Here is a 61480-nt window from a genome sequence, read left to right on the forward strand (position 1 = left end):
TGTACATAGGGACAGTATTATAGTAGTTATATCCTTGTACATAGGGAGCAGTATTATAGTAGTTATATTCTTGTACATAGGGGGCAGTATTATAGTAGTTATATTCTTGTACATAGAGGGTAGTATTATAGTAGTTCTATTCTTGTACATAGGGGGCAGTATTATAGTAGTTATATTCTTGTACATAGGGGCAGTATTATAGTAGGTATATTCTTGTACATAGGGGGCAGTATTATAGTAGTTATATTCTTGTATATAGGGGGCAGTATTATAGTAGTTATATTCTTGTACATAGGGGGCAGTATTATAGTAGTTATATTCTTGTACATAGGAGGCAGTATTATAGTAGTTATATTCTTGTACATAGGGAGCATTATTATAGTAGTTATATTCTTGTACATAGAGGCAGTATTATAGTAGTTATATTCTTGTACATAGAGGCAGTATTATAGTAGTTATATTCTTGTACATAGGGGCAGTATTATAGTAGTTATATCCTTGTACATAGGGAGCAGTATTATAGTAGTTATATTCTTGTACATAGGAAGCAGTATTATAGTAGTTATATTCTTGTACATAGGGAGCAGTATTATAGTAGTTATATTCTTGTACATAGGGGCAGTATTATAGTAGTTATATCCTTGTACATAGGGGGCAGTATTATAGTAGTTATATTCTTGTACATAGGAGGTAGTATTATAGTAGTTTTATTCTTGTACATAGAAGCAGTATTATAGTAGCTATATTCTTGTACGTAAGGAGCAGTATTATAGTAGTTATATTCTTGTATATAGGGGCAGTATTATAGTAGTTATATTCTTGTACATAGAGGACAGTATTATAGTAGTTATATTTTTGTACATAGGAGCAGTATTATAGTAGTTATATTCTTGTACATAGGGGGCAGTATTATAGTAGTTTTATTTTTGTACATAGGTCGCAGTAGTATGGAGCAGTACTATAGCAGTTATTTTCTAGTACATGCTAGGCACTAGTATGCTAGTCTTTTTCTTGTCATCATGTGGTAGTAATATGGTAGTTACATTCTTCTATAACAGTATTATGGTAATAAATTCTGATGTAGTAAAGATATCGTACCTAGTTTGTTGGGATAGCAACCCAGACATTTTAGTCTTTTCCTTTCTGGGATGATCTAGGACTTTGACTCTGTCCCTGCACTATCACCCTTGAGAATAAATAAGAATATTAAAGTAAATTCTTTAAAATCTCAGTTGTCTAATCAACCCATCTGAATAAAGCATTACGGCTTCTAATAACGAGCTCCGAGCTTCTGGAATAACACGGCCGTTGGTTTTCTGCCAAAGTAAATTAGACAAGTGTGACAGGGCTGATTTGGTCAGGAGAAAGGTCCAACAGAGTTGACTGCAACTATCTGCTGGCGGAGCCCATCACTGCCCAGCAGATTATCATTGTATAATGGTCACACATACTATATTATGCAGAAGAACAGGCACTGCTAGAAAAAATGTAAGGAACACTTAAGCATCACAGTATAACCAAAAGTCACTTAAACTTCAGGGATATAAGGCTATATTACCAAACAGCAAAAAACGCTTGTGGCTTATACATTCGCGGCAGACAGTAGCTGCACACTCTTGCTGACATTATTGGCGAGGTTTCAGCAGCATGCGATTTTTGCTGTGTATGTGCACAGCCTCGATCTGCCCAGTTAAAAACTATAAGTGATTATGAATCAATTTCACCTGCTTTGGTGCAAATGAAAGTGACAACAGGGGCGCTGGAGGGGCAGCAGCAAGACATCCCTCAAAAAGAGAATGGTTTTGCAGGCAGTGGCCAGAAACAATTCCTCTCTTTTCCTTCCTTTCTGATTCTTCTATAGTTTTGCATTTTGCTCATGTCCTTGTCACTACTTGTAGCTTGAGAGCAGCAGATTGCAGATCACTGCTTAAGGCTAGTGCAGCGTCTGAGTAGCAGGCCCTCAGCCGAGAAGAAAGCGGGGTAGAGATGTTAACCTTGTCATGGGGCTCTACCATCTCCTCCCTAAGGATAGCTCTGGACCCAACCTGATTATTGCTGGGGGAGATCACAGGGATAGTAACCATGGTTACCTGTAGTCCAACTTGTCACTCGTGACGTCAACATTCCGTCCACTGCGGTGGACTCCTCTGATGTAAACTCCAGGGAAATAAAGTGGTCCACGCACAAAGTATACTTTTCTGAACAGGAAATGGGAACGTTTGGTTCTGCTCATTTGCTTAACAAGTATCAATAACAACAGTCCAACAAGTCTTACAGTTGTGATGCAGGGGGGATTCACGGGGTATTTGTAGCACTACAGTCCTAGTTATCTGTAGGCATTAACTCTCTAGGTAACTCTCTCTCCTGCCCGTCATTCACACGTCTCTCGCTTGCTAGCGGTTCCTTTCTCCCTCTCTGGACCCATGCGATTTCCACGCGTTTCTCATTGTCTGGGTACACTCACTCCTTTTAGAGATAGAGGCTAAGGGGAATTTCTCTCCAAGGCTAGGCCCAGGCAGGAACAACGGATCACCTCTCGGTCTCTTCTATTCTCTAACTCCTCCGATTCTCTCATTCAGGCCGAATGACTCCTACACAGATTCTCTCTCTCTCTCTGGCCTGGACAACAGCAGGCTGACTGACTCGGATGGATAGACAGAACAGGACCGCCCAACCAGACAACCAGAGCGGGAACCCTAGTCACACATCACATGACCATCCTTTTATACCACACCAGACGAAATGATCCAATATACATCCAATATACATACCTGATGCATTCCGTAGACAAGACAGTGACAAGAGACATACAGAAAACATTCATAAGTGCTGGAGGGGATCCCATTAACTCTGGACCACTACACTAGTGGCACAGGGCTATTTTGTTTTGGCCATGTGCTGACCATGTAGCTACATGCAACACCCCAAAGGGGTACCCTGAACGCTTGACTGATGTAAAAAGCTGGATGGATCAAATGTTGGCTTGTTACGGAGGCACTTACCAGGATAACACGTAGCCAAGGCCAGAGCAGGATTGCAGGCCACCTTCGACACCCCTAGGGTAGGGAATGCCAATAAAAGGAATGATGGGGGTAGTAGTTATCACTTGTGACGCCACCGTTCCCACACACAGGTATGCTGCACAGCAGAAAATAAACACAGACACTTGTGTATCGTACCTCGGGTCCCCAGGAACAGTTAGGGCCCGGTATAACTTTACTTGGTATAACTTTGGCAAAATAATTATTCACAGTAATGCAGGTACAATTCTTTAAAGTTCAAGTAGAACAGAGATCAGGGAGCATACATAAAATGAAACCGGTCCTACAGTCTATGTTATCTGTACAGTACCGCTCCTGGACTGGGAGCACTCCAGAGGAGGACGTGGGGTAGGGGTCACTCCACAGACACTCTGGCAGCAATTATTTACTCAAAAGATTAGCACCCTGCAGGCAGGTGTGTTGGTGTGACTCAGTAGCATACCTCTATACGATGATCCTCATTTTGGACGGCCGTATAGGAACAACTTGTGTCTGAATTGGTACCTGTACGATAGGTCTCTTTATACAGAATTACTCGGGGATGCTCTCTTATGGTTTTGGGACTCGCTCCACTCACATCTTCCAATCGCTATGGGATATCACTCCTTCTCCTCCATCTTTACCTACATGGAAGCTGAAGGTGCTTCCATGTAATCTGTGTTAGGTCAGGAACTACCACGGAAGATGGAACCCTATGAAGATGAACTTACCTCCTCTTCCCGCTCTCAAACACTCCTATTTATACCCTCACTTATACCACATGACTTGACAGACTGATAAATTTACATGCAGGCAATGATTTTATTACAGTTAACCTCTCATGCGCCCCAGCTGTGCAACACACACACTGGAAATGACAGGACAAGCTTTGCACAGTGCATCTACATAGGATAAAACATGTATGACATCCAGGGGACCAGAATGATGTACTGGGCCACTACATACACAAACAGCATACCGCCTCATTATAACCTATAAGCAGGAGTGCCCCAAGCCTGTATGCTGCCTGCGCAAAGTGTGAAGTGATGTCCTACCCTGCAAAAATAACAACACTAATTTTACAGGCACTAAGAACTCCAAACACAAGATACTCAACACATATTTAAACCATTAGGACTGTTCTGAAGTGACAAAGTAATAGTGCTCCAAGTAGTGGTCCCAATAGTGAGTGTCCCCCTTAGTGGGCCAAATAGTAATAGGGGCCTCCTTAACGGACCTAGTAGTAATAGTGACCCTGTTAGTGGTCTCAATAGTAATAATGTCCCTGTTAGTGGCACCAGTAGTAACAGTGACCTCCAGTCGCATAGTGGCTTAAGTAATAATATTCCCCTCACAATGGACCTAGTAGTAATAGTGATTCCCGTTAGTGATTCCAGTAGTAATAGTGCCTCCTATACTGGTCACATTAGTAATAGTGTCCCCCATAGTGACCCAAATAGTAACAGCGTCCCAATACTAGCTGCAGTAGTAACAGTGTCCTCTGTTAGTGGCCCCAGTAGTATTAGTGACTCCCATTAGTGGTTCCAGTAGCAATAGTGACCCCATAGTGACCCCAATAGTAACAGTGTCCCCATACTGGCTGCAGTAGTAACAATGTCCTCTGTTAGTGGCCCCAGTAGTAATAGTGACTCCCATTAGTGGTCCCAGTAGTAATAGTAACTCCCATAGTGGCCCCAGTAGTAATTTTGTCCCCCATAGTGACCCCAATAGTAACAGTGTCCCCATACTGGCAGCAGTAAAAGCAATGTCCTCTGTTAGTGGCCCAAGTAGTAATAGTGACTCCCATTAGTGGCCTCAGTAGTAATAGGGGCCCCATTGGCCCCCCCAATAGTAACAGTGTCCCCATACTGGCTGCAGTAGTAACAATGTCCTCCGTTAGTGGCCCCAGTAGTAATAGTATCCCCCATAGTGACCCCAATATTAACAGTATCCCCATACTGGCTGCAGCAGAAACAATGTCCCTCTTAGTGGTCCTGGTAGTAATAGTGACTTCTGTTAGTGGTCCCATTAGTAATAAAAACACAGATAGTGGCTCCAGTATTATTGCTGCTCAGCTGGAGGTCATTAACTCCACAAGCATTTAACTCACTTGCTCTCTAGAGCTGATGAGGCGTCCGGCCGCCAACACTGTCCTCAGGATTTACGCTTAACCTCTTCCTCGGCATCTGCAGTGCGTATAGGCTTGTCTCTGTGTACAGGAACTCAGAACCTGGGGCGGACGTCAGTGGTCGCAGTCTGGCCAGCTCACAGGTGATAACAATTTTTTTCCAGCCATTAATATGGCTCATCAAAAATAAATATCATCTGGGCAGCAAGCCCCCGCCCCTCTGAGGCCCTGTAGACTGCCACAGAAGGTGGTCTCAAGGCACCTGCGCGGGAAAATAGAGCATGCACACAAAATACACGCTGGTACGCGAACCCACTGAAATCAATAGTGTTGATTTTCTGCATATTGTGCACGCAAAATTTTCACACATAAATGCACACGCGTAACTCTAGCCTAAGAGCATTTTCACACGGCGTATGCACAACTACACTTGGCGGTACAGAGCATAGTTGCGCATGAACAGGGTTTTTTTTCTGCCTCCAGCCATTCAAATTCCACTCCATAGCGCAAGAGTTCAAAAAAATCAATGCACAGCCATGTGTTTAAGGCCGCTTTCACACGGGCAACAAAATCGTGCAATTTTCTTGCGATGCGACAGCGCTACAGATCGCATGTTCGTGAAGCCCATGCTTTCCAATTGGTCCCTTCACATTAGGGATGTTCTGTAGGCTGCTACATTGCGAGAAACAAAAATAGCGGGTTGCTGAAAATTGCCGCGATTTGCAATGTTTTGTCGCCCATGTTTCCCTTTGGAGCCTTCCTTTCTGTTGCATCGCATGAAAATGTGGTTTTCATGCGGTGCGATGCAACTTTTACAGCAGTAAGTCCTACTATTTGCCCCTAAAATAAGCCCTAGCTGCATGTAAAAAAACCCCAATACATCACCTAACAGGCGCTGTCTGCTCCGCCGCACTTCTCTGCAGCTTCGGCGCTTATAGATATAGTCTACAGCCAACGCTTTTTGGTCAGGGGATTCAAAATCTCCACCTCTAGGAAGCGCTGGCTCTGATTGATTCTCAAGCACTGCAGCTCAGCCAATCACTGCAGCTCTCGATGAACCAATCACAGCCATCTCATTGAATGGCTGTGATTGGTTCATTGAGCGCTGCAGTGATTGGCTGACCCGGCGGTGCAGGAGAACCAATCAGAGCCAGTGCTTCCTGGAGGCGGGATTTTTTTAATCCACTGACCAGGGAGTGCTGGCTAAAGTCTTGAAACAAGTGCCACCAAACTGCTGGAGGCATATATGTATATTACTCCCCAAATCCGCACCATTCACAACCCGATTGGTTGTTTAGGTTTACTCATTCCCGTTGATTGGTTATTTGGTTTGGCTGATTCACGGTGATTGGTTGTTTAGATTGGCTTGTGTAGAAGTGGGGAGTAAAAGGCTAATATGCCTGCTGGAGGAGAAGTGCGGCGGAGCTGACAGCGCCTGTTAGGTAATGTATGGGTTTTTTTAGGCTAGGGCCTATTTGGGGGGTATTTCAAGACCCCTTGTAAATCCTGGCGAAAGAGCGCTACAAAGTCACGTGACTTTGTAGCCCCACAAAATCGCGATAGCACAGCAAGACAATGCAGCGATTACACAATGCGGATTATCGGGTAATGCAATGAAATATCGCCTGTGGACAGTTGGCCTAAAGGTAATGCTTTTTGAGAAAAGGTATGCAAAAGCCGTTTTCATCCAGATGGAACTGTCTCTCTAGTGCCACCTACAGGCCTGCACTCCAGGTTCATATATTTCATCAGCTCTGGAAGATTCTACAAATAATACTCTTTATTTCAATGCTAACGATGTATTTTGCAGACATTGACCATCCATTGTAGCCAACTATCAGGACAGGAGAGAGATGTGCGCTGCTGCTCAAGTGTTCACCTCCCAGAGTGTCGTCTAGTCTGGATACATTGTAGCACTGATACATACATAGGTTCTCTAATAGAGCTACGTATTCATGAAATAGCCCCCCAAAATCACAATCAGGGGGCCGTACCCTACTGCAGGATACATGCTAATGACTGCAGGACAGCATATATTCAGCTTTATAGTCTTATCGCGGCCCGTGTGCTACAGCTGGGGAGGAAACTCAACACTCGCACATTTTTGTGCGGAGTTTGGATGTTTTTGTAGGAATTTGGCAACAATATCCCGGCTATTAATATCTGAGCAGTGAATTATTGCCTGTGTGCTCTGGATGAAAAATCCACTAATCTAGGATAATTCACTGTCATTTATTGTTTTCGCTTGTTTCTTCTCATTTTTTTCTCCTTGATTTATTTGTATTGCTAACCCCGGGCCGCAGCCATATATGGGAAAATAAGTCATCCGTAGTCCGGCAGACCTTTCAGCAAAAAGTACAAAATAAAGAGCAATTTAAGCCACATGTACATCTTCTCTTATCAGCTCCAATCCAGGGGGCAAAATAAGGGCTCATTCACGCGACTGTGACTTTGGCGCATGATGCCGGTGACACAAGGTTAATGGAGTCAATAACAGTACATGGACGTTTACTGATCAATTCACTTTAGCGTGTAAATACTGCATATAGGCACACACATGAAAAAGATCGCAGCATGACTATTTCACCACGTATCACACAGCGTGAGCCCTATTATTTTCTATGGGCAGCGTATGCAACACGGTCCATACATATTGCATTGTGTATGGGCAACGCTACATACTCAAACCCGCTATGAAACACAGTGGGGCACTGAAAATCAAAAAAAGACCGTAGGCCGCCTTCACACAGGCAATTGGAAAAGCGACGCGATTTCTTGCTGGGGATTTTACTTTCACTTTCATCCACGGGCGACAGCAAAGTTTAGCATACCTCATCATTGATAAGGTACGCTAAACGTCCAAAGTAGAGCAGACTCAGCTTGAATACATAGGAGGCCGTATTATAGTAGTTATATTCTTGTACATAGGAGGCAGTATTATAGTAGTTATATTCTGGTACATAGAGGTAGTATTATAGTAGTTATATTCTTGTACATAGGAGCAGTATTATAGTAGTTATATTCTTGTACATAGGGGGCAGTATTATAGTAGTTATATTCTTGTACATATGGGCAGTATTATAGTAGTTATATTCTTGTACATAGGGGGCAGTATTATAGTAGTTATATTCTTGTACATAGAGGACAGTATTATAGTAGTTATATTCTTGTACATAGGGGGCAGTATTATAGTAGTTATATTCTTGTACATAGGAGCAGTATTATAGTAGTTATATTCTTGTACATAGGGGGCAGTATTATAGTAGTTATATTCTTGTACATAGGGGGCAGTATTATAGTAGTTATATTCTTGTACATAGGGGCAGTATTATAGTAGTTATATTCTTGTACATAGGGGGCAGTATTATAGTAGTTATATTCTTGTACATAGGGGGCAGTATTATAGTAGTTATATTCTTGTACATAGGATGCAGTATTATAGTAGGTATATTCTTGTACATAGGGGCAGTATTATAGTAGTTATATTCTTGTACATAGGAGGCAGTATTATAGTAGTTATATGCTTGTACATAGGGGGCAGTATTATAGTAGTTATATTCTTGTACATAGAGGGCAGTATTATAGTAGTTATATTCTTGTACATAGGAGACAGTATTATAGTAGTTATATTCTTGTACATAGGGGGCAGTATTATAGTAGTTATATTCTTGTACATAGAGGGCAGTATTATAGTAGTTATATTCTTGTACATAGGGGGCAGTATTATAGTAGTTATATTCTTCTACATAGGGGCAGTATTATAGTAGTTATATTCTTCTACATAGGGGCAGTATTATAGTATATAGTAGTTATATTCTTGTACTTAGGAGGCAGTATTATAGTACTTATATTCTTGTACATAGGGAGCAGTATTATAGTAGTTATATTCTTGTACATAGGAGCAGTATGATAGTAGTTATATTCTTGTACATAGGAGCAGCATTATAGTAGTTATATCCTTGTACATAGGAGGTAGTATTATAGTAGTTATATTCTTGTACATAGGAGGTAGTATTATAGTAGTTATATTCTTGTACATAGGGGCAGTATTATAGTAGTTAGATTCTTGTACATATGAGGCAGTATTATAGTAGTTAGATTCTTGTACATAGGAGGCAGTATTATAGTAGTTATATTCTTGTACAGAGAGGGCAGTATTATAGTAGTTATATTCTTGTACATAGGGGACAGTATTATAGTAGTTATATTCTTGTACATAGGAGCAGTATTATAGTAGTTATATTCTTGTACATAGTAGGCAGTATTATAGTAGTTAGATTCTTGTACATATGAGGCAGTATTATAGCAGTTATATTCTTGTACATAGGAGGCAGTATTATAGTAGTTATATTCTTGTACATAGGGAGCAGTATTATAGTAGTTATATTCTTGTACATAGGAGCAGTATGATAGTAGTTATATTCTTGTACATAGGAGCAGTATTATAGTATTTGTATTCTTGTACACAGGAGACAGTATTATAGTAGTTATATTCTTGTACATAGGGGGCAGTATTATAGTAGTGATATTCTTGTACATAGGGGGCAGTATTATAGTAGTTATATTCTTGTACATAGGAGGCAGTATTATAGTAGTTATATTCTTGTACATAGGGGCAGTATTATAGTAGTTATATTCTTGTACATAGGGACAGTATTATAGTAGTTATATTCTTGTACATAGGAGGTAGTATTATAGTAGTTATATTCTTGTACATAGGGGCAGTATTATAGTAGTTATATTCTTGTATATAGGGGGCAGTATTATAGTAGTTATATTCTTGTACATAGGAGCAGTATTATAGTAGTTATATTCTTGTATATAGGAGCAGTATTATAGTAGTTATATCCTTGTACATAGGAGGTAGTATTATAGTAGTTATATTCTTGTACATAGGAGGCAGTATTATAGTAGTTATATCCTTGTACATAGGAGGTAGTATTATAGTAGTTATATTCTTGTACATAGCGGGCAGTATTATAGTAGTTATATTCTTGTACATAGGAGGCAGTATTATAGTAGTTATATTCTTGTACATAGGAGCCGTATTAAAGTAGTTATATTCTTGTACATAGGGGGCAGTATTATAGTAGTTATATTCTTCTACATAGGAGGCAGTATTATAGTAGTTATATTCTTGTACATAGGAGCCGTATTAAAGTAGTTATATTCTTGTACATAGGGGGCAGTATTATACTAGTTATATTCTTCTACATAGGAGGCAGTATTATAGTAGTTATATTCTTGTACATCGGGGGCAATATTACAGTAGTTATATTCTTGTACATAGGTGCAGTATTATAGCAGTTATATTCTTGTATATAAGGGGACAGTATTATAGTAGTTATATTCTTGTACATAGAGGGCAGTATTATAGTAGTTATATTCTTGTACATAGGGGGCAGTATTATAGTAGTTATATTCTTGTACATAGGGGGCAGTATTACAGTAGTTATATTCTTGTACATAGGGGGCAGTATTATAGTAATTATATTCTTGTACATAGAGGGCAGTATTATAGTAGTTATATTCTTGTACATAGGGGGCAGTATTATAGTAGTTATATTCTTGTACATAGAGGGCAGTATTAAAGTAGTTAATTTCTTGTACATAGGGGGCAGTATTACAGTAGTTATATTTTTGTACATAGGCGGCAGTATTATAGTAGTTATATTCTTGTACATAGGGAGCAGTATTATAGTAGTTATATTCTTGTACATAGGGGCAGTATTATAGTAGTTATATTCTTGTACATAGGAGACAGTATTATAGTAGTTATATTCTTCTACATAGGGGGCAGTATTATAGTAGTTATATTCTTGTACATAGGGGGCAGTACTATAGTAGGTATATTCTTGTACATAGAGGGCAGTATTATAGTAGTTATATTCTTGTACATAGGAGACAGTATTATAGTAGTTATATTCTTCTACATAGGGGGCAGTATTATAGTAGTTATATTCTTGTACACAGGGGGAAGTATTACAGTAGTTATATTTTTGTACATAGGGGGCAGTATTATAGTAGTTATTCTTGTACATAGGGGCAGTATTATAGTAGTTATATTCTTGTACATAGAGGGCAGTATTATAGTAGTTATATTCTTGTAAATAGGGGGCAGTATTACAGTAGTTATATTTTTGTACATAGGCGGCAGTATTATAGTAGTTATATTTTTGTACATAGGGAGCAGTATTATAGTAGTTATATTCTTGTACATAGGGGCAGTATTATAGTAGTTATATTCTTGTACATAGGAGACAGTATTATAGTAGTTATATTCTTCTACATAGGGGGCAGTATTATAGTAGTTATATTCTTGTACATAGGGGCAGTACTATAGTAGTTATATTCTTGTACACAGGGGGCAGTATTATAGTAGTTATATTATTGTACATAGGGGGGGCAGTATTATAGTAGTTATATTCTTGTACATAGGGGCAGTATTATAGTAATTATATTCTTGTACATAGGGGGCAGTATTATAGTAGTTATATTCTTGTATATAGCAGGCATAATTATACTAGTTATATTCTTGTATATAGGGGGCAGTATTATAGTAGTTATATTCTTGTACATAGGAGGCAGGATTATAGTAGTTATATTCTTGTACATAGGGGGTAGTATTATAATAGCTATATTCTTGTACATAGGAGGCAGTATTATAGTAGTTATATTCTTGTACATAGGGGGCAGTATTATAGTAGTTATATTCTTGTACATAGGGGGCAGTATTATAGTAGTTATTTTCTTGTACATTGGGGGCAGTATTATAGTAGTTATATTCTTGTACATGGAAGGCAGTATTATAATAGTTAAATCCTTGTAGATAGGGGGCAGTATTATAGTAGTTATATTCTTGTACGTAGGGGGCAGTATTATAGTAGTTATATTCTTGTACATAGGGGGCAGTATTATAATAGTTATATTCTTGTACATAAGGGGCAGTATTATAATAGTTATATTCTTGTACATAGGGGGCAGTATTATAATAGTTATATTCTTGTACATAGGAGGCAGTATTATAGCAGGTATATTCTTGTACATAGGGGGCAGTATTATAGTAGTTACATTCTTGTACATAGGGGGCAGTATTATAGTAGTTATATTCTTGTACATGGAAGGCAGTATTATAATAGTTAAATCCTTGTAGATAGGGGGCAGTATTATAGTAGTTATATTCTTGTACATAGGGGGCAGTATTATAGTAGTTATATTCTTGTACATAGGGGGCAGTATTATAATAGTTATATTCTTGTACATAAGGGGCAGTATTATAGTAATTATATTCTTGTACATAGGAGGCAATATTATAATAGTTATATTCTTGTACATAGGAGGCAGTATTATAGCAGATATATTCTTGTACATAGGAGGCAGTATTTTAGTAGTTATATTCTTGTACATAGGAGGCAGTATTATAGTAGTTATATTCTTGTACATAGGGGCAGTTTTATAGTTGTTATATTCTTGTACACAGGGGGCAGTATTATAGTAGTTATATTCTTGTACATAGGAGGCAATATTATAATAGTTATATTCTTGTACATAGGAGGCAGTATTATAGCAGGTACATTCTTGTACATAGGAGGCAGTATTATAGTAGTTATATTCTTGTAAATAGGGGGCAGCATTATAGTAGTTATATTCTTGTACGTAGGTCGCAGTATTATAGTAGTTATATTCTTGTAAATAGGGGACAGTATTATAGTAGTTATATTCTTGTACGTAGGGGGCAGTATTATAGTAGTTATATTCTTGTACATAGGGGGCAGTATTATAGTAGTTATATTCTTGTGCATAGGGGGTAGTATTATAGTAGTTATATTCTTGTACATAGGGGGCAGTATTATAGTAGTTATAGTCCTGTCAACTTGTTCACAGTTTGTACCATTCTGTATTGTTTAGCTGACACGAGGTCTACATGAGAATATTTGGAATCCCTGAGTTGTAACAGATTTGGTTAAACGGAGGAGCATGGTCTAAGCAAGGGGTATCAAATTCATTTTTACCAAGGGCTACATCAGCATGTTGGTTTCCTTCAAAGGGCCTTTTAAAAGAGCTCATTCACACGAGTATACTTGTGCTCCATATTACGGACAGCTTAAATCCCATTGATTTGCATCGGGGATTCAGATATATGTTTTTCATACTGGTATTTTACATGTGTGAAAAAAATCTCAGCATGTCTTGGTGTCTTAGCAGCAGTGTCGCAGCACTAACAAACTGAAATTGTCCATTAAAGTAAACGGGATTGCCTAACTACGCTGCAAATTTACATAACGCATATGGATACAGATTTTGGGGATAGAAAAAGAGCTGGGCAAGGAGAGGCCAACACGGCCCACATCCGTGACTCGGAGCTGTATTACAGGTCAGACTGTAAAGTGTACATATTCTGAAATGCCGCAGTGCTTCAGAATAAAACATACACGGGTAATCAGCATATGTGTCCCGGGTTCATGCGGTTCGTGCTTTGAGCAGCATGAAACTGGTGACAGAATCCCTTTCATGTGAATTCCATCTGGTCTCTACAGACTTCACAGTGAAATCTTCTGGCTTCTTGTATCATTTTTGCCATCTAGTGTCACATAGCAGCATAACAGCACATTTAGAATCACCGGCACATTTGCTGTAGATTGCTTAGGTTTAGTAATGTGAAGGTTGTGGAGGTTTTTTCCGGGGCATTTTTAGTTTTTTTTTTCTTTTTAGATAATATTGGATGGGAGGACCGGTGATAAAAGTACATCAACAATGGGGGAACAAAAAGAAGACATATGTCATCAGGACTCAGGAGCTTTCCATCCTTTTATAGGAACTATATTACTTATATGCTTTATTAAATCTTTTTTAATTTTCTAAATGTAGAATCTGCTGTCTATACTTGACTATGGGGGCGGACATCTTTCCTGAGCTACAGTTAACAGCATTTAGAGATATGCTTTACAGCAGCTTCATGGGCCACTCACACAACGGACAGGAGAGACCCATAGACTTGTATGGGAGACTGTTCTGGGCTCTGTGACCTGCAGGGGTTATTTTTACGGGAGGGGAGTAGTTGGTCGCAGCTTATACCTGTGTTTAACACAAAAATTTGATTTATATAATAGGTCATTTTCTGATGACACTTTCCCTTCAAGTCAATTGCAATTAAGTCAATATCCACACCACGGAAATTAAAACTGTTAATTGCCCTGGAGGGTAGAATAGAGTAATCGTCTGCAATATTTCTACCGAAGAAAGAAAAAATGAAAATGAACACATCTCATTAATAAGCTTGAGGAAGGCCAGTACGGCCGAAACGTCGCTGTCTATGTGATGGGGCAATAAAAGTATTTGTGCTATTCACATCCATGCATGCTGCCGGCTATTTTTCTTATCACATCTCATTAATATTCAGTGGGATCATTTTACTAGCTGTTATATGTATTATGGATCCTTTAATAAGAACAGAAGCCCTGATACCTGCTGATGTGAAGGATAATCTGTTGTCCACTGACCTCTCTATGCCCAATGAGGCATGGGTCACGGAGTGTCTCATCTAAGGCCTCCTTCACACGACCGTATGTGTTTATACGTAACTTCATACGCACCGCATCATCACAGGAATAAAAATTTGGCACAATCGAGTCCTAATCTTTATTCGCTTATATCCAGCTATTCACACGGGCCACTCCTGCATATAAGATATAAAAAAATACGCAGAAGCGATGGAAACAAGCAATCGGCAGAAATCCTTGGAATGACCAATAATGATTAATTAGGGCGAGCTGTCTTCTTTTTCCAGCGTTGTACGCAGGGTAACTCCCTCCTTTTTTTTCACCTTCCATAGAAGTCTATGGGAGCTTGCTGTGTATTATGGTAAAAGATAGGGCAAGACCTATTTTTCATGCGTGTGCTTTTTTTCCCAGCGCAATTTTTTAACGTATCAAAAAATGGTTCATGTCCCTTTAAATTAATGATTTGTATAGGAGGATGCAAAGTAATGCACCATGTATGTTATTATGCAAAGGAGGAATCTTCCCTCCCCCGAGTGCCCTCTGCGGCACTCAGTTTGAACATGCCTCATGCTATCAGGGCTTGAAGATGCACCGATGTGCCCCCTAGCTCACTTCCCTACACAACTTATATATGTCTTATCACTAATGACCTTTCTGATGACCTTAAATGACCCCCGATCCAACTCATGGTTGCAGTGATAAACAATAAGTGACAATAACACCTCCTCGCTGCCTCACATATGCTACACAATGAGCACTCTGTTTTTGTCAGGTTGATCTAGTTGCCATGGTTACAGTAATAGAGAATTCTATATGTGCGCCGCAGCATCTTTCTAGGACAGAAAGTAATTTAAAGGGGTATTCCCATCTCGGCTTTTCATTGCTGAGATGGGAAATCCCTGGCCCTCAGTCTCCAACCACCTGTCGGAGACAGACGCACGCTTCAGCCCAGCTAAGGAAACAGTGTAGGACAGCGTGCTCGGCTGATCCGTAACTCGGAGGGGATACGGATACAAGGCTGTACGTGGCCTTGACTTTTGTGGGATGAGTTGATGTTTTCATTAGTATCATTTTGGGTTGCTGTTTGATCGCTTTTTATTTTATTTTTTGTGAGGCAGGATTAGCAGATCTTCCCTCCGTCGCGGCCGGATCTTCTTTCTTCGGCATGCGCCGGGCACTCCATTTTTTTTTTAACTCCTGCTCTCCCGCTCTCCCGCACTGGAGAGCAGAAATTCAGCTGCGGGTGAGACCCGCACTAAAATGGAGCATGCTGCGGGTGTTTTCCCGCACACGCAATCCGCGCCTCAGGGGAAAATGACATCCGCAGGTATTTAATTACCTGCGGGTGTCCAATGCATCACTATGAGGCGCGGATAACGCTGCGGATTTTAAATTACATTTTAGCAGTGGACATGGGGCCTTAATTAGGTCGTTATTAGGCGCTGAACCACCTGTGCATATATATGAAGGTGTCAGTACTCAAAAATAGATGGGTTGTCTGTGGTTGGCGCCTCAACACAGGGACATCGCCAGCTGGCATACCATACAGGAGGCTTTGGTTGTTTAGTACAAGAAGAGTATACCGCCACAATATTAAAAGGGTACCAGCCGGTTGGTAGTTGATTCCTACATTTCCAAGTGAAATAATGGAGGTAAAATCATATATTGCAATAAGCCACGCCTCTGAAGCACCTTTATTACCTTGACTGGTATTGTTTGGTGACAATGGTGGCAACCACTGGTGTAACTATAGAGGGTGCAGGGGATGCGGTTGCACCCAGTCCCAGGAGCCTCAGGGGGCCCATAAGGCCTCTCTTCTCCATATAGGGAGCCCAGTACTATGAATAAAGTATTATAGTTGGAGGCCCTGTTACAAGTTACGCCTCTGGTGGCAACCTTTTGCATTGTACATGTCAGGATAGGGTTCAAGGTATCAGCTATGGTCTATAAATGATTATATTAACTATTTTTGTGTATATAGGCGAGGGCAGAAAATGGAGTGATTGGGAGACAGATAGGAGGATGGTTGAGGGTTGAGGAGCTCAGGTCTGGATCCTCCAGTTTCCATTTGTTAAATGGGAGGTTGGTCCCATTGGTAATCAATGGGAGTGCAGAGGAGTTGGTAGGTCCTTGTGATAATAGCCTTGCGGGATGGGGCATTTCTGAGAGGGAGTTTCAGATGTCCATTTCTCATCTGTATGGTTATGGAGTCCCTCTTGTATGTAGCTTTGCATTTATAAGTAGTAGAAGAATGAAAATCTAACAGCAGCAACTTATTTTATACTTTGTCCAAACTTCTGCAGAAGCCAGATTACTTTTTTTTACTGTACGTCTGGCTGTGGTTGGTCTCCTAGCTTCCTTGTAACCTACCTCTGCATACGTCTGACTATTGCTGACCTCTCTGGTGTACTCCTCTTTGTTACAACTCCTATTAGTACAATTCCTTGAAGTGATACATATTCTGCATTCCCCATTGCTTTTATAGTGAAATGGGATGTTTATCTCCCCACTGGATCCCAGACCTGAGAACTAAGTTGTCATAGATGGAGAGCTGCGGCTCGTTCTAGCTGGACTGGCTTGGAAGAAAGAAGTTGTCGCACAAACAGAGGAGGTGTCCATTTGCATAGCACCGGACATGGCCGCCTGCAGGGACTAATCACTGGACCTAGGTGGGATGAGGAACAGAAGTTTAGTGGTGACATCAGTGAAAGAGGAACTTGCTAACTTTTACTTAGAATTGAAAGAAAATATAACTTCCATCTGAAAACAAAGGTAAGACGTGGGATTTTGAGAAAGTTTCCTTTAATGGGACTTCTTAGGGAGGGTCCTCACAGGCCCAAAAAGTAGCATGTGAGGGCCAAATACCCCCTGTATTCGGGAGTGAACAGTTGTCATAGGAGCCAATGATTCCTGAAGCTGGCACTCAAAACCTCTCACATTGTCACTATTGAACCATTATTGAACACATTAGTATCCAAATCTGTTCCTTAGAAAAGCATAATTGGGGTACCTGCATATCTCTAAGACACTCCTGTTTCTTTAATGGTCACCATGGCAACAGTGTCGGTATTCCCTCATGCTCCCGGTAACTGTCCTTGTGCCGCACTGGGTGTCACGGCATGACTCATGTGCATTAAGATTTAAGAAGGTTGGGGTTGAGTGGGAGGACGGGTTAAGAGAGCCGGGAAGGAAAACAAGAGAACTTAATGAAATCTAAAGAAAAAAGTTAAAGGTGTTGTACCGAAATTGCAGGTTATCCAATATCCATAGGATAGGAAATAACTTGCTGATTGGTGGGGGTCTCACGGGTGAGAACCCTGCTGATCTCAAGATCAGGGGTCCCGTGTCCTCCGACCTCTTCGCTGTGGGGTTACTGCAGTGCGGAGGAGATTGGATGGAGCAATGGTCGTGTAAGCCATTTACTTTCAGTGGGGCTGCGTAGATATCCAAGTGGCACCCGCTCGGGTATTTCCGTCAGCCCTGTTGAAAGTGAATGGGGCACTGACTGCGCATGCTTGGCCCTTCATGCTGATGTCACTGCAGGGGGAGAAGCGACCCCGTCAGTGACAATCAGAACGGGATAGGGGAGTCTTGTTCTGGAGATTTGCTGGGGTCTCAGCAGTAAGACCTTTACGAACAGCAAGCTATCCCCTATGCTATGGATAGAGGATAATTTGAGAGAAGAACCACCCATATAAATACACCCATTGTAAAGAATCCGTTGTATCTTAGTGCATTCTGCAACATCCAAAACTCGCACGATTTTCTCATTCATGTGAATGCTACCCTTTAGGTTTCCAATAATGGGACTTGGCTGCAATACCAGGCAGAGCCACTACTAAAAGTAAGGTGCTATGCCTGGTATACAATGAAGGAGATCAGCATCGCCTTTGGGCCTGTTTTACACAGACGACGAAATCGCGTGATTTTCTAGCAATGCGACAGTGCGACAAATCGCATGTATGTGAAGCCCATGCTTTCTTATGAATTCCTTCACATTGGTGATGAATTGTAGCATGTGACATTGTAAGAAAAAAAAATCGTGGGTTGCTAGATATGTCCACGACTTGCAAGATTTTGTAGCCCATGTTTCCCTATGGAGCCTTTCTATGTGTTGCATTGCATCGCACGAAAACATGGTTTTCGTACGGTGCGACTTTTACAGTAGGAAAACCTACTGTGTCCCTTAAAATAAGCCCTTGCTACAGTAAAAAAAAATAAAAATACATCACCTAACAGCCGCTGTTCACTCCGCCACATCTTCTCTGCAGCTCCCCGACACTTTCTTCTAGTTTTCTCTCAGCACTTTCTGGTCAGGGGTTCAAATTCCCCGCCTCTAGGAAGCCCTGGCTGTGATTGGTTCTCCAGCACCACGGCTCAGCCAATCAATGCCAGTGCTCGATGAACCAATCACAGCCATTGCATACTGCATTAACGGCTGTGATTGCTTCATCAGACGTTGGCTCTGATTGGCTGAGCAGTGGTGCTAGAAAACCAATCACAGCCAGCGCTTTCTGGATGCAGGGAATTTGAACCTCCAATCCAGGAAGCGATTACAAAAGACTTCAAGCAAGTCTGCCGGAGCTTCAGGGAAGACGGAGACATGCAGGGAGCGGACAGCGCCTGAAGAATGATTTTTTTTAATGCAGCTAGGGCTTATTTTCGGGGTAAGGCTTATACATCCCCCCTACCCCCCCCCCAAAAAAAATCCTTGCATGTGTGACTTCGTAGCGACACAAAATCGTGATATCGTCGCAAGAAAAAGCAGTGATATCGCGCAGATCACTGAAGCGACATCACTGCGATTTTCTCGCGTCATGTGAGAGAGGCCTTAATCAGCATATTGGCGGGGACCCTGAGATTCTTACCGATCTGATAATGAAAGGCTATGAGTTTTGCACAATCGCTAAACTCTTCAAAACATTCTTTCTGTCCTGCCCTCTCACAATGCCATTCACTGCAGCACTGCTCATCCTGAGCCTCCGGGTTCATAAATGTTACCCAGAATATAGTGAAGACTGACTCTGAAGTAGCTGGAATGCAACTTGGCATAACAATGCAAATTCATATGTCCTTCATGTTCAGTGACAAGAAATAGTCATTACTATCCAGCATACGTGACCTAGCGGAAGCTCCCACTGAGCCGTATAATATAAGTGCGCAAATCCCATTGTAAGGATCGCAGCACGCAGACCGGCTCACATTAACATTCAGCGCAGCCGGTGCTTATGAGTCACCCGATCATTGATACTCATCCAGACATCTCATTCCCTGTCAGCAGATCAGACCTCTGTAGCACCAGCAGAATTGAGTTTCATCCGTAAATCACAGCAGCCGGCGCTCACCTGCCGGGCCCGAAAAAGCACCACAAGCCTCTTAGTTCAGACTGGAAGAGGGGGAGGAATGCTATAAATCCAGCAATTGTATGTGGCGCTGACAAGATGGGCTGCTGGGGGTTATACTTTCTTCTGGTAGAGATCCTGTATTGTAGAGATTTCGGGATATACCATTTTTTTTAGATATTCTAATATTTTGAATGTTTTATACCTTCCTCTGTTTATGATCCAATTGTCCGTTTTCACTCTCGCACTAGCATTATAGTCAAGAACTAGGAAGCTTAGCCTCAGTAGCCATGTATTTGTGTAGACGCAGCACAGATGTCTACGCGCCGATTCCAGCATCCCTATTCTTTGATAGTTTATATAGTGCAGGCTCCGGTGTGGAGACGTCAGAGCAAACTGCAGGGCTTCCCATGCTGCCTTTCATAGCCCTGCTCCATTCATCTGAATACCCGCCCCTCTGCGGCATGTAGCCTGTATCCTCAAAAATAAGACCTATTGTGGAGGTGGGATTTATGAATTGGCCAATCAATGCCGTGATTCAGACAATTCATAAATCCCGCTTCCACAACGCAATGGCTGTGATTGGTTCTTCGACCGCTGATCAGCCAATCAATACAATGCTCGATGAACCAATCACAGCCATAATAATGGTTCATCAAGCACTGCATTAATTGGCTGAGCAGAGCTGGAGAACCAATCAGAGCCATCTCCTCCTGGAGGTGGGATTTATGGATCCTGTAACCAGGAAGCGATCTTCTGTGGGCAGGCTAAGACTGCAGCAAGTGCGCTGGAGCTCCAGAGAGCTGCGGGATGACCCAGACCGAGCCTGCTAGGTAATGTATTCCATTTGTTTATGTAATGCAGCTTGGGCTTATTTTCGGGGTACAGCTTATAGTTCAAGCCTCCCTGAAAATCCCCAAAAATCAGGATAGGTCCTCTTTTCAGGGAAACAGGGTACATGCAGCTGAGGGGCGGATATTCAGATGCTGCCTTGCAGATGAATGGAGCAGGGCTATGAATGGCAGCATTTATAAATCCAGGAAGCGAACCTTTGTGGGCATCCGAGAACTGCAGGAAGCCTGCCGGAGCACTGTAGAGCAGCATAAGTATGATAAGACATTCACCCAAAATAAGACCTAGCGGCTCTTTTGGAGCAAAAATTAATATAAGACAGGGTCTTATTTTGGGGAAAACATGGTAGTAACTAGCTGTGTCCCCACATCCCTACTACTAGAGAAGCTAGTTGTCTAGCGACAGGCAGTGAATTGCAAAGGTAATGGTAGGGAGGCCTCTAATGGCAGCCACTTCAAACTTGATTTTCAGTGGTAAAATAGAAAAAATCAATGCAAGTATGTTACAAGATTGATGATATTTCCATAGGTGTTCGATGAGCATGCACTGTGTGAAAATCTAGTGTCTCATGTACCTGATGTGCATTGGTTTGTGTATTGGTCCCTCCCAACTCTGCCCAACAGATGATGTTGAGGAAAGAAGGATTGGGCATGTTGAATTTAGAGACCCATTCCTCTTATTCGTCCTTGAGATAAGTTGCCACCAAAGCTGTCTGATAGCAGCTTTCTCCGCTCTCCGCAAACACATGCACGCTCAGGTGAGTATATATGTATGGAGAAGTTGGAAGAGATAGTTGATTGCTGAACTGTTCAAGGTCTATGGGCCCCTTTAAACAGTTGATGACGCACAGCCACCAACCCGTAGAGCCACTTCCCCAACGAACCTTGTCTATCCTAGGTCTAGAGTAATTTCCTAGTGATCAGGCATGCGAAGATTATGTCCCCTTGATTCCTCCGTGACATTGGGGAAGAATTATCAAGCTGTTTCAGAGTTCAACTTTCATATGTTAATGAGCTCTGGTAAAAAGAAAGCTGAGCTCTAATTGGTTGCAACAAAGGACATACTTCCCATAACCTCAAATAAAAATGGATCAGCACTTCTTTGAGCAGATACTTCAGCCTATTATAGCTGGTATGAACAACACCAATGTCATCAAGTTCATAATATAGCGCTATTTATTTGCAAACAATCTGGACTGCGAAAACTGCCATCAAGCTCTGCGTTGGATCGCTTGTCACTGATGTTCTGATGGATAATCTTGAAGTGTACTACCAAGAACTGTGTGTCATCGTGGGGGTCCATCAGAAAGGGCTCTGTTTTTGAAAACTCACACATCTCTCTGATGAAGTGGCTACACATGGCTGACCTCTGGTGTGCGAAAACCTCTGCAAAACAAGCTGCAAAACCGCCTGGACTATCTGATCCCACTGAAGTTGGCCTTTATAACTTTTATGGTGACGTATATGTGTGTATTTTCCTACTAGACCCCTTCTGTTCGTTGGCCCCGGTCATTATACTCAGGTTGACGAGTCTTGTTTTAGTCATAAAATAAAGTTCCATCACGATCGTGCCCCAGATCGCCATAATATGCGTCTTTGGGATTGTGGACACGGCCACAATGCCGGCTGTTGGGTAATGGAAGTTGTTCCTGACAGAAGTACTGACACCCTCCTTCCTATTATTTGAGGGGCGGTGCCCCCAGGTTCCACGGTGCACAGTAATACCTGGGCTGCCTGCAATATATAACCAGCACTGAACTTCAGTCATGAACGTGTCAATCTCAGGGATACAAAATTTTGATTAGTTTCTCTAACTGGTGCCCACACACAGCATAACTTGATTTAATGTAGGGCTCGAATCAAGACAAGAAGGGGTGTTCTACCTGATTTGCTTCCAACATTTCTTGTAGAGTTCATGGGAAGAGATCGGATCGGCAAATACGCATTTTAAGAGAACCTGTCACCAGCTATGAGCGCCATAACTTAGTTACAGGTTCCCTTTAGCACTCTGTTTCTGTATATTGCAGAGCAGTTTCCTGTTTAGGATTATGCAGTATGATTACAATTATGTCTTATGTTTATTCGTTTGTTTATACATACATTATCACAAAAAATATTGGTGGGGAAATATACATTTCTGTCAAATGCAATTTATGTCCCAGGGCGTATATTCTAGGTGGATTTGTGATAACATTTGTATCAAGTGAAGTTTATGTCCTAGGGGACATGATCTTTGCTTGATACATCCCTTCCATATGAGTTTTACTCAAATGTGTGATTCGAAGAGTTCTATCCTCAAGTCAGAATCCCTGCAACAAGGAGCTGAAGGCAAGCAGTCACTAGTGTGCAGTGAGCAGGGACAGGCTCCAACAACCACCCCTATGTGAGTTGCATCTGATGTCATGGCTACCTACTAGAGATGAGCGAGTAGTGCCTTTTGCGAGTACCTGCCCGCTCGTCTTAAAAGTTTCGGGTGCAGCGGGGGTGAGCGGTGAGTTGCAGGAGTGAGCAAGGGGTAGCGGGGGAAAGATTCCCCCCCCCCCCCCCGTTCCTCCCCGCCGGCACCCAAATCTTTTGAGCGGGCAGGTACTCACAAAAGGCAATACTCGCTCGAGTATTTGCCCTTAGCGAATACGCTCACTCATCTCTACTACCTACCTTTCAAGACCAGACATTAGAGTGCATACTAACAATACTAACTCCGGTCTCCCTCTTGGGTTTACCTATTGTTGCATTTTTTTATCAGCTTTATATGACATCTCTTGAACAGGATGTCGGTGCCTGAAGGCGTCTCATGATTGTAGAGTTGACGGTCATACACCTTCCTCCTTGATGGTGTTCGTGGCTTGGCTGGATGGTATGAAGATTTTCTTTATCAAAGACAGAATTCTGCAATCATCCGCGTTACTTGTTTTCCACGATCTTCCAGGCTTTGGGGTTGCTTTCCTTCTATTTAATAATGTACCAAATTGTTGATTTGACTGCTCCTAAAGTCTTCATTATCTCTCTGGTAGGTTTGTGTTTTTCATCCTAATGATGGCCTCCCTTATTTGTATTGACAGCTCGTTAGACACATAGTGAGAGTTCCCATGAACAGCTACTAAATGCAAATTCAACACTTGAAGTCAACTCTAGACTTTTGAGCAGGGTCCCACTTGGCAGCCGCCATGCAGCCCAGACATGGCTGGGTTGCAGCCAAGAGCCACACCGTCATGCAAGTCTGCGCAGCTAAGAGATTAATTAAAAGGGTTGTGCCAGGTTTGAATATTATCCCACATCCACTGGACAGGGGATACATTTCAGATCTATATGGGTCCGACTGTTGGGACTCACTCTGATCCCGAGAATGGGGCTCCAGCTTGTCCTGATGTGAGGGTAGCGGTGATTGCATATGGATAGAGATAACTTTCAAACATGACACAACCCCTTTAAGGTGTTAACCAAGTGTACCTTGTTCGCCTAAAATCGAGCAACCAATAACAACAGTCAGTTAGGACTCAATTATTCTGGTAGCCGCATGGACTTGCATGATGAAGGGGATCTTGACCACATCACAACCCAGCTGGGGCCACAAAGTGGGACCCTACTGTTTTATCACTCTAATTTGTCATGAAATAACGAGGTAACGGGTCACATCAAAGCATGAAACTGCCCTCAGTCAATTGGAGGGATGGAAATAATGGCTATAAATCCTAAACAGTTAATGCAATATATTTCTTAATCTCCTTCAATTATTAATAATCTTTGTGTCACGCCAACATATTCCTCAGTGCTTTAGAAATTGGGGGAGACATACACAAAATGAACCATAACATACAGAACGAATCTTGAATAATAACACACACAATGCTGTGTGAGTCTATGACCAGCCGTGTGATTAAGGAGATAAGAGGTATGGCGACTATAGTGGGAAGAAGGGGCTCAGGTTTGCAAGAGGGAGTGTAGAAGCAGGGTAAATGGAGAAGAGTTTAGATTAGGGAATATGATAGGCCTCTCTAAAAAGAACTGCTTTTAGGGCACACTTAAAGCTGTGGGTGTCGGGAATTAGCTTGATTGTCCGGGGTAGCGCATTCCAGAGAATTGGCGCAGCTTGGGAAAAATCGTGGAAGTGGGAGTGGGAAGTCCGGATGAGAGAGAAATTTAATTCAAGGTCAGTAGTGGGAGGAGATAGTTCAGCACTGTGGAGAGTTTTGTGGGTGAAAGTGACAAGTTTTAATTGTGTTCTATATTTGACTGGCAGACAGTGTTCTGACTATCACAGGTTAGAGGAATCAGTGTAGTGACTGTCACAGGGTGAAGGCATAGGTATAGTGACTGTCACAGGGTAGAGGCATCAGTGTAGTGACTGGCACAGGGTGGAGGCATCAGTGTAGTGACTGGCACAGGGTGGAGGCATCAGTGTAGTGACTGGCACAGGGTGGAGGCATCAGTGTAGTGACTGACACAGGGTGGAGACATCAGTAGAATGACTGTCACAGGGTAGAGGCATCAGTGTAGTGACTGGCACAGGGTGAAGGCATCAGTGTAGTGATTGGCACAGGGTGGAGGCATCAGTATAGTGGCTGGTACAGGGTGGAGGCATCAGTATTGTGACTGGCACAGGGTGGAGGCATCAGTATTGTGACTGGCACAGGGTGGAGGCATCAGTGTAGTGACTGGCACAGGGTGGAGGCATCAGTGTAGTGACTAACACATGGTGGAGACATCAGTAGAATGACTGTCACAGGGTGGAGGCATCAGTATAGTGACTGGCACAGGGTGGAGGCATCAGTATAATGACTGGCACAGGGTGGAGGCATCAATGTAGTGACTTTCACAGGGTGGAGGCATCAGTATAGTGACTGGCACAGGGTGGAGGCATCAGTATAATGACTGGCACAGGGTGGAGGCATCAATGTAGTGACTGGCACAGGGTGGAGGCATCAGTATGTCAGCTGGACAAAAAGATGCATCCAGGATGGATTGGAGAGGGGGGAGTTTACAATCGTGGAGGGAAAGCCCGATCAGTAACAAGTTGCAGTAATCAAGCCGAAAGTGAATAAGGGCGACAGTAAGAGTGATGTTTTCGCAGTGAGGAAACAACGGATTTTGGAGTTGTCTTTGAGGTGCAGGTGACATGAGCGAGCAAGTAACTGAATATGGGGAGTGACTAAAAGGTCAGAATCAAATATGACCCCAAGACAGCGGGCGGGCTGCCAAGGAGCTATGGTGATAGCACAGACTGAGATGGAGATATAAGCTTTATCTATATTAGTCAGTTAGTAGAGTGTGGAAACACAAGAATTTCCATTTAGATAGACCTAGTGTTAAAGACGGGACAAAATAATCCATGGCGTTTTGTAGTTGTGAAGGTGTAACGTCACAGGAAGAAGTATATAATTGGGTGTCGTCGGCGCAGAGATGGTAACAAAACCCAAATCTACTGATAGTGTGTTCAATGGGGGCTGTGTAGATGGAAAAGAGGAGAGCGCTAAGGACCAAACCCTGGGGAATGCCAACAGCAAGGGAAAGAGAAGAAGAAGAGATACTGAACGAGTGTTCATAGAGGTAGGAAGAAAACCAGGAGATCGCAGATCCTTAAGGCCAATAGCACGGAGCATATTGAAGAGGAGTTGGTGATCTACAGGGTCTAGTGCCGCAGAGAGATCCAAGAGGATCAGTAGAGAGTGGTTGTCATTTGACTTAGCAGTCAGGATATTGTTTGACACTGTAATAAGAGTGGTTTCTGTATGAGGCGATTTAGGAAAGTGAAGAGAGCCTGTGAGCTGTGCATGGGTGTGGGAAGGAGAGAAGAGCTGATGTGGATGGAAAGCACTGAAGGTGGACATAGGTTGTTAGTTTTGTGGTGATACCTCTAGACCCAACTATATATTTGTGTACGTCCCCCTCTGACTCAGCAATGGACAAAACCTATGAACATGTCCTGTGGTATCTGGCACGTTAGAAGATTCTTTACATTTCCTAAGCTGTGAAGTGGGACCTCCTTGGATCAAGTCTGCTTTTGAAGTACATCCCACAGATGCTCAGTTGGAGTACGTTTGGTGGCCAAGTCAACAACAAACATCAGTTGTGTTGTAGAGAAGGGAAGTCAGTGGCTACTATCTAGGCATTCATCCTCCAATAGCCACTGGGACTAATTTCATAGGTAGCCAGTTAACCTCTCAGTATGTCTGAATGCTAACCACTGATCCCCGATGTTTCCCACAATCAACGCTACGAACTGCGTCATGTTCTTCATACCATTACTGAACAGTCAGTCTGCTGAACAAGGCCACTACTACTAGAAAATGCATTTGCCAGGAATGGGTGTTCTTGGTCTGCAATATTTTTTAGCTACTGTAAGTGGTATGTGTCACAATAAGGCTAGTTTACATAATGTTTATGTAGTATGTTGAATTGATATATTGGGAAAGCTCCTGACATACACGCTAAACATGTCCATAGGGTTACACTAACCAAGGGGTGCACAACATTTTCTGGTCTGAGGGCCACATTGCCATAGTGAACCACTTCCAAGAGGCACAAGAGTATTCCCATCTGAGACATATATCGTATATCCTAAGTATATGTCATAATAAATTATAGTGAGATCCACTTCCAGGACTCCCATCTACTGGGAGAATGGGGGTCACCATCAGAACTCTAAAGAGGGGGAGACAATGCATGTGGCTCTCTCTATTGCAGATGACGGATGTCCTACGAACTATGATGGAGAGAGCTGCATGCATATACGATGCCTCTAACTCATATAATTGTTTTTGGATTGCCAAACGGGTCAAGAGACTTTGGGGTAATTTACTAAGCCTGGCATTAACTAAACCTGGCAACTGGCCCTTGCATCGAATTTTGTGACATTTCTACCCAGGTTTCTGGCAAAGAAGGCTTATTAAATGTCCCCCATTTATTCTCATAATATATAGAGAACCCTGACATGGCTACACAGTGCACCCTTACTACTTAGCTGTTCCGGTTTCCCAGCTATGTGCCACTCCTCTTCACCCTGACATATGAGCAGCCATGCATAGATATTTCTGTGTCCAGATAATTGGCATTGCGGGATGCATGATCTGAACCCTGCAACCTGATGAAAGCCAAAAGAGCATCCATTTGCCCCTGTCTAGTTGGTATACATCAACCGGTTGCTAAATAAAGCGGACGACGTAACATAGTAGACTACACAATTCCATTCAGCAGTATCCATAATAAAAGATACACGTTACAATTGACAGATGTGACTGTTTATATCTTCATTTACACGTAACATGAATTCAAAACCCAAGTTTTCCCATCAGAATGTTGCCCAGAGCATCACAGTGCCTCCACCAGCTGGTCTTCTTCCTATAGTGCATCCTGCTGTCATCTCCTCCCAGGTAAGTGACACACATGGAAGTGGCCGTTCATGTGATGAAAAAGAACACATGATTCATCACACCAGGCCACCTTCTTCCATTGCTCCATGGTCAAGTTGTGATGCTGTCCTGTAGAGTGCACTATAAACAGTTGTAGTTGAAGGCAAGGTTCAGCATGGGCATGCTGACTGATATGGGTTTATGTAGGTCAACACACAGCAACCTGCAATGCACTGTGGAATCTGAGAGCTTTCTATCAGTAACCTTTTCAGAAATTTGGTCCAATCTGGCAGAAGAGCTACTGTAGCACAAACGGGCGAGCCTTTGCTCATCCCACTTATCAGTGAGCCTTGGGCTCTGTTGACCTTGGTGCTTTCTTGGACCACTTTTGGTAGGTACTAACTGCTGCAAGACCTCATAAGACCTGCCAATTTGGAGAGGCTCTGACTCAGTTGACTAGCCGTCACAATTTGGACATTGTCAAAGTCAGTCATATGCTTATGCTTGTCCATTTTTTCTGCTTCCTGCACCTCAACTTTTGAGAACTGACCACTTGCTGCCTATTACATCCAACTCCTCAGAAAGGTACTGCGGTCACGAGATAATGTTACTTACTTCACTTGTCAGTGATTCTAATGTTATGGCTAATCAGTATATACATGCACATGCGTATTTACATATTTCAGATTTGTACATACATATTATAAATGATGAGATACTGGTACTTAATACTATCTTACTGTATATTATAAAGTACAGAACGAGAGAAGCACAAAGCAGTCTGTTCTAATACACAGAACTGTCCTACACAGTGATGCAGAGTAGAATACAGTGCCAAGGGGTCAAGGATCACAGCCATATTGGTTCAGGGAACACTCCGCCTCCCTGACTCCTTAGAAACAAGACCCCCAAGGAGTCAGGGCTGCATGGAAATGTATCACGTGACCAGTTTGGGCTGTTTTGAATGACTGAAAGGGATTATGAAGGAGGGGCATATATATGGCATGATACTTTAGAGCCTGTTCCAGAACTGAGTATTTGATGAAAACCATTTTTAGACACATATATAATATCTACATAGCTGATGGAGGTCTTTTCAGTTCAAAATCACCCGCAATACTGTGCACCTTCTTCTCTGTAAAACATTTTTAGTAGATAGATACATATACAAAAAGGCAAAAATATGGCTGCTGGTAGTGAGAGGACTGTAAATGTGCCTTGGCCAGTCAGGAAAAAGCTCTCATAGGCGGCCATCTTGAAAGCTGCAGCTTGAATGAGATGTTGAAGGTTACATGATGGAGCAGGTGAATCCACAGCACTCTTTTAGAAGCATTAATCCTGTTTTTGTTACGTACGGATTGGAGGTTTGCTGGGAGCGAGAGGTGACTCTAGACGCCTTCTCCTTCCTGCGGACTAAAGGATGATTGTAAATGTACAAACATGGTGGTCAGAAATAATATATCCCAAGCAATGTACACTGCATTTGGAAAGTCTTTAGACCCTTTTATTTTTTTTTACATTTTGTTATGTTGTGGTCTTGTGCAAATTAAAAAAAAAAAAAAATCAACTTTTTCTCCAACATTCTGCACTTAATACCCAATAATGAGAAAGTGACAAGAGAATGTTAGAAATCCTTGTAAGTTAAAAAAAAAAGGAAAAAGTAGCCTTATGCATTGACATAAGTTTTCACATCCTTAGGTTTGACATTTGAAATTTAGCTCTGGGCCCTCCCATTTTTCTTGATCGCTTTTGAGATGTTTCCGCACCTTGGTTGGAGTCACCTGTGGTAAATTCAGCTGATTGGACATCATTTTAGAAGACACCCCCTATTTGTATAAGATCTCCCAGCTCACAATGCATATCAGAGCCAAAACCAAGGTATGAGGAGGAAATAAATGCCTGTAACGCTCATAGACAGGATTGTGTGGAGGCACAGAGCTGGAGAAGGCTACAAAAACATTTTCTTCTGTACTGAAAATTCCCAAAAGCCCAGCAGCCTCCATAATTTTTACATGGTGGAAGTTTTAAACAACCAGGACTCTTCCTAGAGCTGCCAACCCACCAAACTAAGTCATCAGGAGAGGGGTCTTGGTAAGAGAGGTGACCAATAACCCAGTGGTCACTCTGGCTGAGCTCCAAAGCTCCTGTGTGCAGATGGGAAAAACTTCCAGAAGGTCAACTATCACTGCAGTCTCCACCATTCTGGGCTTCATTACAGAGTGGCCAGAAATAAGACTTCCCTCAGTAAGAAACATGGAAGGCTGCTTGGAGTTTACCAAAAACACCTAAAGGACACTCAGACTGTGAGAAACAAGATTTTATAGTCTGATGAAACCAAGACTGAACTTTTTGGCCTCAATTCTAAGGCTACTCTTACACATGCCGTCGGCAAAATGCTGCTATTTCGATCGCATGTCCGCAAAGCCCCACTGAAATCAATGGCAGTGTTAAACTATGATTACCACGGTAAAAGCTTTAAAAACCGTATGTGTGAGAGTGGCCTAAGAGTTATGTCTTAGGGAAACCAGAAACTGCTCATCACCAGCCCAATGCCATCCCTACAGTGAAGCCTGGTGGCAGTATTAGGATGTGGGGGTGTTTTTCAGCGGCTGTTACAGGGAGACCGGTCAGGGTGGACAAAAAGCTGAATGGAGCAAAGTACATTGATATTCTTAATGAGAACCTGATCCAGAGAGCGAGAGACCTCAGACCGGGCAGAAGGTTCACCTTCCAACAAGACAACGACCCTAAGCAGAGAACCAAGACAACACAGGAGGGTTTAGGGACAACTCTGTGAATGTCCTTGAGTGGCCCAACCAGAGTCCTGAGTTGAACCCAATGGAACATCTCTGGAGAGACCTAGAAATGGTTGTCCACAGACGGCCCCCATCCAACCTGCCTGAGCTTGAGAGGATCTGCAGAGAAGAATGGCAGAACATCCCCTAATCCAGGTGTGCAAACTTTGTGGCATCATGCCCAAGAAGACTGGAGGCTGGAATAAAGGGGCTTCACCTAAGTACTGAGTACAGGGTATAAATAATTATGTCAATGTGAAATGGTAGGTTTTAATTTATAAAAAAATTACAAAGATTTCTAACATTCTGTCGTCACTTTGTCATTATGGGGTATTGAGTGCAGAATGATGGGGAAAACTTTTTTTTTTGTTTTCATTTGCATAAGGCCACAATATAACAGAAAGTAAAAAAGTGAAAATGTCTAAAGACTTTCCAAATGCATTGTGTATGTTATTCCTCCCATGTTTTAAAATTACTGGCCAAAATGGCAAAAAACCCCACGCTCCTATCTTTCATTTTGAAATCTTGCTCGTCAATAAAAAGAAATTCACCTGCTTTCTTCAGATAACTTTTAGAGAGTTTATTTTGTAGAAATTCAGCCATTTCTTTGTCCTCCTCACGTTCCCTAAGAAAAGAGAAGACACACATTATTATATACTGTAGGTACAGCTGGCATGAATACAGGTATCTTGTATGAAGTGATATGGACCATTCTGGTATCTTCTAAGGTGTACATTATGTATAGGTTATACATCATCTTGTATACAGTTACATAGACCATGCTGGTATAACCTGGGCATCGTCTGGTATATAATTATAGAAGGTGAGTTAAAAGTCAGGGCTACCTGAAATATCTTCTAAACACTAAGAGATACAAGAAGGAAACTTTGTAGAACTGTGAGGGTATATGTATATATTGCCATATGTTTTTTTATGCATTTATACCTGTATGCAAGTTCTATTCAAAGTTAAAATGAGAAAAACTTATATGTCGCCTTACATCAGATATTCCAAAAGTTTGCAAGGCTAAGAGAGAGACGTGTCCAGAAATTCAGAGATGATACAGAGCCGGACGCGAAGGCCGTGTGCTTGGCTGTTTTCCCAGAAGCGCCGTATCTAGATAACGACTGTTCAACTACGTATATAACTTTCACTGTCTCAGGCCGGACATCCGGACTTTACATATATGGTTATGCGGTGAATTTGAGCCAATGAGCCCATCACCCATTCCTAGTTATGAGACCAAAGGGTATAAGATCCCATGTAATCTGTAATAAAGGGCGCAGTCATGTCCCCATGTGAGGAACTATACCAGACCTCCGTGTGTGGTGTCTCTTCTTTACCGCTGGCAGCGGGGCATTGGGGTGGGCCTGATTGGTGCTGTACGCAGAAATTTCCCTGACAGAACAGTTAGATGGCTGAGGTAACAAAATGGCACTACTGTATGGTGGCTTTCAATCAAGAACAGAGGAAGTGTCTGTCAGGGTCATCTTCACACATTTTCTATTGCAGCTGCAGTTTGCATGGGTGCCACTTGCGCCGTCCAGGTCCTTCCCACTGGTCTCTGGAGCTTCGGCTGTCTTGCTTCAGTCCTCAGCTACCGACAGAACATTGCTTCCCTGTAACACAGTTCGTAAACCCCGCCTCCAGGAGGCGTTGGCTCTGATTAGTTCTCAAGGGCTTCGGCTGAGCCAATCAATGCAGCGCTCGATGCGGTGGCTGGCATTGGTTCTTCGAGAACTGCAGTAGTTAGCTGAGAACCAATCAGAGCCATTGTTTGGCTGCTGAGGACTGAAGGAAGAGCGCCAAAGCTTCGGAGACCAGTGGGAGGGACCCGGGTGGCGCCTGTTAGGCAAGTATAAGACATCCCTAAAAATAAGACCCTGTGCCTCTTTTAGGGCAAAAATTAATATAAGACAGGGAAACACTGTAGTGGAAAAAGCCTTCCTCCCACTCATCCAAGTGTTTAACAAAATTTCCAACTTGTTATCTCTTTTCATTCAGAAGATATTCCTGGTGGTCCTGATTTTTTAATCAACCCGTATATGTACAGCTAGTATAATTTATACATCTTCTTGTATATAGTGATATGGATGATGCTGGTATATCCTGGTATATAATTACCTCCACACATGACCTCCTTCTCTGCTCTCCTCTAGTCTGCGCTTCACACAATTATCTCTAAGATTTCTCCTATGCATCACGTATACTCTGGACTTCACTACCTGAAATTATCAAACATTCCACTACCTCTTCAAAAAAAGCTTATAATAGCCCTACTACCATTACATCATCATATGAGCATCTTTAACCTCAGCTGTTGCCTCTTTCCAGGCTTGGACTGTCCCACAGAGGAGCAGGTGAATTTCCCGGTAGAACCTGAGCCCTTCACTTACTTCATGAGTGGCGCACGGCACAATACACTCACTACATTACATACAGATGGGCAACATCTCAGCCAGGATATGTATCCATATATTACACTGGCCAGTTCATCTATTTATATAGATGTCCAGACTAGCTGAGATGACTATCCTGCCACCCTGGGCCCTGCCTTCTTGACGATGCTATAGGGGCCCCTATCAGCAATAATTTCTTGCTACTGCATGAGTCCTGAAGCTCGGTAAGTATATATCCCCAGCTCACATAGCTGAGAGGGCCACTAGTCCAAAGCAAGAGCCAGGTAGCAGGGAAAGGAGAGGACCACCGCAACAGAAACAGCCTGTCGGAAAGGTCAGGCAGCAGGGAACGGAGAGGACAACCGTGACAGAAACTGCCTGTCAGAAAGGCCAGGCAGCAGGGAACTGAGAGGGCCACTGGGACAGAAACAGCCTGTCAGAAAGGCCAGGCAGCAGGCTACGGAGAGGGCCATGATGACAGAAACAGCCTGTCGGAAAGGCCAGAAGCAAGGTACAGAGAGGACCACCGCGACAGAAACAGCCTGTCAGAAAGGCCAGGCAGCAGGGTACAGAGAGGACCACCGCGACAGAAACAGCCTGTCGGAAAGGCCAGGCAGCAGGGTACAGAGAGGACCACCGCGACAGAAACAGCCTGATGGAAAGGCCAGGCCCAAGGGTATGGAGAGGGCCACCGGGACAGAAACATCCTGATGGAATGGCCAAGCCCAAGGGTACAGAGAGGGCCATCAAGACAGAAACAACTCTATGGGATGGAAAGGACAGGCAGCAGGCTACTTTCCCAAGCAGATTGTGTTCCTCCAGGAACCTTCTTACAGATAAGGTCATATGGAACCCACATGGACATTCAGTTTTACCACAAATTGGCAATTCTCAAGCCGATTGTGAATGTCCAAATGGTTTTTGCCGGTAAAACAGCTGTTCACTTAGAAAATAGCATTGTCATTGTAAGTCAATTTCAAAAGGGTGTCGCTTTGCATAGAACTGCATGTTACCATACTTTTTTGCCATATTGTGGCCATTATGTATGATCTCACCCTTCACAGAATATGCTGTGAATGCCAACTTTGGAATCCACATCTTTGCAGGCTGCACACATCTTTTGCAATAACTGAACATTACTTAAACTTAAATAAATGGATTGCTTCTCATCGCTCCGTAGGAGGACAGGAGTTACATAACAGAAAGTGACGTTTGCTGTTTGCATTAGAATATTATACTGGAAACATCACATGGCATTCCAGTCATATAAACAAGTCTTTCCAATAGCAGCAAGTCACCTGATGACTTCAGTCAGTCGTAGGCCGTTAGCAACTCTTCTTCTTGTAGCTGAGACCTGTTTTCACCTAGTGGGGGCCGCGTCTCTACACCGAGATGCATGACGTTGTAGTGGCCCAGAGTTAGGGTGCCTACAGCACTTATGTGGCTTCCTCATGTGTATGGTCTACATGTGTCTATTTGTGTATGTCTGTATTGTTGTTGGTTATGGTGCTATGTGTATTGACCTGCTCGGGGTTCCAAGAGGTCAATGTCAAGTGTCTGTGTTACCAAACTTCAGTGTGTCTGTACCCCTGTCATCCTAACCTGCTTGGTGTTGGGTGGGTAGTGAGTGTTGAGGTTAGGGATGGGGTTAGAAGGGAAAAGAAAGAGACACAGTGAGGCGAGATATAGTCGGAGGAGTAAGACGTGTGGAGGAGGCTTAGGCTCTGATGATGCCGCCTGGGCTAATCTCAAATCCGCCCCACCTGGGTATGGGATGCGGCCCCTCCGGTGACCAAGAGCAGGAACAGGAGTAGACAGAGAGTGGGCAGAGAATACTGTGAACTCTGCAGCTTAACTACAGATTTTAAGTCAGGGCAGACTCTTGATATGCGAGGTGAAGGACAAGCCTAGCATGAGTGAATGTATGGCATACCCGCTAGGTCAGTGGCAAGAGGGTTGAGGAAATGGGGAGAGACTGTACAGTTTTCCCCCTCTATTCCGGAGAATGCTCCTCCATGATTAGCCATCAGATAACGGAGACTGACGGCAACCGCGTCTCTGGAAAGGAGAAGTTAACCAACCAATGTTTATTGGTTACTGTTATGGAAAACTTGCCGGAATTGTTGTTACCTAAGACTGTCGTACTATGTATTGTAAAGCAACGTTACAAGTGTTAAGTAAACCATGTGCCTCCAGTTCAAACAATGCTCTGACTACTTACTTGTTATTTTGTTCTGTTACATCCTACTCAAAGGCACTGGCGTCACAAAAGACTTCTTTACGGTAGTCTTCAACCATGTTTTTGTGAGCCATTAGTTGCACAGGCCTTCATTTCCAAGCAGAGTAACAACCCCCACGACGAAGCTAGAATCGGAAGCAACCCCTCGGATTACCCCTGCTAACTTTAGCTCATTGCAACGTCATTGAAGTTACACCTATAAGCATTCACATTAGCACAGGTCTCTCTCTTGCTATGAACACCTCCCCACTATATCTACAACATTAGGAACTCACTGCACTCTTAAACACATCACACGGAAGATAAGATAAACAATCTAAACAATCAATACAATTTACCACACACAATAACCAAATAACTGTTAGCATACTTCTCTCTGTCTTAATAGCAGGCCTGCTGGTCCACACAAAGCCCCAGTGAGCACACTGTTATACAGGCCGAGCCTCACTTACGTGCCCTTATGGTGAGTGGAGCGTCCCCCACTGGCCCACACCATCCTGATCCAACCGTCCCTCCATACTGAGACTGTAACACAGTGGCTCAGTCCACTTTTGTTTTCTCCTGGTCATCAGGGCCTTGTGGTCCTTTACCTTTGTCCCTAGTCATCAGGGCCTTTTGTGCACTGTCTATGCAGCTCCCCAGCTTGCGGCCAGCACTGCCTGGGTCACTTACAAAGAATAGCAGCTGCCACTATGTCACAACTTTCTGCGCCTGGATGACTGCTGCCGCTGTTGCCCTCCTACACAATCCTGGGGCCCTCCCCTGCGTACTGTCAAGCATCACACACTGCTGCACTGGTATCATATCTGCTGCAGACTCCCTCAGGGGCTGCTTCTCCCTACCCTTATATACAGGGCACTATCCTTAGCCTTCTAGTTAATCCAAAAAGGGAGGTGGAACCAGTCTTCCAATGGACCATTCTGGGTGATGACGTGCTGGCCATATCAGCACCTGCATTATAGAGGGGGCAGAAACCTCCTTTCAGCAGCCTCACACTAGGCTTCACAAATATAGAACCTAAAGTGCCTCTATTAACCCCTTCCCTGCTGCTGGTCTGGCAGGGAGATCAGGGCCTTAAACTGGGATTCACAGCACCACTCCTCCACTCTCCTTTCCCGGTCATGGGACCTTGATGTGCCTTGCTGTCCTGGCTCTTGGCCAAGTTCCGCTCTCCCTGCTCTCTCTCCCAGGCTGGGTGCTGGAGCAGAGGGGTAAGGATTTAACCCCATTACTCCCGAACCGCTAAGCCACTAATTACTATAAAAAGGGTGCAGGGGCACTGCTCACCCCCCTTACAGTGGGCCTAAGACATCCCAGTGCAACACTGTCTCCTTCAATTGCCTTTGTAAGCAGAGTCCTCTCTGTATCCAGCTGTATTTCATTTAATTCATGTTTGTATAGCTGGTATAAGTCATGTATTATCTTGTGCCTATATTAATATGGACCATGATGGCATACCTAGGCATTAAAGGGAACCTGTCACCTGCCTAGAGCGCCATAAACTATGTTTGGTGCCATTAGGCCAGGTGACAGGGAGGTGGGTGCTGTATTTACTCACCCTCTGGTGCGATGTCCACCTGTAAAATCTGCATGCTGGCCAAAAGTCTGACTCTTTTCAGAGCCCCATGCTCGTGCTCTCCCATAGACTTGTAGAGAAGAGCACAAGACTCTGAGAAGAGTCAAATTTTTGACCAGCATGCGGATTTCAGCGGTAGCACCTCAGGAACCAGGAAGTGGGTGAATATGAAAAATGCCTCACCCGGCTCCCTATCACCGGCCCTAACAGCACCGTAAGTTAGGTTATTGGGCTTTAGGCAGGTCTAAGGTTCTCCTTAAAGAAAAAAAACGGGTTCAGGATAGAAGGACAGTACTTACCGTAACCTCTCAAACTCAACGTCATCTACTAGGAAATCCCGGGTCTCCACCAGTTTATGGATACGTTGCAAGAGCTCCTCTTCTTTCTGATGATCTTTTGGGGTTTTCTCCTTATCTAAAGTAAAAAAAATTAAAAATCTTACTTATGCAGCAGGAGAAATATTATGATGTACAACTCTTCTATTTCCTTAGTGCTTTTTTCTCTAGGAAAGATTATGTGGAAGCCTCCTGCAGCTCTTCCTGGGGTGGTCACCCAGCTTTCCAAGATTCACGAATGGCAAATCTGCTTGGTTCACATGCGAAAAATTAAACCAATAGCACTATGTAGATCAGGTGATGCACGTAGTGTAGTGACCCAGAGTAGGGTCCCTTCATTATTTGTAAGTCTGTTTGTCTTTAAGTGAGTTTGTTTGTTCCGTCAGTGTGTTGTGATTGGTGGTTTGAGTAGAATAAGGGAGGAGTTAGTTAGTGAGAATGTAGAGTAGTGTGGTGTGTGGCGTCAGAAAAGGAGTGGCGCGCAGGAGAGACGAGCTGATGCTCCTGCCGGGGCTAGGCCGCGGCTATGTCTCTGCTGCTAGAATGTTTGTCTCCTCCAGGAATGAAAGCACAGGAGAACGAATGAGAAGCAAACAAACTCTCGTTAGTTGTTCAGTCTGGCAATAATCGTTTAGATTCCCGCTGAATGTAGGAATCTGAAGGATTCATTGACCCGTGTAAAAGGGGCCTAAGTCTTTCTGAAGGATTTTTTTTATATGCATTGCAAGAAGGAATGCTGCATTTTTTGCTGATTAAATGGGTTGACCCATCTCAGCGTTTCACAGTGGTGGTCTCCCAACCACCTCGCCGGTTGTTAGGAAAATAGCTGCTGCCTCGGCTGTTTCCATAACACCCGGCGAAATGGTTGAGAAACAGACAAAACTTTCTCATCTCAGCCATGAAATGGAAATACCGCTTTAAATCTGCCTACTCCTGCTCTTTTGTTTCACTGCTCGACTAGAAACATTTGCCATCCAGGAGTCTGGAAAAGCTTGGTGGTGGTAACCCATGGTGGGTGTGAGCCAGCTTTCCCAGCAACAGATATAACCACACAAAATAACAGTTGAAGTCTACTGAAACTTTTAGTGACGACGACACATGGCCATTCGGGCAAATACTATATTATTGACATAACTGGCATTACCGGGTTTGGAGACCAGTATCTGAAGATCTTTCTTGAGTCGCGTAATTTCTTGACACAATTGAAAATCATCCATCCTATAAAAACACCCACCAAAAAACACAGAAGAGTTAAAATTAATTACAGTAAAACCTTTACTAACGTTGGTAATCCATCCGAAAGCAAATGGTTTTACCTGAAATCGTTGCTACTAGAGGTAATTATTTCCATAGGAATCAATGTAAATCCAATTAAAGGAGATGTCCCGAGGCAGCAAGTGGGTCTATACACTTCTGTATGGCCATAATAATGCACTTTGTAATGTACATTGTGCATTAATTATGAGCCATACAGAAGTTATAAAAAGTTTTATACTTACCTGCTCCGTTGCTGGCGTCCTCGTCTCCATGGAGCCGACTAATTTTTGGCCTCCGATGGCCAAATTAGCCGCGCTTGCGCAGTCCGGGTCTTCAGCAGTCTTCTATGGAGCCGCTCGTGCCAGAGAGCGGCTCCGTGTAGCTCCGCCCCGTCACGTGCCGATTCCAGCCAATCAGGAGGCTGGAATCGGCAGTGGACCGCACAGAAGAGCTGCGGTCCACGAAGGTAGAAGATGCCGGCGGCCATCTTCAGCAGGTGAGTATGAAGACGCCGGACCGCCGGGATTCAGGTAAGCGCTGTGCGGGTGGTTTTTTTAACCCCTGCATCGGGGTTGTCTCGCACCGAACGGGGGGGGGGGTTAAAAAAAAAAAAAAAACCCGTTTCGGCGCGGGACATCTCCTTTAATCTGTTCTACACATTCCCCAAAAAAACACCAAACAACATTTAATGGAGAATAAATATGGTCTTTAATACCAAAAACAATAACAATACTAAATGAATATAAATCGGTACTATAAAGAATAAATGAACATTTAACATGTTATTGAACATGTTACTGTGTGTTATCTGTGGTGTTACATAGGACTGCAGGTCACATCTACTACATCATCTGTCCTCAGCGTTATCACTGTGTTCTCTGTGCTGTTACATAGGACTGCAGGTGCCATCTGCTGTACTACAGTAAATCATCTGTCCTCAGCGTTATCGCGGTGTTCTCTGTGATGTTACATAGGACTGCAGGTGACATCATCATCTGTCCTCAGTGTTATTACTGTATTCTCTGTCCTGTTACATAGGACTGCAGGTGACGTCTGCTGTACTACAATACATCATCTGTCGTCAGCATTATCACTGTGTTCTCTGTGGTGTTACACAGGACTGCAGGTGACATCATTATCTGTCCCCAGCGTTATCACTGTGTTCTCTGTGGTGTTACATAGGACTGCAGGTGACATCATTATCTGTCCCCAGCGTTATCACTGTGTTCTCTGTGGTGTTACATAGGACTGCAGGTGACATCATTATCTGTCCTCAGCGTTATCACTGTGTTCTCTGTAGCTCTGCCCACAGCTCGCAGGTCCTACAACTTAATAGCACCAACCTCCCTCTGCCAGGGAAAGCCTGCTGAAGCAGACAGACAGGAGCTACCAGCACTCTAAACTGCACATGAGCAACACAGCACAGTGCTTCCTCACTTCCTATAGTGGCAGCTTTTCTCCAGAGGGGACAGAAGGATTCAGCATTGAAATTGAATGTGCATGAACCTTCTTTCCATTGACATCATTTATTGGAGAAAAGTCAAGATGCCCCCATTAGTGTTCAGCAAACGGAGTCAATAAAACACTGTTTTGAGCTGAACTTTGCTAAAAGTTTGGTGATCACTCGTACCTCAGGCAGGTCATTTAGGCCAAACCGGAAGTTCATAAAAGCCACTAAAACTAGTACAGAACACAGTCTAACAGCCCTAGAAGAAGAAGGTGGTGGTGGTCCTTCAATGCAGCTCCATGGTTAGCACTACGCCTTGCAACGCTGGGGTCCTCAGTCCATATCTGACCGAGGACAACATCTTTGAAAAACTCCATGTACATGTTGTCCTTTATCAGATTTCAGCCTAGAACTCTAGCACTGCAAGGCAAGACTGCTAACCACTGAGCCGCCATACTGCTTCTTACTCTGCAGGAGGAGAATAATAAGCATAATAAAAAAGAAGAAACACAGCGAGAACATGCAAACTCCATGTAGATGTTGTTCTTAGTGAAATTTGAAGCTGCAAGTCCAGCTGCAAGGCCTCCTGCACACGGGTGGAATTCCATGGCAGGATTTCCCGCAGAATTTCCACCCGTGCCCGCTGCCATGGGATTGCATTATCCCTATGCAGACAGCCACGATTTTACCTCGTGACAATTCGCACAGTAAACAAATCGCGGCATGTCCTATTTCTGTGGAAGCCTCGCAGAGACCCGCACAGAAACGTCACAGTTGACGTGCCAGCTCTGCGCAGGTGCCGGCTGGGCAGCAGCCAGCACATAGCAGAGGGGAGGAGATGGCGGAGGAGGTGACCCACGGTGGTCACTGCAGGAGGCCCAAGGCAGCATTGACAAAAACTGAGCCACCATACTTATTCTACATTTTCCAGAGGTGGAAAATAAAATCAAACAAAGTGAGAACAAAGTCAATGCAGATGTCTTAGTCTAATTTGAATCTAGGACCCCAGTGCAGCAAGGCAACAGTGCTAACAACTGAGCCACCAAGCTTATTTTGCTGTGTTTCTACTTCTCTGGAGTAGGGAGGAGTAAGAAAGAAGAAGCATAGTGGTTCAATGGTTAGCAGTGTTGCCTTACAGGGTTGGAGCCCGAGGTTCAAATATGACCAAGCACATCTGCATGGGGTTTTTTCAAAGTGTTGGACCCCAGTGATGCAAGACAATAGTGCTAAGCGCAGAACCACCACACCCCGAACAAACATTCTGACAAGTTAACTCATCTCTTGCTCCCATACACATTCAACAGTTGTCTAGTCACACCAAAATCGGTGGATGTAGCTGTCTACCAATATGTATGGGGGTCTTCACAGCAATTGAAAGCTGAAGCCTCCCTCTCTTAGTAATTCTGTCACATGACATTTCAAAGAGCCACACCCCTTTGTCATGCATGAGGTTTCAGCGTTCTCTTGATGTAACAGGTGTGGATTACAGTACTGATTAAATAAATGTGGATTATGTGCATGATTAAATCAGAGTGATTAGTCTGTGCCGTACTGTCTAATAGGCTTTAAAGGAAATGTGTCATCAGAAAAGGATATATTGTTTAAAGCAAGTTTTTATGTAAAACATATTATTTTTAATTCCTGGTAATTTTCTATTTTCCCTGCCCCTATGTATACTTAAAAAAGCCTAAGAATAGCCAGGCACTTCCCTATCTGCACAGCATCCTCAGGGGTCTTAGACACAATGAAGTGTAGGAACTCATTCACTTCTATAGGAAAGTGTTGTGTACATATGCTAGGATTTGTGCAAAGGTCCTTGTGCAAGGAGGGGGAGGAGGTGAGCTGTGACATAAGATATTGTGAATGAGGGATCCTGTGTGTATCCTACGGGTCAGTATGATTACGATGGTACAAAATTGATAGTTGGTTTTTTTTTTTGCTGTAGTACTTTTAAAAAATAAAATATCTTTGGAAAAAAATTAAATTATTTGCTGCCGTCATCTCCTGACCGCCATAACGTTTTAATTTTTCCCGTCGACATAGTTGTGTGAGGGCTTGTTTCTTTGTGGGACGTCATGTAGATTCTTTTGGCACCATTATGGAGTACAAAAAACATTTTTATCGCTTTTTATTACCATTTTTATTCGAGATGTGGTAACTAAAAAAGTGCAATTTTTGTCTTTTCCCTGGACAGCATTCACCGATAAATATTGTGTTTTTTTGATAGATTGGACTTGCAGCTATAAAAAATAGTTTTTTTAAAATTTATTAACTATTCAGAAGGCTCCAGGCTGCCATGGCAATCGAACGGCACTTCATGAACTTGTTTACAGGCTTCACAGACGCGATCAGCTTTAACCCGCATTGTATGGCGCAGTATCGGCACCCGATCCCACTCCATACAAACCCCGAACCTCCATGACGTTTCTGTACGCCCTGTGTCATTAGGAGTTAAACCTCTGCCCGCTCGGAGCTGAACAGTCCAATGGGTGGTCATATCAGTGATTGACAGCTACCCATGTACAGTTACACCCAATTAGCTGTCAACCACTGATAGCTCCGCCCACTGGACTCTTCAGCTCAGAATGAGCAGAGATATAAATGAATAAAGTACAAGTTCTACTGAATCCTTCCCCATAAAACTATATATCAGTCCGCTCGGCTCCTCTGGCTCTATACCATGATGCCGGCAGTGTGGACAGTGTGTTCAAGCTGACAGACTCCCTTTAAAGACCTGAGAAAGTCTATTCTTTCAGACATTGTGCTGTGCGTATCTGGCGGAGTGGATGGATCTGCGCTGAGACTTGGGTGTGGCGCGTTTTTACGTTATTGGGTAATGGTGCACAAAGTATCCTAGCTGTAGTTTCTCAATGGCTGAAGAGCCAGAAGTTGTGGAATGGCACTCTATATCCTCTTAAAGTGCTTTCACATAAGTGAAATTGGCCGCAATACGCACGGCACCACACAAAAAAAAGGCACACCAAAATCCACACGCCTCCATTTGAATTTTTATGCAGAATAGAAAATGGTTTAATTCTGCTAACAATTTCGCACCAAAGTCTGCATTAACCCTTTCCAATCCAATTTGTATCCTGGTTTTCCCAGGGGGCTTACTCTTTTTCTCCTCTTAAACAACAGCGCTATCTGCTGGCTAAAGCCAGTACTGCATGAGGTGACACGTTGGATAAGCTCCGACAGCAGAGAGGCTGGCAATATACAGTAAGAGAACCCTGATGGACGTCTACCAACATCGGAGCTGTACAGCCTTAAATCATAATGTCTTTAGATGTCAGACAGCGGACTGAAAGGGTTAAGGCAGCTTTCACACGGCCAAGAAAATCGCTCTCGATTTGCATGTTACGGGACGCACAAATCTTGTACAAATATGCACCCCATTCTGTTTGCGGGAAAAAATTCATGGCATGTCCTATCTTTTTGCGTTCCCCAGAATGCATCACCCACTGTTTCTAATGAGACAGGAAAACACATTGCGATGCGAGGCTTGCCATTAAAAACAGCGGGAAACACTTGCCAACGCTCCTTCCCCTTAAGGTGTATTCACCCGGGCAAGTTTCCGTAAGGACAGAACTCGCACGTATTAATAACACGTTTATTCACATGAGCGATGCTGCGAGATAAAAAAAAAAAAATGCATCGCACTCACACGCCGCGTGAATTGCAGCTGAGTGCAATGCGATTTTTATCATCGCACTATTGGAAAGCGCAAGTATATAGATGGGCGGCGATGCATTTCTTAAACAAAAACGCATCGTGTTCGCATCCAGAATCGCAATTTTACGAGCGTGATATCCGTCCAAGTTTCTCGGACCAATCCCACGCTCGCCTGTGTGATAGCACCCTTAACGCCACATAATCTACGTTCCAACACGGCTCTCCCTCCCTCGGGATTATAATTCGCTGCGCACCCAGAAGGGACGCGTTCTGCCGTCCGAGGGACCTCCGCAGTTTACATCCCCTAACCAGTCCACGCTGCGGCTCACTAACAGGGCTGGACAGGCCTTCACATCGCTGCCTCGTTGCTAGGCGACCGGTGGAGTGGTGCGAGCAGTGACTCATCGCCTGGTGACTCACACCTGCGTCCCTGCGCTTCTCCTACCGAACACCAAGATGCCCATTTAACCCCTTTTGTGCCATAATCAGTCTTACCAGCTGATCACTAATATCTGCCAGGAAGACAGAACCCGAAAACCATCAGTCATGTAATATCTGTACAGTAAGACCGCATTCACTTGAGCGTAAGTCTATTTACGCACGTTTTAGCGGAATGTGCGTTCATATTTGCGCACTCATCAGTGTATTTTTTGTGCGCGCAAATCGTGCGCATTTGCTTGTGTACGACCCACGCACCGATACTCTCAGCCGTTGTAATGGCCAATGGTTTCATGACCTGACGATGCCCTCTTCGATAGAGCATGCTGCGTATTTTTTTGTGCGACGGCATGTCATCAGACCTATTGAAAATCAATACTTTTTTTTGTACATTTTGCGTGCGTTTTTTTTTCAAGCGCAAATACGTTTGTGTGAATCAGACCTAACACTTCTTTGAATGAGGGTGCGGGCAGACGAGCGTAGGCGTATTTACGTTCGCACGAGCGCAACGTATAATCGCCCGAGCGATCGTTTTTCACCGATCACGACCAGAGCTAGAAAGCGTATTTTCGTTTGTTCCTACTTTGCAAACGGTCTTTTCGGCGATCGAATATGCGTTGGCGCGTATTTCGGTCGCATATGTTCCGTTTTTTTTTCGAATTGCCGTTTTTACGCGCCGTAAAATCGCCCATGTGAACGAATACATTCGAAACCATTGCCTCAGATGGTCACGTATATACGTTTGGTCGCAAAAACGCGCCGTTTATGCGCTCGTCTGCCCGCACCCTAAGAGTGAGATGTGACCGTCTGGCTGAGGCCATGTGAGGACAGAACTTGTGCAGAGCTCGGCTTCTTCCGGTTATTGTGATATGGTTATGTCCTCAGTCCGTAAGGCGCTGCTCGCATTGGCATCGTGGCAGATTCTGCTATTTTTGACAGAAAAAATCCTATTAAGACGAGATGACCCCACGGATCCATCACAGCAGGGAAGCCACAACGCAGATGTGAATCGGGCCTTAATCTAGCGCACAAGAAGGGCAGTTATAAGGCTGGGTTGACATGGGATGGAATTGCCACGGAAAGTCCGCATGGCAATTCCGCTCGCGGCTCCTAATCCTGGGATTAACCAACAAAGTGGACAAAATTTAGCAAAAATCTCGTCCACATGCTGCCGCCAAGCCACACGAAAACTGGCATGCGGCGCGGAATTCAATTCCACAGCATGTCAATTCTCTTCTCGTTTCCACAGCGGCCTCTCTATGAGGAGAGAAAGCCGCAGCGGAATGCCTACGGCAAAACTGCTCCAAAACCCGTGACTAAAGACCGCGGGTTCTGAAGCTGTGCTTTTCAAGCGGAATTCTCGCAGTTTTTCGGTGCAGCCATTCCACGAGAATTCCGTCCCGTGTGACCACAGCCTAACTCTGCTACATCAATAAACAAGTCCACTGCCCAATACGCCACCCCTTAGAGGCTATGGATACCTTCATGGATTTCCTCTGCATTTCTATATATTTTTACATAAAAATCATTTTTCCATTAGAATGTTGTTAAATATTCACAGCCATTTCTTTTGGAAGTGTGCAGAGTACTCCATTACCCTGCAAGCCGGAGGACTAAGATCTGTGCAGGAAGTGAGTGAAGGACTCTGAAACTAATGACAGGGAAGAGGGAAGTTACATCCAGTTCATAGCCGATGGGGACGAGAGATGTGATACATAACTGTTACAGCAGGGACAGACTGAGTAATGGATTCATGGGTGATTAGCTAAATAATCTAAACTGCTATCCACCTGACCCCGTCCTGCGCTTGAGAGGGTGAATGTTGGGTGAATGTAGGGTAGGGGAAAGAAGACGATGAGTGCAGAGAATGAAAATGAATGGAGGTGATTCTCTCGGACACAGCGCGGTCAGCGCTAGTAATCACAACCTGGTAGCAGCCCTGACAGACACACTCTATAGTTCACCAATGTGCTGTAATCGGGATATAGAATCTGAATGTAACAGGTTCCCTTCCCCCTTCTTGTCATCAGTTTCAGAGTCCGTCAGTCATTCTGATGGATTCTGCAAAACTCCTAGTCCTCCAGCTTGCAGTGTATTGGAAAATAAACAGTTGAAAAAATGTAATAACATCCAATCAGGAAAATTATTTTTATGTAAAAAAAAACATGGAATTAAAAAAAAAAGAAAAGGTGTCAATAGCCTAAAACTACAAGGTAAAACATAAATATTGCTACATCCCAGCTCAGCTCCAGTGTGAACTCCAATGAAGCCATATCTACACTCAGTCATTTTGGCACTGTAGTAAATGAGTTTTACTGAGACCTCACATCCGTTACTTCAGTATAGCTGCTCTTTTATACTTGACCCAACTCAGGGTGATCACTAAAGCTCAGGGGTCCGGGTGCAAAAGTTCAGCTGGGCCCCCTTCCCCCTCTATCTGTACCCATACCCAAAGGCGTAACTTGAAGATTCAGGGCTCCAATGCAAAACCTGTAACAGGGCCCCAACGATAATGCTTTATTCATTCTACTACAGAAGAGAGGCCTTATGGGCCCCCCCAAGGCTCCTGGGCCCGGGTGCAACTGCATTCCCTGCATCCCCTATAGTTACGCCCAGGCCCACTCATTCTTTTCTCCTTATTGTATTACACTGTCCTGGGATACTAACGGGTTGTTGTTTTGTGACACAGAATACCATTTTGTGATGCGAAATGAAATTTTGTAGCAAATTAGATTATTGTAACTCAAATCCTACTGTTTAGTCGCACAGAACAATACTGTGCAATATTGATTTGTAACACATACAGTAATCCAGATCTGTGAAAGTTAGGTTGGTTCCACATCTACGTTGGAACCCCAGGTTGGTGGTTCTGCCATAGATCCAGCAGAAAATACTGAAAGAAAAGCCATGCAGAGGAGCGGAAAGTGAATGGAAGCCATTATAGTCAATGGGGTCCTTTTGCCGATGTTCGGTTCCGTCCTGAGACTGAGCCGTTTGGCTGTGGGGATTCCCCTTTCCTGCTCCCTGAATGGAGCCGAAAACAGAGCCCTGAGGGCAGATGTGAAACCACCTAGGTCTCATTTTAATTCATGTGCCCCATAAATTACGGTAGAATTGGGATTGCTGTGTCTCAGCTGAGAGAACCAGTAACAGTTTCTGTAGATTCTATTCATGTCAGTGGAAAGGATCGGTGGATTTGCAGCCATAACTTCACGAAGGATGGCACCGGGGCCCTCGTTGTCTCCATCAGTGATGTCCTAGTGGTCAGGCTCTGACCCACCAATGGTGGTTAAGGTGTGTTCACATCCGCGCCAGAAGTTCCACCAGGAGCCTCCATCGTAGACTCTGCTAAGTTTATTGGAAAAGCACAGCATGCAGTTGTATTTTCTTGAGTAGAACGTTACACACCATGACAGAGACCGGTCGGATTCCATTATCATCAATGGGATGTTCATATCTGTCATCTAACGGAAGGGCATCATTTTCATTGTTCTGCTACTATGATGAAAACGACAGACTCTTAAGCTGCTTCCACACCGGCGTTAGGGTCAGTTCAGAGTCTCCATGTCTCTGCAGTTTTTGGAAGAAAACGGATCCATTTTTCCCCCCATTGATTTCAATAGGGTTACATAAAAATAGAAAGCAAACAGAAAGGCATCAATGTTCTTCCCTTCCATTAGGTTTCCGTTTTTTTTTACTGGAAAATAGTGCAGCCTGCAGCGGTATTTTTCAGTCCAAAAAAACTGAACCCTTAACAGAACGGAAGGAAACTGAAGTCTTTCTGGTTTATTTTTTTAAATTTTTTTTAAACCCCATTGAAATAAACGGGGGGAAAAACAAATGCATTTTATTTCAGCTTCTCTCCTCCAGAAATAGAGCAGACAGACGGAAACCCTGAACTGACCCTAACACCGGTGTGACAGCAGACATTACTGAGCATATAGGACATTCTGTTCCAGAAATCATTGGAGGAGGGAATTATGTTTCTATCCATTATTCGACTAGATTGTACTCACATGTATCGCAGCTCAGACTCCCTCCTGACCAGAATCTCCCGGATCCTTTCGATCTTAAACAGTTCATCTTCAATGTCATCCACAGTGGTTGTGGAATCAGCCATGGATATAACTTCATCAGCTGACAGAAAAAGGGAAAAAACACAAAACAAAAGAAAATTAGATACTTCATTGCAGATCTTGTGTTTCCAGATCCTTCGTTCGTTGCAGAGTGGGATGGCAAGGAAGTACAGGGACTCATCCTCGGCACCCTTATTAATGAACGCAATGCCAGCACTTCAGTACTGACTGGCACAGAAGCACAATGCTTAGTGTGTAAGAATACAATCCAATACCAACAGATATACTATTAAAAAGGTCATACATGACCGAAACATCTAGTTTTTACTAACCAGCCTTACTAACGAATTCTAAAGTTACTTTCTATATCTGACCCTGGAAATCTGTATTTCAACTGTTTATTAGTTGATTGGGGAAATATTCTTTTGGGCCGATGGTTGGGCAAACATTTGTGCCTGTGTAAAAGGACCTTTAAGAGGGCCTTATATGGCATCACGTCAGCAGCTTTGTAGCAACTGCTCTGCTGACTCCAATGATGTGTTTTTTTTATTTATATTCATCATATGTTCCCCCAAAATGGGGCTCTTCTTAGATTCGGATCCCAGGTTCTGTGAATGTGTCAAGTGGGCGGTTCCCATTCCTGACTCTTATTGGGTGATATCAGATTTGATTGACTATGACCAATAGAAACTGCTCATTGCCAATCAAATCTAACTTCCCCCTACTGAAACAACTCATTGTGAATCTATATGACTTCACTGAGGTAAAGACCGCCCACTTGACACATTCATAGGGCTGGGAGGCGAATCTAAGAAAAGCCTGTACAGGGGTGAGTATAAAAAAAGCCATCATTTGAATCAGCGGGGCAGTGGCCACAAAGCTATGCAGCCGGCCCGTTGACATGACGGGTTCTCTTTAACTGTATCCTGTATTCACAAAAACATTTGAGTGATTACAAAATGCGTTTTGTGTTACACAATGCAGATATACAAGTCCTTGACTGCTGTTTGTGGCTGATCCATGTGTGCATAACATAGGGAAACGCGTCCTCGTACACACTGATAGAGATTCTACGCATTCTCTCTCGATGGTCGTTCTTGACAGCAGTCATACTGTATGTATAGCAGTGGAGCCCCCGCTCGTGGCAGCTGCTCTCGTCTCTTCCATTTCTGAGGTTATTGAGGTGGAACCATTCATTACATTTAGATTGAGGTTTTCTATATAAAACCTGCTGGAAGCCAATCAGAAGTGCTCATTTCAGACCGGTTTTGAGTGATGGGAAAATAGAGCATTATTGATCTTTTCCGTTGTGTTCCAATAACCCCCCCTGGGGTTCACGCTTAAAGTTCACAGATTTATAACATGTTTTATCATTTTGCTGCTTTACTTCTCTTTCCATGATTTTGTGTTACATTTTTCTTATATTCTAGTCACATCCACAGCTGCATCCATAATTTTGCACTTTCGCACCTAAAATCTGTACACAGCTCAGAGGGGTTTACCAGGCAGCGGTGGCAGTCAGTGCCGGGGTGAAGTGGAAAGTAACAGCAGAGTCCTCCACCCCAGGATTATGATCAGCCTACAGGTGTTGCAGTCCTCGGGGGTTAAGGACCTACCTGGGTCAGGTGATGCAGCTTCCCCCTCGAGGTACCTAAGTCTACTTCATCCACCCAGCTCACCAACGTTTTTTTCAGCAGCTTTGCTCTCTGCTCTTCAGAAGAGGTTTCCCTTCTGGCCCTCACCGCCGTGGGTAGTAATTGAGATGACGTCCATTGTTAACTCTTTGACCGTAGGCGTGGCTTGTCTCTGGGCGCTGGGTTGGCACACTCTGTGGAGTTAAGGATTGGGCCCCGACGCTAGCTCTTGGGGTAACCAACTCAGACTGGCTTACTCCTATTGTGGCAGGGGGCACTGCCTTTATACCCTACCCTTTTTTCCAGGGCAAAGGGGACTTTTGGCGTGTTGCGTCAGACACAGGTTGCCACACCCAGAGGGTACAGTGCTTAAACCAAATTTTGCTTACACCATACTCTTTGTAAAAAGACAATACAAAACACATTTAATATTACAAGAAAACTTCAGGGCTATGCACCACCTTCTTACACCAGCAGAAGCCGCAGCTCCAACCCATGTCTGGTGGCTGGTGCTCGTAATTGCAGGCACAGCTCTCATTGAAATGGGACCCCAGCCTGCATTTACAAGAACAGCTCGTATTGATTTCCGTGAGAGCTGTGCCTGCAGTTACCAGCATCGGCCACTATACAGGGGTCGGAGCAGCTGCTTCCGCTCCCACCCGATGTATCCCAGCACTGACAGACAGCGCTGCCTGGAAAATCCCTTTAACTAAGATCCCGTGATGCAGTGTCTTGTCAGCAGTAGCAGCAGTGCATTTTGAAAGATATAACCTTCTATTAGACGACTTCTGAGCCCAGTGAGCACTTTATTTCCACAGCACAGTAGATTTTGCTCGGACACTGAGTCACCAAGTGATTTTTTGCAGTTTGAGAGTGATATCATGACTTGTACTCCAGCCACATCCTGAGATGCAATCAGAATACTTGTTTGAATAGTATGGACGTCTGTCTAAAGGGAAGTACAAAGAAAGTTGCAGCAGTTAAAATAAAGTTTGAGATCCCAACAGACTTCACCAGCGCCTTGGCACCCTCAAGGGATATCAAGGCTGATACTGTGCCGTCTGGCCTTTATCACACCAAATAGCAGGGTCAGGTGCATTCAACCACCAATACCCACCCTATGACGCACTCCCCGGCCAATGATTGGCCAGAACCTCCCTACCCCGCCATACATCCTGATACCGGGTGCCTTTGGCATTTATTTTCACTTTTAAACAAAAACGTATGCCAGGTCCGAGAGAAGTAGGCTTTTAACCCTTTCGACTCCAATGCCTGACCTGTTCCAACATCATGAAATTCCTCTATAGCTCTGATGTCGGAACAGGTTCACCACTGCAGTGCAGGAGTGCATCTGCACCCGCTCGTCAGACACATCGGGCGCAGATGCCCTCCTGCACTGGTCCTCATCGAGAACCCCCGAGGAGAAGGCAGAAAGGGTTTTTAACTAGGGATGAGCGAGTATACTCGCTAAAGCACTACTCGTTCGAGTAATGTGCTTTAGCCGAGTATCTCCCTGCTCGTCCCTAAAGATTCGGGGGCCACCGCAGCTGACAGGTGAGTTGCGGTGGGGAGCAGGGGAGAGCAGGCGGGAGAGAGGGAGAGAGAGATCTCCCCTCCGTTCCTCCCCGCTCTCCCCCGCAGCTCCCCGCCCTGCGGCGGCCCCTGAATCTTTCGGAACGAGCGGGGAGATACTCGTCTAAAGCACATTACTCGAGCGAGTAGTGCTTTAGCGAGTATACTCGCTCATCCCTATTTTTAACCCTTTCTGCCTTCTCCTTTACACATTACATAGCGCTCAATTAGCGCTGTGTAATGCAGAGAGAATGCAGAAATAACACTTCCGCATTCCACCCAGCGATCATGTGATCGCCGGGAGCCTCCTGACCTCTGAGAGATCAGGATGGTGAATGGAGAATGCCATTCTCCCCAGTTCTAAATACATTGGGGCTGGGAAGAATAGAGAAAAAAAATGGATTGGAAAGTGTTAAAAACGTAATATTTTTTGCTTTTAATAATTAAAATAAATATATTTATTTAACTTACATCTTTTTTTGGTTTCCATAGAGGACTTGAACTTGTGATCATTTGATCACTTATACAATATATCGCAATACTTCATTGTACTTTAGCAGACATCCTACTAAGCCCTGTCACAGGCAGGGCTTAAAGGGAAAAAAATGCATGGTGGGGTTGGGGGCCTTTACAAGGTCCCAAACTGCTATGGCAACCAAATGGCATTGTGAGAGGGCCCCTCCCTCTGACAGGCCATTCATATGTTTTGGTCAGTTCTGACTATAGCATCCAGAGGGTTAGTGGTCTGGTGTGGAGGTATCTCTGACGGCTGCTGTGACCAGGCTTTAGCTATCAGGCACTTGCTGTGTATCAGCCAGGCTTGGCTTCTGAGCCCACTTCATACAAACCCTGTGCCAAAGGCTTAAGGCCTCCTTCACACGGACGACACGGCATTGCCGCGAGAAAATTGCAGCGATATCGCATCACTGGTACATGCGATAATGCTGCGTCTTCTCGCGGCAAAACCGCAATTTTGTAGCGCTACAAAGTCACGTGACTTCTTAGCATCACATGTGAGGATTTTCGGGGAAGAAGGGGGAGAGGTGTGGGCTTGAAATATAAGCTGCCCTAAAAATACCCTACCCCGAAAATAAGCTGCAACTAAAGAAAAAAAAAAGTATACATCACCTCTCCTGCGCTGTCTGGGGTGCCGCAGCAGCTGCTCTCCGGGCCCCAGCACTGATCATCCTCTTCATCTTCTGGCCGGAGATTGAAAAATTCCCAGCTGCTGGAAGCGCTAGCTGTGATCGGCTGACGCTAAGCCAATCACATCCAGTGCTCGATGAATGGCTATGATTGGTTTATCGAGTGTTGACTGTGATTGGCTAAGCGTCAGCCAATCACAGTCAGCGCTTCCAGGAGGCGGAGATTTTTCTATCCCCGGCCAGAGGATGAAGAAGAGAAGCAGTGCCGGGACCTGGGGAGAAGAGGCTCCTGCGGCAGCAGAGAGCGCTTGTAAGGTGATGTATGTCTTTTTAAAAAAAATTTCTGCAGCTAGGGCTTAGATTATAGCTTTGACAGTGGGATTTCCTGTCAAAGTTGCATCGCACCACACAAAAATCGCGTTTTCGTGCAATGCAACAGAGAGGAAGGCTCCATAGAGAAACATGGGCTACAAAACCTCGCGTGTGGCGGGCATATCGCCGGATCCGTGAGGTTTTTGTGTTGGGTTGTTACATGCTACAAAACATCACATGTGTGAAGGCACCCATAGGAAACCATGGGCTTCACATACATGCAATTCATAGGATTGTAGCAACACGACTTTGTCGCCCGTGTGCAGGAGGCCTAATATTTAATAATTCTCCCCTAAACAGTATGGGGGGCATTTATAAAACATTTTATGCTAGATCCTGGCTAAAGAAAGTTTGCCACTTTTGCAGTTTACGTCGCCATCCGCCACTTTCCCAAAAAGGGAGTGTGGCATGTTGGGAGGGGGTGGGCACAGCCGCCCCAGATCAACACATTTATCTATAAGTAGCTTGTTACCTGCAACTTGCATTTTTTTGTCTGATCTGTGTTTTGCTGTATATTGAAACATAAAAAGTTGAACAAGTGAAAGGAATGTAACTGCGATCTGCTGTCAGTGTAGGTCTGTATGTTTTTGGTCTTGTCATCTTCTGCTGGGATATAAAGGTTTTGTGGGCTGTATACACGTTAGCCGCTACATACAGTTGCCCATGAGAAAAGCATGTTTTATATAAATGTACACCCGCTACCTCAAGTGTTTGCCCTACAGCCTTATTGATAGTCATCGGAAATGCTAATTTTTAGAGGGAATTAGAGCCTTATGAATTAAAAAGGCAAATCCGTCGGTATTATCAGAATGTGTGGAAGTAAAACCCTGTCTCCTTTTGCTATTCCAGTCAGAATAATGGTTCTTACAATATCTCTCCCTAGGTGTGTCATGTGTAATCGTGTGCCGTTGCACAGTTTCTGTCGGTGTCGTACAGCCCAACTTTCATTTGTCAAATTGCTGAGGTAAAATAAAAGCTGTGCTGTGATTGGTTGCTATGGGCAACGCAGATTTTCTTTAAAATCTCAATCCATGTTAATGTGTCTTGCGTTCAAGTTTTAATCCCGGGGAACGCGGGGTATCACTGCTAGCTTGATAATCACATATGTGTGGCAACGACGTCTGCCCTCACGTGTCTGCCCATTTGTGTAGGCATAGCTTATGATGTGCACCCCCTTCCCCTCTGCCTCACCACACATTACTTTCACATTTATAATATTAGTATGGATACATGTCATAAACTGGCATAACTAATACCAGAAATGTATTGCCGGTCCGACTTGGCATATATTTTTGTGAAAGTGCAGGGAGGTGCCAAAAAGGCGTGCTTCATATATTAGTGCACATCACTCACCAGGGAAAAATATTAAGACTGCTGTTTTAAATGCTGGTCTTAATAAATTTTCCCCTATGTATGTAAAATGTGGCTTTTATTTAAAGAGGTTGTCCATTTGTAAACTATTGATTATCCACAGGCTAGATCAAAAATAGCAGATTAGCGGGGGTCTGTCTTCCGGAATGCCTGCCGCTCAGCTATTTTCCTGGCTGGTGTTCTTGTGTACTAAGCTGACTACTGCTGGCAGCAGACAGCTCCGTTCTCACTGCGGTGGCCAGGCTTGGTATTGCAGGCTAAACTCCTACTGAAGTGAATAGGAACAGCCTGGATGACATGAAAAAATAAATCTTCTCAAGTGGATCGCGATTTCAAGTTGCGTTTTTGAGCGTATTGTACAACGTTTGACAGCGCTTTTTAATGCACCCCATCATTGTAAGTGCATGTCTGCGAGGCTCCAAATCAATGGGAGCGTTGTACTGCGATTAGCGCAGCGTTCAGGACCTAAGGCCAGTCTCACACAGGCGGATTTCTATAACGCATGTTTGCAACGCGCTGATTATAGCTGTATAAAGCTGCAATTCATTTCGATGGGGCTTCTAGGACGAGCGCTTAAGCAAACCATTTCTAACGGCGCGCTTTTTGAGTGCTGTCTGTTTTATTTTAGTGCGTTTTAGCGATTTTAAACGCGATGCCTCGCCCATTGAAATGAATGGGGAGCATTTTCCGTATTCAGCGCGGCGTTTGAAACGCCACGGTAAACGCAGTAAAAAGCTTTGTGTGAGAGTGGACTAGGGGAGCGTTCACATAGCGTTATTTAACACTTTGGTGACCTATTTACGGGACGCGAACACATACTGACAGAAATGGCTAATTCGTCCAATTAGTTCCAAATGTTCTTTTTCCAGCAGAATTGCGCAATACGTGTGTGAATCCGGCCTAACCCAGGATATGGGTGAATATTACAGAGCTGTGATATCGGCGGCGGGGTTGATGCACTTGGTGGGCTCTGCGTGAGCAGCTGTCACAATGGATGCTTGACGAGAGCGGGGTGTCAGTACGCACTGACACTTTCTTCAGCACTTGATGGACTGTGAGCCGAGCAGCAGCTCTCGTGCTCCGTGGGGCGTTCAGTACACGCATGCGATGATGCGCCGGGTTCACTGCTGACATCTTTACTTTGACAGCTGTTTAAAGATATGTTGCCAAAGTGAAGCGTTCTGCCCGAGCGGCGCGGACCCAAACAGCTTCCATGTTCTGCTGAGCTGCTGTACATTATTCTGGCTGCTTTCACATCTGCGGCGGGGGCTCTGTTTGGGGAATCCCCTGGCCGAACGGGTCCGTCTTATGATGGAAACCGTAGAGGGCCGAAGAGACCACATTGACTACAAATGGGGCCCGTTCGCTTCCCGCTCAGTTGCATGCAGTGCTATTTCTTCCGGTATTTTGTGCCGAATCTGCGACGGAACCTCCGAATCGATATTCAAGCGCAGATGTGAACCTGGCCTAACCTATGATGCTCTCTGCTGCAAATGAGTATCTAAGCCTATAATGTGTGATACTATCTGCTGAGCCAGTGTATCTAAGCCTATAATGTGTGATACTATCTGCTGAGCTACTGTACCTAAGCCTATATTGTGTGATACTGTCTGCTGAGCCAGTGTATCTAAGCCTAAAATGTGTGATACTATCTGCTGAGCCAGTGTATCTAAGCCTATAATGTATGATACTATCTGCTGAGCCAGTGTATCTAATCCTATAACAAGAGATACTATATGCTGAGCCAGTGTATCTAATCCTATAAAATGAGACACTATCTGCTGAGCCAGTGTATCTAAACCAATAATGTGTGATACTATCTGCTGAGCCAGTGTATCTAAGGCTATAATGTGTGATACTATCTGCTGAACCAGTGTATCTAAGGCTATAATGTGTGATACTATCTGCTGCTCCAGTGTATCTAATCCTATAAAATGAGACACTATCTGCTGAGCTGCTGTACCTAAGCCTATAATGTGTGATACTGTCTGCTGAGCCAGTGTATCTAAGCCTATAATGTGTGATACTATCTGCTGAGCCAGTGTACCTAAGCCTATATTGTGTGATACTGTCTGCTGAGCCAGTGTATCTAAGCCTATAATATGTGATACTGCCTGCTAAGCCAGTGCATCCAAGCCTATAATGTGCTATACTGCCTGCTGAGCCAGTGTATCTAAGCCTATCATGTGTGATACTGCCTGCTGAGCCAGTGTATCTGATCCTATAACATGAGACACTATCTGCTGAGCCAGTATATCTAATCCTATAATGTGTGATACTATCTGCTGAGCCAGTGTATCTAAGCCTATAATGTATGATGCTATCTGCTGAGCCAGTGTATCTAAGCCTATAATGTGTGATACTATCTTCTGAGCCAGTGTATCTAAGCCTATAATGTGTGATACTGCCTGCTAGGCCAGTGTATCTAATCCTATAACATGAGACACTATCTGCTGAGCCAGTGTTTCTAATCCTATAATGTGTGATACTATCTGCTGAGCCAGTGTATCTAAGCCTAAAACATGTGATACTATCTGCTGAGCCAGTGTATCTAAGCCTAAAACATGTGATACTATCTGCTGAGCCAGTGTATCTAATCCTATAATGTATGATACTATCTGCTGAGCCAGTGTATGTAAGCCTATAATGTATGATACCATCTGCTGAGCCAGTGTATCTAAGCCTATAATGTGTGATACTATCTGCTGAGCCAGTGTACCTAAGCCTATATTGTGTGATACTGTCTGCTGAGCCAGTGTATCTAAGCCTATAATATATGATACTGCCTGCTAAGCCAGTGCATCCAAGCCTATAATGTGCTATACTGCCTGCTGAGCCAGTGTATCTAAGCCTATCATGTGTGATACTGCCTGCTGAGCCAGTGTATCTGATCCTATAACATGAGACACTATCTGCTGAGCCAGTATATCTAATCCTATAATGTGTGATACTATCTGCTGAGCCAGTGTATCTAAGCCTATAATGTATGATACTATCTGCTGAGCCAGTGTATCTAAGCCTATAATGTGTGATACTATCTGCTGAGCCAGTGTATCTAAGCCTATAATGTGTGATACTGCCTGCTGGGCCAGTGTATCTAATCCTGTAACATGAGACACTATCTGCTGAGCCAGTGTATCTAATCCTATAATGTGTGATACTATCTGCTGAGCCAGTGTATCTAAGCCTAAAACATGTGATACTATCTGCTGAGCCAGTGTATCTAAGCCTAAAACATGTGATACTATCTGCTGAGCCAGTGTATCTAATCCTATAATGTGTGATACTGCCTGCTGGGCCAGTGTATCTAATCCTATAACATGAGACACTATCTGCTGAGCCAGTGTATCTAATCCTATAATGTGTGATACTATCTGCTGAGCCAGTGTATCTAAGCCTATAATGTATGATACCATCTACTGAGCCAGTGTATCTAAGCCTATAATGTGTGATACTATCTGCTGAGCCAGTGTATCTAAGCCTATAATGTATGATACCATCTGCTGAGCCAGTGTATCTAAGCCTATAATGTATGATACCATCTACTGAGCCAGTGTATCTAAGCCTATAATGTGTGATACCATCTGCTGAGCCAGTGTATTTAAGCCTATAATGTGTGATACCATCTGCTGAGCCAGTGTATCTAAGCCTATAATGTGTGATACCATCTGCTGAGCCAGTGTATCTAAGCCTATAATGTGTGATACTATCTGCTGAGCCAGTGTATCTAAGCCTATAATGTGTGATACTATCTGCTGAGCCAGTGTATCTAAGCCTATAATGTGTGATACTATCTGCTGAGCCAGTGTAACTAAGCCTATAATGTGTGATACTATCTGCTGAGCCAGTGTATCTAAGCCTATAATGTGTGATACTATCTGCTGAGCCAGTGTATCTAAGCCTATAATGTGTGATACTATTTGCTGAGCCAGTGTATCTAAGCCTATAATGTATGATACTATCTGCTGAGCCAGTGTATCTAAGCCTATAATGTGTGATACTATCTGCTGAGCCAGTGTATCTAAGCCTATAATGTATGATACTATCTGCTGAGCCAGTGTATCTAAGCCTATAATGTATGATACTATCTGCTGAGCCAGTGTATCTAAGCCTATAATGTGTGATACTAATCTGCTGAGCCAGTGTATCTAAGCCTATAATGTATGATACTATCTGCTGAGCCAGTGTATCTAAGCCTATAATGTATGATACTATCTGCTGAGCCAGTGTATCTAAGCCTATAATGTATGATACTATCTGCTGAGCCAGTGTATCTAAGCCTATAATGTGTGATACTAATCTGCTGAGCCAGTGTATCTAAGCCTATAATGTGTGATATCTGCTGAGCCAGTGTATCTAAGCCTATAATGTGTGATACTGCCTGCTGAGCCAGTGTATCTAAGCCTATAATGTGTGATACTGCCTGCTGAGCCAGTGCATCCAAGCCTATAATGTGCTATACTGCCTGCTGAGCCAGTGTATCTAAGCCTATAATGTGTGATACTGCCTGCTGAGCTGTATTTAGTTCTATTGTCTTACGTTTGTGTTGATTCCAATGGCTTCATTCACGGCTGCGGATTTTTAATGCGACTTTCGGTCATCCTGTCCATCTAGGTGCGGATCACACGCCATAATAGCCTAAAACCAAATAGGGAACCCGCATATTCACTGGGTATTTACACGCAAAAATCGATGGGGTTTTGTGCATTTTTTTTACGTGCGTTAATGCGTTGTGTATTTATGTGTGTAAAGAAACGCGCAGAAGATCAGCTTATCTCGGCCCATGATTTACGGCGCATATTGACAGACTGAAATACGCATGTGGCCGTGTGAATGCACGAGCGTGACATAGGTCCATGAGCCTCCGACAGTTAGTGCACTTGTTCTCACATCCAGAATTGCGATTCTGGATGTGAAAACGATCGTTTCTGCTTCGCTTGCATCTAAATCCTTACGATTTTCACATTCGTGAAAAAAAAACAAAAAAAATAAAAAATCGCAAGTCCTTCCAATAATTTTCAATTGCAAAAATTGCATCGTACTCGCATGCGAATCTTTTGGCGTGCGAGCCCGATCCGAGTAAATGTTTTTAAAACATCCCATAGGAAATTAAGGTGGGATTCTTCATAAGGAAAAATCTGCAAAAAAATGAAATAAAAAAAAGGGAAAAAGAAAAAAGAAAAAAAAAAAAGCGCTCCAGCGAATAAACACATTAAATCACTGTGTCATTAATCCGCGTGAATTCCGTCCATATCGCTATCGGACAGGACTCACCGTGTGAACGAGTCCTGAAGCTACATTCCCTTCTCCCTCATTCATGGGGACGTCATGTGACCGGGGGGGGGGGGGGCTGCTGGGAGGTTTTATGAATGAATGGAGTTGTGCAGAGCTGATATAGCGCAGTGAACCATCTTGGAGGATGGCCATGGCACATGAGGACAACTCCATCCAGTATGTGTTAGTCTAGCACTAACTAGTAGGTTGGTTGTATAACTAGTGATTCGGGCATAACTGGTGTAACGCATTCAACCAGATGTTACTTGTGCTCTTCATTCCTGGAGTTAAATGGCCATGCATTCAGTTTTCATTCCCATGGGGCATGAATGGAGTAAGTCTCATGCAGGTACTTACCTGTGGCTTGCTCGCTGGCTTTCCACTTAGTGGAATCCAATGATCCGTACTGCTGCGATGTTCTGCGTGCGTTCTCCATCGTCGTCAAGCAGGTGGTCCCCTGTGGGGGTCTATGTGTGCAGGTAGCGCCCCCCTGACCAGACCATCACTGCAGGAGAACGGTAAATCACTCCATGGCAGAGGGACCCGCTGGATGAGGCAGGAGGAGGGGGATTGCTTGGTTGCTGCCAAACCATTGGAGAGTTATCAGCTGGAGATTCAGGGATTGAGGAGCAGACTGCAGGTAGATGTCAGCCGGGCTCCCCCTAGTGGTTGTTCTTGCTAGCTACACTCTGTCTGCAGGATCACTGTGAAATTGTTTAAGCAGTTGTCACCCATAGCGTTAACCCCTTAGTGACAGCAAGAGGCCTTTCTTGCTGACCTCACTAAGGCGAGGTCTCACACGATTGCGGAAATCTACGATCAGCGTGCAGAACAAAACGTGGGCATTGGAAAGCAAGGGATTCTGATTTTTCCTTCACATTGGCAGATACGGATTGCAGAAGTTAAATCGCAGCATACTCTAATTTGCCACGGACTCCGCACCGATGGCCTCCATTGATGTCGATGAAGGCAGTCCGATCTGCAGCCCTTATGCAATTAACATACTGCTTATTCATAAAGTCTCCCAGCAGGGGCCCGGAGTCATTTGAGGTCCCCATGAAATACAAATATTGAAAAAAAAAATGGACTGCGCAAGACGGACAGCGAGCTGCAGCACTCATCCGTATTACAGGAAAATCCGATGCACAGAGTGACTGGCCGGGCTGACAGTTGCAATCCGCTGCAGGCCTCCCGCATGCGGAATCCGTCCCGTTTGTGTGAGCCCGGACTAATGGACTTTATACCGGCACATACATCTTTTAAGGTGGATGCTTGGCGGAGTACTGACAGCCAGGCTCCTGCTCTAACCGTCAGTAGTGGAGAAACCTCAGATCCTGCCAGTTTAATGCCGCAATTAATGTAACTGCAGCAGGTAAGCGGAGAACAGGGGGAGAGAACTCCTTCTGTCACCCATCAGCACTCCACAGTGCGATCGCCTCTGCTATGTAACTCAGTGTACTGGATCCCACCTCTGGCAGAGTCTAATAGGCTTCTGTCATGGGCTTAGTAGAATGCACTATGTAAGGAAAGCAATGTATTATCCTAGCCATTGAACAATTACACATGGGCAGGAAATCCATGTCACCATTACACACTAAATGGGGAACCACTGGGAGACACCGACATGGAGAAGGACTTGGGGGTTTTAGTTTACTGTAAACTTAACTGGAGCAACCAGTGTCAGGCAG

At 43.8% G+C, this 61480-nt stretch overlaps 1 protein-coding gene across 2 annotated transcripts; it reads right to left on the reverse strand.

Annotated features, from left to right (window-relative positions):
- Positions 1-28063: 28063 nt before the first annotated feature.
- On the reverse strand, positions 28064-60313 carry LOC136587505 (bMERB domain-containing protein 1-like). Of its 2 annotated transcripts, none has more exons than XM_066586112.1 (6): positions 60150-60313; positions 48365-48485; positions 38679-38752; positions 37499-37613; positions 31537-31610; positions 28064-29596 (listed from the first exon to the last, which is right to left on the reverse strand). In XM_066586112.1, exons 1-6 carry the CDS (start codon positions 60226-60228, stop codon positions 29538-29540), a joined length of 522 nt encoding a protein of 173 aa, XP_066442209.1. In that variant the 5' UTR covers positions 60229-60313; the 3' UTR covers positions 28064-29537. The 2 variants fall into 2 exon arrangements, with proteins under 2 accessions (XP_066442209.1, XP_066442208.1); XM_066586111.1 differs by having other exon boundaries at positions 28064-29603.
- Between the last annotated feature and the right edge of the window lie 1167 nt (positions 60314-61480).

Source organism: Eleutherodactylus coqui, chromosome 13 (genome assembly GCF_035609145.1).
Source record: "Eleutherodactylus coqui strain aEleCoq1 chromosome 13, aEleCoq1.hap1, whole genome shotgun sequence".
NCBI lineage: Eukaryota > Metazoa > Chordata > Amphibia > Anura > Eleutherodactylidae > Eleutherodactylus > Eleutherodactylus coqui.

Coding starts and splice junctions, on each gene's coding strand:
- LOC136587505 (XM_066586111.1), bottom strand. CDS start 60,228: ATGGAGAACGCACGCAGAACATCGCAGCAGTACGGATCATTGGATTCC. Junction 38,753..48,364: donor GAGTCTGAGCTGCGATACAT/GTGAGTACAATC, acceptor GTGTTTTTATAG/GATGGATGATTTTCAATTGT. Junction 29,604..31,536: donor AAGTTATCTGAAGAAAGCAG/GTGAATTTCTTT, acceptor ATCATCCTTTAG/TCCGCAGGAAGGAGAAGGCG.